Source organism: Juglans microcarpa x Juglans regia, chromosome 2D (assembly GCF_004785595.1).
Source record: "Juglans microcarpa x Juglans regia isolate MS1-56 chromosome 2D, Jm3101_v1.0, whole genome shotgun sequence".
Taxonomy (NCBI): Eukaryota; Viridiplantae; Streptophyta; class Magnoliopsida; order Fagales; family Juglandaceae; genus Juglans; species Juglans microcarpa x Juglans regia.
Genome location: NC_054596.1, coordinates 24,703,917 through 24,776,005, shown reverse-complemented (window position 1 = coordinate 24,776,005; position 72,089 = coordinate 24,703,917). Strand labels below are relative to the sequence as shown.

Here is a 72,089-nt window from a genome sequence, read left to right as displayed (position 1 = left end):
ACTTGGGACGAGTTTAGCAAGAGCCCAACATTCAAGATGGGCTTGAAGGATCAAGATCCAGTTTTGATTCATTTGATAACCTATGGAAGAGGGTAATGACAAGACTTAAAGGCTTTGGGCTCTTGAAGGGTTTCAACTTGTTTAATTCATTTAAAGGACTTATTTTATTAGTTTAGAATAATTGAGTTTATTATGGGAAGGACTTAAGGGGGGGCCTTTGCAAGGGCATGTTGGGAAATTTATTATTTTGTTGAACTAGGGTTTTAAGAAGTACTGTAGCGACTAGGGTTTCAAAAGTACTGTAGCTGAGAGTTACTGTAGCGTTATACTATAGCCGCGGCACTATTCACTCAGGGGTATTTTTGAAAGTTTGGGCTTTATTTTGGCTAGGGTTTTAATTAGGTTTTGGTTTAAATACTCTTTGTTGCCTCATTTTAAGAAGTTTATAAAATTTGATGAATTTATTCATTGTGAGTTGAGAGTTTTACTCCTCTTGTTCTTGATAGAACTTTTAAACTTATCAAAGGTAAATGACAACCTTTGTGGCGTTCCTCCTTTGTAATCTGGTTCTTGAGACGGGTTCTTCAATGGGTCTAGATTTTAATATAATCTAGGTTCTTGAAACGAGTTCTCATCGAGTCTAGATTCTCCATCCATTGACTTAATTTTGACTTTTTTGGGGTGTTTTCAAATTGATTGTGGGTTCAAGGGATTTCATTCCCGTGGGTTCATATCACAGGAGCTCAAGAAGAGACTTGTGACGGCACCTATTCTCACTATTTCTTTGGGTACTGGTAAATTTATGATATACAGTGATGCCTCACATAAAGGGTTGTGATGCGTTCTTATGCAGCATGGGAGAGTTGTAGCATACGCTTCACGTCAATTTAAGGAGTATGAGCTGTAACCCCCGCTCCTTTCTTCTTACGTAAGCTTCTCTCTTTAGATGCGTTCTTATGCAGCATGGGAGAGTTGTAGCATACGCTTCACGTCAATTTAAGGAGTATGAGCTGTAACCCCCGCTCCTTTCTTCTTACGTAAGCTTCTCTCTTTCTTACGTAAGATTCCTCATTTCTAATGTAAGCAAATTCCGATGACGGAATTACGCAACAGTCTGCCATTCTTTCTGGCGACTGCGAGCATCGGCATGTGTGCCGAACCATGACGACGTGCCTCTCGAGATATTAGGTGACTTCTACAGCATGCCCAGTGTTTTAAATATACTGAAAATATTTATATGAGGTATTTCCAGTATCGTTGAGTTAAACATGTTTTTAAATGAGATAATTATAATATTTTGAAGAGCTCCAAAATATTATAATTGTCAGAAATCATTTCAATATTAATTATTAAAATGATTTCAGTTATTTGAAATATTATGGGATTTAAATTATGTTGAAAGTTTTAGTTAATTTAATGGTTTTATTCTTTTAAAGATATTAAATAAGACTTCATCATTTTATTATTGATCAAGAAATATTATTTTATAAACTAAAGTTAGTTTAAAATAATATTTACCTTAATTCCTCTGAGTGCTTTTAATTAAGTTAACGTTTACGCATTTTCAAATCAGTATTTTAATATCTCAACGTTAGATCATTTTGAGGACCCCCAAGACGAAGGGACTGGATTATAAACCCAGACCCCCCTCTCTCTTTCCCTCACTTTTCCCTAGCCCTCTCTCTCTCCTCCCTCTCTCCTTCGGCGTACGCTGTACGCAGCTCCTACGCCCAAACTGCTCCATGCCTCAGCCCGGCGCCGCCGTGTGTCGGTAGCTCTCACCGCCAGCACCGTTGCACTCCTCTCCCTCCGGCGAGTCCATCCACGGCAGCCCCTCTCCCTTACGCTCTCTCTTCCTCTCTGCTGGAAGTGCAAAGCCTGAATGAGCTTGATGCACGTAGCGCCGCCCGACGGTGCCACCACTCCCACGGCAGCTTCCTCTGCCACCGGCCACCACCCTCCAGCAAAACAGGCACCTCCCATGTAGCCGCCTTCCCTATAGCACGCACGCACAAGAGACCCACTCACGGCTTCACCGTGCGTGACCTCTAGCGCAGCAGTGCGCAACTCCCACTGCCAACCACGACCACCATGGACCTCCCCTTACCTCCCCCTTCCTCCTTCCCGTGACCCATGGCCAGTAGCCTCTCCTCCATGCATGGGTTTCCCCCTCACGCACGCACGGCCTCCCTCACGCACACAAGGGTTGCACACCGTGCACCGCCACCCACGGTGGGTAACCACCGTCATCAGCCTCCTCAGGCCACCACCAAGCTATATTAACCACCCATGGCCCCGATCTATCACCCATGCATGCACACTCTCTCTCACTCTCCCACGGCCTTTCCTCCATCATGCGGCCAGATATGCCGCCGTGAGTCACCGTGGCACCACCTCGACGCCACCAAGAGATCCACCGCACCTCCCTTAACCGAGCCCTGGGTTCAAACCACCACTTTATATGGTGGGTAACCACTGCACTTGATGGATAGTCACTGCGCGTGGCTGACCGCCACTGCACACGGCTAGAGCTGCCATGTTATGCCCCTCACCACTATCACGAGGCCTTCACGAGCCCTTCCAAGACCACACTTAGCTATCCAAACGCCCAAACAGTCAACGTATGTGGGTTAGCTGTTAGTATTTGTGGAGTTCGCTGTATTGAGATGCGCTGTGTAGTGCGCTATGAAGTGTTGGGCATATCTGTGTAGTGTGGTGATGTGATGTGCCGTGTATGTGAAGTGTTGGGCTTATTGTGTAGTGCGCTGTAAAGTGTTGGGCGTATGTGTGAAGTGTTGTGGACTGTGCTGTGTAATGTAGTTGTGGAGTTGTGCCGTAATGATGGCGTGGTTATGTTGTGTAGTGTAGTTGTGAGGTATGTGCCGTATGGATGGTATGGCGTTGTGTGGAATGGGAAGAATACACACTGAATGTACTCTGTGTGTGGCATAAAGTGAGATAAGGAGAGTATATGTAAAATATACCCTCCTGTCATATTGTGGAATGGGAATAGTACACGTTGAGTGTACTTTGTGTGTGGTGTAGTGTGAGATAAGGAGAGTATATGTAAAATATACCCTCCTGGCGTATTGTGGAACGGGATGAGTACATGTGGAGTGTACTCCATGTGGTGGAGTAATGCACCATGTGGCGAATATACTATAATGGTGATGTGGCGTGATGGGTATAAATGGAGTACTTGTGGAATGTACTCAATATAGTGGAGAGATGCACCATATGGCAAGTATGCCATAACGATGATGGGTCATGGCGTGTATGAAGGGAGTACACGCGGAGTGTACTGTATGTGGTGGAGTGATGCATCGTATGGCAAGTATGCCATAATGGTGATGGGTCATGGCGTGTATGAAGGGAGTACACGCGGAGTGTACTCTATGTAATGGAGTGATGCACTATACGGCTGGTATGCCATAGTGGTGATGTGGCATATGTGAAGGGAGTATACGTGGAGTGTACTCCATGACGCAGCGACACTCCGTGTGGCGTGTCGCAGAGATAAGGATGGTTGTGCAGTTGATGGGCGCAGAACGTGATGAATAGTGTTAGGAATTGCGGAACAATGTCCCGAAGTAGTTATGGTGCAGCCTGTAGTCTGAGGTGACAAGTATCACCGTGATGGACTTACGGCTGGAAGTATGCGTGAAGTAGCAGAACAAGTGTAATAGTACGCAACGGAAGCATGATTGGGCAACGTCACGAAGTGACGTGGTTATTGACAGTCATGCTTATGATGGATAAGGAGTTAGCTTTGGAATGATGTAACAGGAACGTGACGAGATGCCACAATGTGACGGGAGTACGTGAGGAACCGTACTCGTGATGAGGTAGATGTTGGCGTAGAAGTGACGTAACATGATGTTAGGTGACGTGACAAGGTCACGGTGTAGCTTGAGAGTAGTCTTAAGCTATGTGACGTGACGCAAGGCGTAATAGTGAATGGAGCCTTGTCATGTTAAGTGTTGGGATGAACTGTCAAAAGGGACGGATAGCATAAAGAGTCATGCTAGCCGGGCTAAGAGAATGTTGGTATCGGAATATGGCCCTCATCCCTACGAGCAGGTGATCAACATGTTATATGTTGATTTTAGGTAATAAAAGGAATAAGGTACATGTGTAGTCTGACGAGACACATGTACCAGGCGGATTCACCATATGTAATGGGTAATCTGTCCTAAGCGTAGTCACACGGTGCTTAAGCCTCAGAGTTGGCGTAGAACCATGTGTCTTGTATGGATGGGAATGAGGATTAGTATGGGCTAAGATGCATGAAGATAGTGACGAGTGTATTGTCTAAGGAAGGGATGCGTGACTTAATTGGTCTGAGTCATGCGTCAGAACATGGTTAATGAGAAGAATGAGACAGAGGTCTTAGTGTCTTAATCCTAAGGTGAATCATGGGTTCACTTTAGTGAATGAGCACTCGAGGCACGACGATGAGTTGGAAGATGTGGTGACCGTAAGTGGCCTCTGAAGATTTTAACGTAGTGAATGGCACGTAAGTGCACGGGATAGAAGGAGAGTGTTTCAAGTATAGTGTAGTTCTATTTCTAGTTCAGTTGCTTATGCATTAGATAGAGAATGACGTTAAGATGATGTATGCATGTAGGTTGCCAGCTAACACGAGCATGAATGGACTGCATGGTAAGAAAGTAGCATGGAGTCCAGGTAAGTATTATGTTCATGTCCTTCTGGAGTTTTCTAGAAATTACGAAACGAAAACGAAAAGCTCTTCTCTTTAAGAAAATGTTTACGAAGAAGATGCCATGCTTTCAAACGTATATGTACGTACGGCCCCTCCATGAAAGCCCATTTTTACGCACCCAAAGTTATTAATTGTACGCATGTGAATGGATGACTATAAGATGTATCTATTGTATGTATTTTCAAAGAAACGAACTGATGAAAATGCACGAAAGACGAGCTTGAGCCGACGCCTTCGTGGATCCCACGGACCGACGCTGTCTCTAGCGCCGCGAGGTGATGCTCGCGGATGCCGCGAAGGCTGACCTTCAAGGTGATGCTTGCGGATGCCGCGAAAGGCGAAGTTTGAGCCCGTGCTTTATGTTTTATGGACGGTACGAACTGACACTTTTGTGAAAGCCACGAGCTCGTGGACGTCATGAAAGAGGACATTCGAGCCCATGCTCACGAAACGATGTTTTCTCACGAAAAGAAATGTTTTCTCATGTTAAATGAAAGAAAGAACTGAATGAAAGCTCCAGCTCTTCAAAGCTGGTATGAATGAATGAATGAATGAATGAAAGCATGAAATGTATGAAGATACGTAACGGCCATATGAATGAATGAAAGGGTACCAATGAATGGGTAGATTGCAATGCCGGGTAAGTAGTACTGGTAGTGCACGCAGTGCTGCCCCCTATGAAATGGGATTCCCAACTTGTGGCCATGGGTGGAATCCAGGTCAAAGGGCCGCTAACCCTAACACACAGGGCGTAACAGTGTGTATCGGCCTATGAAAGTGAAAAGAAAGAATGTATGTATGTACATATGTACGCATACATGAATGCAGTTTAAGAAATGAAGGCACTGCACTCTTGCAGAAATGAAGGCACTGACGGGTGAAGCGTTTTACGAAAAAAAAAGGAAAACCCCGTCCAGTGACATTTTCAAAAGAACGCACGTATGCACGCATGCATGTATGTATAGTATGTACAAATGATGAATGCATGAATGAAAACCTACGTTATTATATTTTAACTGCATAAAGTAATGTTTACGAGTCTTCGACTCATTTTAGTTTTTATGCATGTCCCTCCCCCCACAGGGAAGGAAATGAAGCACGCGTCGGGACGGACAATGCACATAGGGAAGAGCACGGAAGTCTAGGCACGAGGTTCAATGTAAGAGAGGCATTTTTATTATTAAAATTGATGTTTTCAGCTATAAACCTCTTGTATTGCAAAAGCACATTTTTATTTTATAAACGTAGAGTCTTGCACCCTGGAAAGAAGCAAAAAGTTTTAAATCGGACAGTAATTCTCTTCGTCCTTTCTCAAAATATTTTATAAAAAGACCCATCACAAGGACGGACGTTATATGAGCACAACTACCCAACCGATGATTTAGGGTTGGCTGCCGTGGTGTTCGCCTTAAAGATATAGCGACACAACCTTTATGGGGAACGCTGCGAAATTTATACGGACCACAAGAGCCTAAAATATTTCTTCACTCAGAAGAAATTAAATATGAGGCAACACAAGTGGTTGGAGTTATTGAAAGATTATGACTGCAGTATCAACTACCACCGGGCAAGGCCAACATAGTCGCAGACGCCTTTAGTCGAAAGTCTTCTTCTAGCACCCTTATGAGTATGTACACTCCCCAGAAATTTATTATTTTGGATATGGAAAAGCTGGGAGTGGGGATGGTGAAAGATGTGCAAGCAAGGCTAGGTAGCCTAGTTCTTGGTCCGAAAATATTGGACCAAATTAAAGCTACTTAGGGCGAAGACATTGACCTCCAGACGATCAAGACGGAGGTCTCAGAAGGGAAGCACCTTGACTTCATGGTTTTCAATGATGGATCCCTACAGCTTAGAGGAAGATTGTGTGTGCCGGCTAAGGAGTTACGGGACCTAATACTGAGGGAGGCACATAAGTCTCTATACACAATGCATCCAGGTAGTACCAAAACTTATTGAGACCTGCGACGACATTATTGGTGGAGTGGAATGAAATGAGATGTGGCCAACTTTGTAGCACAATGCCTAACATGCCAGCAGGTTAAGGCCGAGCACCAAAGGCCCTCAAGAGCACTTCAACCATTGCCAATTCCAGTTTGGCCATGGGATGAAATCAGCATGGATTTTGTAATGGGATTTCCTAAAGTCTAGGGAGGACAAGATTTGGTGTGGGTGATTGTCGATAGATTATCAAAGTTAGCCCATTTTATACCAATCTAGATGATCTACTCGATGAGTAAGTTGGCAGAGTTATATGTCAAGGAGAGAGTCAGGTTGCTTGGAGTTCCATCCAAGATAATATCGGACAGGGACTCACGGTTTACATTAGCCTTTTGAAGGAGCGTGCAAAGGAACCCGGGAATAGAATTGACTTAGAGTACTACCTTCCACCCTCAGACAGACGTCCAGTCCTAGAGAACAATTCAGATTCTAGAGGATATGTTACGGGCATGTATCTTGGATTTTAAAGAGGGTTGGATGAAATACTTGCCACTAGTTGAGTTCACCTACAATAATAGCCACCAGGATAGCATCGATGCAACGCCAAATGAGGTTTTGTATGGGCACAAATGCAGATCGCCCCTTTATTGGGACGAGGTTGGTGAGAAAAAGATGTTAGGCCCTGATCTAGTTCAGATTATGCAAGAAAAGGTGGCCATCATCAGAAAAAATGCTTGCTTTGGCTCAAGAGAGGCAGAAGAAATATGCTAATCGTAAAAGAAAGGAGCTACACTTTGAAGTTAGGAGATAAGGTGTTCCTACGGGTGGCTCCGATTAAGAGAGTTACGAGATTTGGCAAGAAGGACAAGCTAACCCCAAGATATATCGGCCCATTCAAGATTCTTGAAAGGATAGGAGCAGTAGCTTATCGACTTGCACTACCTCCACAGTTTTCAGCCATGCATGATGTCTTCCATGTCTCAATGCTTCGGAAATATGTGCACGACCCTACACATGTGTTGGATTATAAGCCTTTCCAAGTACACAAGGACTTCTCATATGAGGAAGCGCCAGTCTGAATCTTTGATCGGGAGGTTCGGGTACTCCGTAACAAAACAATCCCAATAGTCAAAGTACTATGGAACCACTACACGGAATAAGAGGCGACCTGGGAGCATGAGGACGACATGAGGGGTAAATATCCTACCCTTTTTCCTTAAGGTACGTTCAATCTCGAGGACGAGATTATCTTTAAGTTAAATATTTTGAGATAAAGACTTTTATTATTTTATTTTTAAGATGGGTGTATTTTTATTTTCATGTGGGTTATTAAATAATTCAAGGGCATGATTTTTAAGACCTTACAATATTTTTTCAAGCCCTCCAAATTTATATTTATTAAAAAAATGACCCAAACTCTCTCTACCATTTGATGGGTAGGTAAAGGAAATATCTTTCCACATTTAATCTCCACCATTCATTTCCCGAGCTTATGGGATAAGCCTTGACCAAATCCATTGACTTTTCTCCCCCTTGAACCCGTAGCTTCCTCAATAAGCCATAGAATCCCCTTTTCCTTTCCTTACACGTCGACTTACAAGAGAAGGAACAAATCCATTCTTCCTCTTTAGCACCCATCGGCTTCTAGAGAAAGGAAAAGAAAAAACTCTTCTAGCCCTCACCGTGCGATTACAACCCCCTTCTTTCCCATTCCATTTCTCTTCTAATCTCAAGCCAAGCTTCCATTTTTCCTTCTTCTCAAGAGGGAAATAGTAAGGTAAGAGCACCCTCAACTTTCACCATTGTGCATTTCGAAACTTAGCCATGGTTTAATCAAGTGGGTTTTTCTCTTGTTGACTATTGATGCCTCAGTTTTGGACTTCCAGCCATGGGATTTGTGTGCCCTCTACTTTCCTAGGCCGAACCTACCTTCCTCTTCACCATTTTCGTGTTTTGGCAAGGATTTACACAAAGGTAAAAACCCTAACTTGACCCACTCAGTTTTAGTTGATTTTGGAGACCCACTGAGTTGTTTTAGCTTTGATCTTAATTTTTAGTTGTTGTCTATGTGTTGACAAACATCAATGCGCTATTTCTTTTGGCAAAATTGAGTATATTGAAGCTATTTTGCCGTATATTCTCCTATCCTTTGAAAATAGTATTTTTCTATTTAACTAGGTTAGTCATAGGTGATGATAATTAATCTTTGATATATGTATATATGTTTGATGATGTTGAATGTGTCATGCCCTGTTTTGTGTTCCAGCTGTGTGTTTTATAAGGCACCATGTCGTAGTCCTTTCTTGTATATTTCCTTGAGTTAAGCCATGTTTTAATTATGTTAAATCTTGCCTCTATGTGTTAAATTAATGGAGTTGAGGTCTATAATTTTAGACATACTTTCCTCAAGTTTATGGCCTCAGTAAGCCACTAAGAATTTTAATTAAACCGGTAAGCTCGCTTTAGGAATTTTAAGTCGCCAAGTGTTGTACCCTTTTATTTATGTTATGTTTTCAGAAAACATGTGATGATTTTCTTGAGCTTTCAACAATCTAGTATTGTTTAAATTATGTAGTGAGATTTTGGCTAAATGAGGGATGTTTAAGACCATGAATGTACCAAGACTTGCTAGCTGCCCATGCACTATAGAACTCCAGCACTATGTTTTGTTTTGGGACTTAAATCAACCCATTTCATCCCTTGTTCTGTTTCACCCGTTTGTTCAACTAAAGTTAAATTTAAATATGAAAAACCATTGAAGAACAAGTGACAAAAATCAACCCTCTTGTGGGCATTGGCCATTTGTTGGACTTACCTTCCATATGATGTTATAAAACTATCAAATGCCCTCTTTAAAAGAAAATTCCTGATTTGTAGCAGTTCTTTGTTTCCATTTCTAACCTATGATTTCTACCCATCCTTCATATAGAAAACGATGGCCCTGAAAGGGGATAGCGAGCAAGCTATGTACTCTCATAAGTTTCTTAAATGTCGAAATGAGGATATTAATGTTTTGGTTTAGTGTCATGTATGGTGGGTAGCTAAATGGGTTAAGGAAAAACACTTTAATTCCAATTTGGAATTTATGTAAGCGTGTAGGTGTGTCGGATAGTAAAGCTTAAAGTGAAATGAATAATAATGTGTTTATCCCATTTCATTGAATAGGAGTTTATTTTCAAGATTCAAGGAACCTACTAGTAAAGCATCAAGGTAAGTAGCTATTACTATGCTCCTTACACAAAGTTCTCTTATGGAAGAATGTCTGTCTCTCTCTCTTTTCAAATGTTCTTCTAAAGAAAGAGTAAACGTATATAGTATGTACAAGCCCTTTCTTGACAGACCCTATTAAGCACCCTATCGATTATAATTGTGTGTACGTGTATAAGGTAATGCATGCACATAGGTTCTAAGTCATGAGATTTTCATACATGCTCTCCCTCAAATAACTACGTCTTACTTATATGTAGCATGACATAAAATGCTCTTTTTCAAGAAACGCATATGCATTTGGACTAAGGAAAGATAATGAAAACGTTGACTGTAAAGAAAGGAAAGAAATGAAATGAAGGTTAATGTATGAAGCTACGTAACGGCAGATTGCAATGCCGAGTAAGTAATACTGATAGTGCACCCAGTGTTGCCACCCATGAAAGGGATTCCCAACTTGTGGCCATGGGCGGGATCCAGGTCCAAAAGACCGCTAGCCCCAACACATGGGGCATAATAGTGTGTACCGACCTGAGAAAGTGAAACATAAAAGTAAAGTTATTTCTTAGTAATGTTTATGCATGAAAGTATAGTTATTCCTTAAACTGTTTATGCATGAAAGCATTGTCAAGAATTAGCAAATGTTTATGTGCGCATGTTTTCAAAAGAAAGATTATGTGATTAATAAGTTTACAGCATGGGGTACTGCTTACTGAGTATTAGACTCACTTTGTGTTTATGTTTTAAACATCTAGGTATGGATGAAGAGGCTGTGGAGCCAGGCACTATCGAGGAGGGAGGGGCCGATGCTTAGAGTTCTCCTGTCGATTTGATTTGATGATAATGGTTTATATTCTTTTTATGTTTTATGGTAGGTCCTGTGTTGGGACGTTTTGTTGGAAGGCAATATATCTTTTGGGTATGTTGTAAATACTATAGTAGGGTAATGGTAATGGTGTAACTTCTATGGTGGGGTGATAGTAACCCCACATACGATGGTTTAACACCTTTCTATATATGTTGCTGGGATTGAGTCCCCTCTTATTTAGAACTAGTTATGTTTGTTGAATGAATATTGGACTCTGAGAGTCCTGTATGTAAAATACTGAGCAAATCGTTTATCAAGTGTTTTCTTTTGAACTAGAAATGCAGAGTACATGCATGGCATGTTCACGCATATCCCTTATCACCTTCGTAGAAAAAAAAATACATAATAATATAGTACTAATAATAATAATAATAATAAGGAAAGAACGGGTAAAGGGTCACCGCCTTGTCCTAGGTTAGGGCGGGGTTGTGACAGTTATAACTTAGAATATTGAAGTTGGGTTGAAGAGAATAGCTTAGAATATTGTTGAAGTTCATACTTATAGGTTTCAACACAATATCGTGTATGGAAATCAACACAAGGATTTTGGAAAGGCATTGGGGCGAGAGATATTGGAAAGTTAGAAATATTAGGTTTGACATAATATCAAAGTTTAAAATAGGCATGGATTATGAGGGATAAGTATTTTGGGATTTACTTTAGATGCAACAAATTTCGAGGACGAAATTGTTTTAGGGGGGATGTAACACTTGGGTCCAACACCCAGCCCGTTTTATTTTGGGGTTTATATGTACAAAAAACCCATTTGAGATTTCGAGTAAATTTTTGGAATAGACGACGGTTCAAATATTTTTAGTTTTGGCAGATAGCAAATTTTTGTGGGCTTTCCAATTTAGTTAAATTCATTAAATATTTTTGGTTTAGATGAAAAATTTCTTGGGCTTGAGAAATTTGTGGGACAAGTTGGAATATTGTAGAGTTTGAATCGAGGAACAACATTCAGGAAAAAAGCTCATTTTTATTAATTTTATATACTATCCAAAATGTGGGCCCATATATTTGAAATGGGCTTTGCCCAATCAACCCAGGGCCCACGCTGTTTGCTATAAACTAAGAGACCCAACGTGCAATTTATTTATTTTTTTTAAAACTCCCCACCTAGCATGTCTCTTTCTATTCGTCACAACATGCACGTCTCTACCTGTATTTATACACTTCATGCACAACCCCTTGCACGTACTGTCATTCATGCATCATAGGGTTTTCAAAGCCGCAACAGCCCCCCACTACCGAAACTCCTCCACATCGTAAGCCCTCTCCCCAACTCAAAACCACCGTCTGATAGCCCACTATTCAGTAGCCACTTCTAGCATCAACCAAGAGAGCACCGTGAACGACCCACACCATCCCAACACCATTGCAACCCGGTCTTTACCCACTCAAAAACAAGAGCAAACTCCTCCACTACGACCAGGCAGCTCAGCCCCAAAGCCACGATGAAACAACTGTGAGCCTTCACCATAGATAGTCCACTGCGACTGAAAGGGATGGTCATTGTGATCCACGCCACCACCGCATAACGTCCACACGGAGCAACCGCCTGCGTAAGGGAAATGAACGAGCCTCTATTTTAAGCAACAAAAACAGAGCACTTGTTTCCCAAATCGAGAGCCATGCCTTGTCACAGTTTAGGCCACGACGCCACCGCCAACAGCAATAGAATACTCTAGCGAACAAGCCTCCACCGTCATGTGCCGCCCAAGCCACAACCCTCGCTCTTGGTAACCCTTCTCTCCCCTCTTACTCCCACTCTCTTCGTCCCATCTCATTCATCTCTCTCTCTCTCTCTCTCAATGTGCCGCCATCGGGTCAGCCACCTCCCACTCGCCCAACTCCATCGCAATTGATTCTCTTAGTGAGTCCTCTGCTGCCCTCTACCCACAATGAATGTAATATCCCGACCCCGAGGGTCCGAAGAGTTAACTCATATAACCTGATAATCAACTCCAACAATGCTAATATATTTCCAAAACCAAGAATATATCCTTCCAAATCTTCAAACCAACGTAAATACTTCAATTTAATAAACCATACATACTCACATATCAAATCCTCAATATCACAAACCAAATAAAATATAAACTTTTCTTCATGTCTCAAATAACAAATTAGAATAAAATAAAATTGACATAAGTCTCCATAAACCGTCTAAATCCATTGAAATCAACTTAATAAATAAATAACATCCAACAGCGGCACTAATACCGCGAGATACCCAAAACTATTCACAGCTAATCTTGTCCACAAACTCTAATACTGATCCTCAGCTGAACCATCAATGTCATCTGAAAATATTATGAAGAGAAATGGGTGAGTTATCAACAACTCAGCAAGCAGAGAGCATATGCATGTAAACATAAGCATTTATAATGTTGATATGCAGAACAAAACACTTTCTTTCATAATGTAGAAATAACATATTTTACTTTCGAAATGCATAAACCAAAACTTGGTGCAAAACATCAGAGCAGAAATTTCTAGAAAGACAAACTTATTCCCAAAAGAAAATCCATTGGCATATCCAAACTGAAACATTATATTTATATCATCTCATAGCATCACATCGGGACAAATACTATGTTTAACCTCCGTGGTAGGGTTATAAACCACCATTATACCCATGGCTGGGCCTTAACAGAAATAGAACGGAACATCATCGGAATTAGATCATATTCATATACAGAATCAGAACTTTATGCCAAGGTTTTCAGATGACACATCATATCAAAACAAAGTACTGAATAGCTTCAGATCATTCACATGTTCAAAATAAACAGAATCAAAATATTTTCATTTATTCATAACAAAAATTTTAGATTTTCATGTTCACTCTTTTGCATAGATCAGAAACAAAATGTACAAAATTAGCTCATGTCTACACTAGTCATGACAAAAAGTACTTTCTCCTATATAGAGTTTATGCATATGCAGAATAAACATCTGAGGACGTTTCAGATTTCTTTTCAAAAACAACCATGCTTATTTTCAAAGTCAACCTCATTTTATTTCTTTTATGCAAAACTAGTATATGAACCCCGCTTACCCGACTTCCGTGTACAATATATGCCTTGCATCTGTCCTCTAACAGTATCACAACCTAAAACAATAAATGTATACCACATAATTAATAATCCAAACAGGTATACCACTAAGCTCAATTAATAAAAACTTAAATATGCCCCTTTTCAATCTAAAATTCTCCATAAGGTAAATCCGGACAGCCCACTTCAAACCGTCAATATTTTCACTCAAGCACCGCCAAATAATTTCCACCCAACAACCACTTAACCCAGCCGAACAGCCTAAAAGAAACCCAAAAATTACACTAAACAGTCCCAATTACTAGCCGAAAACAGTCTCACAAAATCGTCCAAAATAATCATACTCCTCAACTTCAAGACTTCCAACATAAGCAACCACAATTCAACAGATAAAACACCAAAACACCATAAATTTACATAAGTAATAAATTGTCAAAAGTTTACTGCAGTAGTGCAATTCTGACTAACGCTACAACCATATCAATAACACTTTACCACATTTCAAAATCCAACCATATAATATCCAAATACTACCGAAAGCTTCGGAAGAGACTTACCTAAAAGAGTCATAAAAGCTTCGAACCTCCTCGAATCAAAGCAACCCACTGAAGTCTACACCCAAAAATTTCACAGAATTCTCTAATGAAGAAGATAGTGGTATGCGCAAAGAAGGATTAGGGTCCAAGTGTGTGCACGGCAAGCCAAGATAGAGTGGGTTTGTGCAAATGAAAAATCAAAGAAAATAAAGTAAAAGCGGGTCTGCGAAGTGTGCAAAAGCGGGTCTGGGAACATAAATTAAGAGTGAGATCAGTGAGTGAGAGGGATAGTTACCAAAAAATAAACACTCCAGAGAAAGGACTCGATGACGGCACCAAGGTTTCGAGACCCACGAAGATGCTGCACAACGCCAAAACCCAAAGAAAAACCATGAAAAGGGGAAATAGAGAACAAGAGAGAGAACGATGGCCCACCTTTGAGGAACTCAACCAACAGCGATGAATCTCCGAGAACACACGGAAGGAAAGGAAGTCGCAATGCTCTCACTGGTGAACTGAGTTTTGTGCAAGAGGAAAGAAAAAAATCTGAGTAGCTCAAAAATGATGTGAGGAAGAAAAAGAAAAAAAAAAACCTTCATGTGTGGAACCGAAACAAACCGCGGAGACGTGGGGAGCAAGTGCACGGGATGGAGGGATTTGCGGAATTGTAAAAAAAACTTACCAAGTGATGCCGTTTCAAGCTTCCTTCAAGTGATCTCTTGTCGTGGGCCGGGCTTCATTAAGTCTGGGCTGGGCTTTGGCCCAGGCGTTACAATGAAGCATGGGTGTGTTCAAATAAAATGAAAGTGTTTTGTTCTTTCGTAAGGCTTGTACATAAAGTATAGTAAATGGTTTGATATTAAATTACAGTTATGCCCGTTTAGTCACAAGCTAAGACAAATGTGTTTTGAACGGTTTGTTTTGGTGGGATATGATTTTACAATGGGCTTCAGTATGATTACAGGAATGTTTTATATTATTTTATGTGAGTTTCGGCTCACTTTATATTAGTCCAAAAAGTTTGTTTAAGGGGGGAGGATGTAACGCCCGAACCCAAAACCCGACCCGTTTTATTTTGGGGGTTTATATGCACGAAAAACCCATTTGAGATTTCAAGTAAATTTTTGGAATAGACGACGATCCTATAATTTTTAGTTTTGGCAGATAGCGAATTGTTGTGGGCTTGCCAATTTAGTTAAATTCATTAAATGTTTTTGGATTAGATGGAAAAGTTTTCAAGTCCGAGAAATTTGTAGGACAAGTTGAAATATTGTAGAGTTTGAATTGAGGCCCAAAATTCAGGAAAAAAACCCATTTTTATTAATTTTATATACTACCCAAAATGTGGGCCCAAATATTTTATATACTACGAAGGGCCACTCCCATTTGATGTAAATTGGGAGACCTAACGTACAGTTTTTTTTGTTTTTAAAACTCCCCACCTTGCACGTCTCTTTCCGTTAGTCACAACATGCACGTCTCTACCTGTATTTATACACGTCATGCACATCCTAGGGTTTTTCATTAATCACAACATGCACCCATTCATGCATCCTAGGGTTTTCAAAGCTGCAACGGCCCCCCACTGGCAAAACTTGTCCACACCATTAGCCCTCCACCCCACTCAAAACCACTATGTGATAGTCCACTGTCTAGCAGCCACTTCTCGTATCTCTTGTAACTTAAATCTATCTTCCATAACATATTTATATACTCCAATATTCCCAAAAAGTACAAATTCATTTATTCAAACCAAAAATATATGTTCCTCCACTAGGACGCCAAATAAATACCTCAATGAAAAATTTAAAAACTCCACAAATATTTAGAAATATCCATGACTCCAAATATCAAATAACGTAAAACCATAAACCTACTAAATAAGACTCTCTAGTAAACTTGTACCCTCTAGCACTTATTCATCTATGATCATCAAATCTTACTCTTGACTAGGCATCAAAATTATATGAAAAAATATTGTGGAGATAAGAGAGTGAGTTATCAACAACTCAGTAAGCAGAGAACATATACCAGTGTGTAAATATGAGCATTTTTAGAATTCAAAATGCAAAACAAAATGTTTACCTTCATAATGCAGAAACAGAAACATTTACTTTCAGAATGCAAATATCAAAACATGTTACAAATTTATCAGAGCGGAACTTTCATAAAAACATTCTTATTCAAAAATCCATTGGCATATCAAAACATGTTTAACCCACATGGCAGAGTTATAAACCATCATTATAACCCGTAGAAGGGCCGTATCCACTATTATAACCAGTGGTTGGGCCATATACCAAGTTTAACCTCCGTGGTAGGGTTATAAACCATAATTATAATCTATGGAAGGGCCGTATCCACTATTATAACCCGTTGTTGGGCCGTATCTACTATTATCATCCGTGGTTGGGCCTTATACACTATTATCACTCGTGGTTGGGCCGTATGCCACTATTATTACCCGTGGTTGGGCCGTATCCACTATTATCACCCATGGTTGAGCCGTATACCATGCTTAACCACTGTGGTAGGGTTATAAACCTCAATTATAACCTTTGGAAGGGTCGTATCCACTATTATAACCCATGGTTGGGCCTTATCAGAACATAACAAAACCATTGGAATCAGACTTTAATCAAAATATAGAATCAGAATCTCATGCCAAGGTTTTCAGATGCCACATCATATCAAAAACCAAATACTGAACAGCTTCAGATAATTCCACATGTTCGAAATAAACAGAATCAAAACATCTTCATTTATTTACAACAATACTTTTTGTTCTCATGCATCAGAACATCTTTATTTCATCAAGACAAAACTTTCAAAAAGAAAGACTCATATTCGCTCCTTTTATGATAAGAAATAAAATGCACAAAAACTAGCTCATGTCTACACCAGTCATGACAAAAATATTCTTCACTGAGGTTATTTTCACATTTCTTTTCAGAAACAAATATATCATGCACATTTTCATAAATTAACCTTACTTCATTTTCTTTTTATACAAAGTCTAGCATAGGAACCCTGTTTACCTGAGCTTCTTAGCTTATCAAAATTTCTCCACAGCAGCACTGAACAAAAATCAATCGTCTCCTATAGAAAATTCATGCACCTTGAATAAATCTCTAATTGAACAGTTACTTCATAATTACACCTGAAATGCCTATTTTAATACCTCAAAAACCTAAAATTTCTCTTAACTCTAAAATACAATCACTCTCTAAATTCATCAGTGTCCACTTAATAACTCTGGCTAAAACATTAAATCCTAACTTATTTACTAGTGTATTTAAACTAAAAAATTTAATACTAGATCATATAATTATACCAAAATATTTTAAATTAAACAACAACCAAAATTTAATTTCTAAAGTGTTTAAAAATAAAACTACATCATTATCGTTTACTTTGAAAGAAAACTTTACTTAATAACAATTTAAATTGCTTAAATGATTTCTGTAAACATAAATAAAATAGAGTCCACTAATACATACTAAAAGTTTAAAACACACTAACACAGCTTGAACTCAAAGCGTAAGAATGTAACTTCATCTCAATTAATATATGCTTGACCAACAAAACAGTAAGCTTTAGTAGAATATTTGTTATTTGAAAACATGATCATAATACGTGAAGCAAGGTTTACGGCACAGAGGCTCACTGTGAGGGAAGGGAACGTGCGACGATGCAGGGAGCTGGCTGAGGTCAACGGTGGTGAGTGCTGCGGCAGGGCACTAGGTGAGAGATAAAATGATGAGAGAGAGGGAGATAGTGTGAGAGAAGAAGAGACAACGACTTACGGCTTACGGTGAGCTACCGAGACGATGGGTGGCGGCTTCCATCATTAGCAGCGTTTGAAAATATTTTGAGGAGCACAAACAAGGGCCCGTGAGGTAGAGGTGTGGAGCAAACGAGATTGTTGGCTTGGAAGTGGCTTGCTCTATTTTTGGGAGTAAACAATAGGGGCTTCTTTGGTGTGGAAGTGGTATGGTTTTATGGTTGTCGTGTGGTGCAACCTTGGTGGCTGAAGGGAGGGATGCACCGTAGTGACTAGGTGGTGCGACTGGGTGGCCCGTGGCCTAGCTGGGGTGTGTTGTGCAACTAGGCATCGTGCGAGAAGGATGTTCCCTATGGCAAATGACTACTGCTGCCGTTCTTCCACGGTGGTTGAACATGGAGGCTTGCGGGTTGTGTGGTTTCTCAGGTGTGATGGTGAAAGGCAGCGTTGTTGACGATCTCGACACTTTGGGGTGGTTTGTGGAGCTGCAGTAGGCTAGCGGTAGCAATATGGAGGAGGTGTTGCTTCACTGCAACTCAGGCGGCGTCACTCTAGCTTAGGTTGAAGATGATCACTATGTGCATGAGGGATTGTGCCGTGTGCGTGATGTGTAACGCATATATAGAAAGAAACTAATAAAAAAATTCCTAGAGAAACAAATGGTAGAAAAATTGTCGTGAATGTATATCTCCTATGCAAGTAGTTGCCGTGAATGTCGTAGGGATAGGAACGTGCGTGACGTGGAGAAAACTAACGTCAAGTGTAACCCTAGTTGAGGGAGGTTCTCCGTGCATGATGTGATGCCTAAATAGCCTAGGAAAAAAAAAGTGCATGGCATAATCTCACCGGCTTGGGCTTTAGTGCTCGTTTCAAAGTATTAAGGCCTTGACTTACTAGTCTAATTCATTGCATAACTAACTCGGGCTTGATACCAAATAAAATAAAAAAATCCCACTTATCTAAAAAAATATTAACCGAAAATAATCTAAATATCAAGCCCAAAAAAAATTGATATTCTATCAATACAAATTTTGGACTTGTAACCTATTCCCAAAATTACTCATTCAAACCCAAGTGGACTTTTCATCCATATAAAAATAATAAAAATACAAAATTCGGACGTGAGTTTCGTGCTAGGCCCGGGTGTTACAAGACCACCGTGAACGACCCACGCCATCCCAGTACCACCACAACCCAGTTTTCACCCACTCGAAAACAAGAGCAAACTCCTCCACTGCCACCTAGCAGCTCAGCCTCGAAGCCACGATGAAAAAACTATGAGCCTTCACCACGGATAGTCCGTTGCGACCGAAAGGGATGGTCGTTGTGATCCAAGCCACTGTTGCACAACGTCCACATGGAGCAATTGCCTACATAAGGGAAATGAACGAGCCTCTATTTTAAGCAAGAAAAGCATAGCACTTGTTCCCCAAACTGAGAGTCATGCCTTGTCACAGTTGAGGCCACGACGGCACCGCCAATAGCAACAGAATACACCGAGGAACAAGCCTCCACCGCCGTACGCTGCCCAAGCCTCCGCCCTCTCTCTCGGTAACCCCTTTCTTCCCCCTCACACATTCTCCCACTCTCTCCATCCCCTCCTGCTCATCTCTCTCTGTCTTTCAGTGTGCCACTGCTTCTCTCGGTGAGTCCTTCGCTGCCCTCTATCCCCAACGAAGTAGGGGTGTGTTCAAATAAAATAAAAGTGTTTTGTTCTTTCCTAAGGCTTGTACTTAAAGTATTGTAAACAGTTTGATATGAAATTACAGTTATGCCTTTTTAGTCACAAGCTATGAGAAATGTGCTTTGAATGGGTGGTTTTGGTGGGACATGATTTTACGATGGGATTCAATATGATTACAGAAATTTTTTACGTTATTTTATGTGAGTTTCGGCTCACTTTATATTAGTACAAAAAGTTTGTTTAACAAGAAATAGTTGAGTTAAATCATATCAGTTGTTATTAAAGTTTTTATAATTAGATTTTAGTAGCAAATAGTTTAGAGTTTATATCTTAATGAGAGAAATTAAGTGGTTATTAGGGAATTTGAGAAATTAGGATATCTCAAGGTTACATGAATATTAGATTTTTAGGAAAACATGTTATTTTAGTATTTCGGGTTTAACTATCAAAATACGTGTTCAATTAAAAATTTATGAAACTTACATGACTATTTTATCAGTGACAGTTAATATTCATTCAGCATTATTGTGGGAAAATTTGAAAAGGCTAAAAAGTTCAGGTAAGCAGGGTTCTTATGCTAGACTTTTCATAAAAGGAAAATGAACTGTGATTGATTTAATGAAAAAATGTGCCTGATATGTTTCGAAAAAAAATGTGAAAATAACCTTAGTTATGTGTTTTACATTACTCATGGAATCTGTATATAAGAATAAAGTATTTTCTGGCATGATTGGTGTAGACATGAGCTATTTTTAGCATTTTGTTTCAGAACTATGCAAGAAAGAGTGAATATGAAAACTTGAGCATAAATTATATTTTGTTTTTTGATTATGTTCTGTTTTAAAAGTATTCTGTACTCTGATATGATATGATGTGATTTCTGAAATCTCTAGCCTGAAATTCTGTTTCTGTTTCGTTCTAACCTTACCACGGGTGTAAAACTGTGCCTTTATTATGGTTGGTACTAACTTTTCTGTTTCCAGTGCACCCACAGTGGAAGCCAAAGTGGTTTTCTGCATGGTCTTTCTTGTGTGTACACTCGGGGCTCTGAGAATAATAAGAGAAAAATTCAAATTTTGTTTCTGCTCGGTTAGCCGCCGAGATTTGCACAACCCTACCACGAGGGTTAAATATAGAATTTTTTTTTGATATAATGTTCAATTTTGCAATGCCAAAGAAAATTTTGATTATGAATATTTTTGAACTTTCATTCTAATATTTTCCGTAACATGTTCTGATTTTGATTCGGAAAGCAAAAGTTCTGATTCTTCATTTTGGAAGTAAATACTTTATTCTGCATTCTGAATTCTGTAAATGCTCATATTTACATATTAGTATTTGTTTTTTACTTACTGAGTTGTTAATAACTCACCCCTTATCGTAGCAAGATTTGATGGGTCATAGAGGAATAAGTGGCAAATGATACAAATATTTTTTTGAGAGTTTTATTTAGTAGATTTATTATTTTTATGTCATTTTGGTACTTTGAGTCATGGATAATTCTGATTCGTTGTAGAGATTTTAATTTATCATTTATTTCATTGGGGTATTTCTCAGTGTCTCTAGTCTTGGTGGAGGAACATATGTTTTTTATTTTGAATAAATGAGTTTATATTTTATGGGAAATTTGGAGTTTATAATTATGTTATGGGAGATGGTTTTTAGGCTACGAGAGCTAACTCTCCGAACCTTCTGGACCAGGATGTTACACAAGCTACTCCACAACTACGCAACCATCCCTCACTTCACAACATCATTCTACACTGCATAACAGCTCCATCACTTCATACACAACTTTACACTTTACAACCACATCACAGTCCACAACACAACTTCTTAATAAAATAACTATCGAGAGAAAGGGAGAGAGGTTATGCCATGCATCGGGGTTGAGACGTCATGTTGCTTGCAACCTGCCATGGTCTCTTGGCGTCCAAAGCCATTACTTTGGGCTGGGGTTGGCTGTGCACGGTGATGGAACCAGGGGAGGAGCTGAGCTAGGGTTTCTTGAGGCTTCATGGTGGCGACAGGAGGTGTAGAGGGGTGGTCCTTGGTGGCTGGTTATGTATGGTGGTGGGGGTGTGCGTGGGTGCTCGAGGCCGAAAGGGAAGAGAGAGGGAGGCAAGGCTATCACCTCTAGCCAGGACAGCTGCCCTCGAAGGCCACCCAGGGTTAGCCCCGTAACTCAACCTGAGCACCAACCATGCCCTGCCAACGCACCAAATCACATCAAATCTGTGAGGGAGGGAGGGAGAGAGAAAGGTGTGGGGCTGCTGGGCAGGCGGATCTAGGGAGAGGAGGTGGCTTCTGGCAGGACGTGGTGGCTCGTGGTGGTTCGACGCCACTACCTGGGCAGAACTGTAGCAGCAATGTGGAACCTAAGGGAGAGAAGAGAGATCAGGAGGTAGATGAAGGGCTTCGGCATGAGGGTGGAGCTATGAGGGAGGGGGGGTCGGCGAGGCTCGATGGTGAGCTCGTGGGCATCTCATAGTGGTGCGGTGGCAATGCGTTGGAGAGGAATCGAGGGAGAAGAGAGAGAGGGCTATGGGCTTAGGCTTGGTTGCAGGGGGAAAGAGAGAGAGTCCCGTGGGGGAGGAGATCGGAGGTGGGGAAGGTCTCCGGTGACGATGTGGGGGTGTCGACAGTTGTGGTGCGGCTAGGAAGCCAAGAGGGAGAGAGGGAATCGGGGGAGGGGCGTAGGCTGGAGGGAGGGGAGGAGAGAGAGGTAGAAAGGGAAATGGGGAAAAAGTTAGGGTTTTTGGGAGTTCAATTCCAATCCTTCATCTAAGGGTCCCCAAATTTGATATGACGGTGGAGATTTAAATCCTTAAAACAACGAACTAAATAATAGAAATTAAAGTAGAAATACAATATGACTAATTTTAAAGTTCACTTTAAATTCTAAAAATAATAATCATTCATCATTAAATAAAATGTTGAGTTTCATAAATATTTCTAAGAGAAATAAATCTATCTAGATAATAGAGTTTTTAATATAAAATGAGATAAGGAATATTCAATAATATTCTTAAAGAAATAAAATCATTTAAATAATATTATTTTCTAAAAATGTAATATTTTCGGGACTTAACAATATAAAAAGGCTTATTTGAAAATTAGGCTTAGTTCAATAATACCAAAAATACCCTTCTTAAAAATAATTTTGGGACATTTAAAATATTTCAAAGACTTTAAAACACTGGGCTCCATTTAAAATTCATCTACTAAATTTAAATATGACTTTGAGGTTTAAAACGCCTAGATAAGACTTGTGACCAATCGAGAGAAAAATGAGCAGTTCATCACACCTCACGTTCAATCTCTCATTCGATGAGTGAGCCTAATACATGGAATATTTAACTAAATGGATAGAGTGTAGAGTTAAAGTTCAAATTCAGGACCTCTACTCTGATACTATGTAAAATCACTACTTATCTTAATGGTTTAAGCTGATAAGAATATATAGAGTTTATTTTATATCTTATCAACATATGACTACCTTATTATCTACTAGCTACATGACTACTAACTACACTACAGTAATAATTTCAAAGACTTGGGATTAAATAAACTTAACCAATCTCTATTAGAGCAAGTACCCATCTCAACAAATGGAATATTAAGGGGTGAGTTTTCCCCATTTCCCCATCTCAACTGATATTTTTGGTAACATATTCTGATTTTGATTTTGAAAGCAAACGTTATGAGTCTGCATTTTGAATGTAAATGTTTTGTTCTGCATACTGAATTTTGTAAATGCTTATATTTACATACTAGTATATGTTCTTTGGTCATTGAGTTGTTGGTAACTCACCCCTTATCACCATAATATTTTTCAAGTAATTTTGATGCCTCAACTGGAGGTCAAGAATAGGAAGTGTAAGCAAAATTTGATGGCCGTAGAGGAATAAGTGTCAAAGGGTACAAATATTTATTGGAGAGTTTTATTTAGTACATTTATTATTTTTATGTCATTTTGGTATTTTGAGTCATGGATAATTCTGATTCGTTGTAGAGGTTTTAATTTATTTCATTGAGGTATTTCTCTAGTGTCTCTAGTTTTGTGGAGGAACGTATATTTTTGGTTTTGAATAAATGAGTTTATATTTTATGGAAAATTTGGAGTTTATAATTATGTTATGGGAGATGGTTTTTAGGCTATACAAGAACAAACTCTTCGAATCTTCGGGACTAGGGTGTTACACAAACTACTCCACAACTACGCAATCATCCCACACTTCACAACATCATTCTACATTGCATAACAACTCCATCACTTCACACTACACAACTTTACACTTTACAACCACATCACAGTCCACAATACAACTTCACAATACAACTACTATCGAGAGAAAGGGATAGAGGTTATACCATGCGTCGGGGTTGAGATGTCGTGTTACTTGCTGCCCACCATGGTCTCTTGGCTTCAAAAGCCACTGCTTTGGGATGGGGTTGGCTGTGCACAGTGGTGGAACCAGAGGGAGGGGCTGAGCTAGGGATTTTGTGAGGTTTCGTGGTGGTGGTAGGAGGTGGAGAGGGGTGGTCCTCGGTGGCTGGTCGTGTACGATAGTGGGGGTGTGCATGGGTGCTTGAGGCCGAATGGGGAAAGAGAGGGAGGCAAGGCCGCCGCCTCCAGCCACGACTGTTGCCACCAAAGGCCACCTGAGGTCAGCCCCGTGACTTAGACAGAGCACCATCGTGCCCAGCCAGCACACCAGATCGTGCCGGATCCGTGAGGGAGAGAGAGAGGCATGGGGCTGCTGGGCTAGCAGATCTAAGGAGAGGAGGTAGCTTCTGGCAGGGCATGGTGGCTCATGGTGGTTCGACGCCACTACATGGACAGAGTTGTGGCGGCGATGGGGAACCTTAGGGAGAGAAGAGAGATCGGGAAGTAGAGGAAGGGCTACGGCATGGTGGGGGAGCCATGAGGGAGGGTGGTCGGCGAGACTCGATGGCAAGCTCGTGGGCTTCTAGCAGTGGCGCAGTGTTGACGCGTTGGAGAGGAATCGAGGGAGAAGAGAGAGAGAGGGCTACGAGCTTCAACTTGGTTGCGGGGAGGGAGGGAGAGAGAGAGAGAGAGGCCCGTGGGGGAAGAGATCAGAGGTAGGGAAGGTCTTCGGTGATGATGTGAGGGTGCCGAAGGTTGTGGTGTTACTAGGAAGCCAAGAGGGAGAAAGGGAATCAGAGGAGGGGGCATCAGCTGGAGGGAGGTGAGGAGAGAGAGGGAGAAAGGGAAATAGGGAAAAAGTTAGGGTTTTTGGGAATTAAATCCCAACCCTTCATCTAAGGGTCCCCAAATTTGATATGACGGTGGTGATTTAAACACTTAAAATAACTAACTAAATAATAGGAATTAAAATAGAAATACAATAAGGCTAATTTAAAAATAAACTTTAAATTATAAAAATAATAATCATTCATCATTAAAATAAAATGATGAGTTTCATAAATATTTCTAAGAGAAATAAATCCATATTGATAATAGAGTTTTTAACATAAAATGAAATAAAGAATATTCAATAATATTCTTAAAGAGAAATAAAATCACTTAAATAAAATTATATTTTAAAATATATTATTTTCTGGACTTAACAATATAAAAGGCTTATTAGAAAATTAGACTTGGTTCAATAATACCAAAAATACCCCTCTTAAAAATAATTTTGGAGATTTAAAATATTTCAAAAACTTTGAAACACTAGGATCTATTTAAAATTCATCTACTAAATTTAAAATACGACTTCAAGGTTTAAAATGCATAGATGAGACTTGTGACCAATCGAGAGAAAAATTAGCAATTCGTCACACCTCACGTGTGGGCCAATCTCTCATTCAATGAGTGAGCCTAACACGTGGAATATTTAACTAAATGGGTAGAGTGTAGAGTCAGAATTCAAGCTCAAGACCTCTACTCTGATACTATGTAAAATCACTACTTATCTCAAAAGTTTAATCTAATGAGAAAATTTAGATTTCATTTTATATCTTAACAACATATGACTACCTTATTATCTGCTAGTTGCGTGACTACTAACTACACTACGGTAATAATTTCATAGACTTGGGATGACAATTAACCAATCTCTCTCAAACCGACCCATCTCAACAAATGGAATATTAAGTATCAATATTTAGATATATCCCATGTGAGAAAATAGTGCAGTGATTAAGATTCACACTACTAATAGAAATCATTAGAATTAATATGTATTCTTGAATTGAGTTTCTATTTACTTTGGGATACTCCTAGGCAGATTTTTATGTTTAATTTCAGAGTCTATAAAAGAGCAAGTCCAAAACCATTCAAATTCAAAAAACTTTTAAGTGAGCAAGATGTTGGAACACTAAGAACTTTTAACGAGTGTAGGACTCTTCAAATAATGATAATGATGGAGTTTCAGAGTAATTCAGATTAGAGTCCAAAATGCGCTAGGAGACAGAATGGATACACTTTAGTATTTTAATCATACCTTTTCGTTTAGATATCAGATTGATGCAATTCTTGATACGTTGGAAAGCTATCTTAAAGGGCTACAAATTTGTCTCTAATAAGTATTTCCAAATTCGAACTCCTGAAGCGCGTACATGGCTGCCAAGTTGAGTCCTAAAATTTAGGCGATTTTGTGTGCATATGAAGACATTAGGGTTTCTTTCCTACTCTATTTAAGCACATCATTAGCACGAAATTGGGGGGGTTCAGAAGGGGGGAGACGACTCAATTTGAAGGAGGAAGATCTGAAATTAATTTCCATGGCCACCGTTTACTCTATTTTTCTCTTGAGATTTTTGTTGTCCATTATATTTATGGGTAACTAAATTCTCAAGTGGAGCTAGGGATGAACTTGCACATTAGATGGTATTTTTAATTTATTCTTGATTTATGTATTTGATTTTCAATTACTAAAACTCTTTTGTTTTATCATTCTCAATTCATCGTTAATGTTTTTTTCTCCGAATAATCATAGAATTTATTATGTTTATGGATTCAGTCATGCTTTTTCTGTTGAATGGATTGACTCTTTGATTATGTTTGGATTAATTATTTTTTTATATTGATTTAATTCTTTGCTACAATATCACTTTTTGAGTATATTATCATCGTTGGATTTTCTCAATATTGATAATAATTTACGTATTTTAAAAGTGGTGAATGATTCTTCAAAGGGTTACATTTGGTTTAATTTTGGTTTATAAATCTATACCTTCCGATTGGGAATATTAAGAATTCAGTTCCCAATTGAGTTATTCAATGAATTAAGAATAATTAAAATACCATATTTGTGCAAGGGATTCCCGACGCTTTACTGTTTGTCAAACTTGAGTATTTTTTCTGTTAGTCACTTTGTTTCACTTTAATTTACATTTAAAATTAATCTTTATTTTCCCATTAATAATTTAATCTCTTTCTTTAGTTTCTTTATTTTTTCTACAATTCTTTTAATTTGTCTCTCTGTGGAATCGACACATCAAAGCTGTGTTATAACTACCGCATTATTATTTGGGCATAATGACTACCCATCTCAACAAATGGAATATTAAGTATCAATATTTAGATATATCCCATGTGAGAAAACAGTGCAGTGATTAAGATTAACACTACTAAAGATGTGATACCTTATTCTCGTGAGGATAGGTAGTCATGTATGAGATCTCACATTATTTATGAATCAGAAGTTTTTGCTCTTTATAATATTTCAATAGAGTTCCAATTATATCATTAACTAGTATTTTGACATATAGACAATGTGACTTACTCCTTTGACCTTTCATTGAGACATTACAAATGATATTAGAGCATATTCTAATAAAAAATGTGACTTGAGGTGTGGGGGGGGGGGGGGGGTGATGATGTATGGAATCCCATTGTTTTCACTGACGTAATTTGCAATTGTATTGTACGCCATGTGACTCTTTTGTTCGATACGAAAGTATCTGGACAAGGACATCCCAGACTAAAAAAAAAACAGGACATCCCAGACTACGCAGTCAAGGTGGATAACATTAACACGTACAATATGTAGGCAATTACAGCAAGCGGGAAGGGGAAAGATAGCCAACTAGCCAGAGGTCAAGAACACAGATAAGGGATGGGTGTAGTAGAGGCCACTAAGGGTTTAGCTGGAGATATTAGGATCGAGAAGCTTTGGGGCCAGAAAGGAGAGGCTGACCAAAGCATATCCGTACAGTCTGATATTCAGCTTAACTGAAACAGAACTTACAGCATTAATGGAGATTTGTTCCACCATAAATGAAAAATGGAGGTTCTGCATATTTGCATGCTTCGTAGGCTCCATCATCCTGCTTTACTGTCTGAATCATGACCAAGACAGCGTAAACCTTTTGGTCTCGGGGAACACTGACATATCCACGACATCATCCAATGACTCGGAGCAGCATTCAGCAGCTGACATGGCTTTCGCTGCTTCCGGAAACATTGCCATAACCATGACATCGTCCAACCACTCGAATCAACATTCAGCAGCTGACATGCAGTTCTTGCAACCATCGAACACAACAGGAAATGGAACAAACGTAAACGAGAAGGAAGATAGCTGCAATATCTTTGATGGTAAATGGACTTATGACCCAACGACAAGTCCTCTGTATCATGGATCACATTGTCCATTTCTTAGTGACCAAGTTTGTTGCCAAAGGAATGGCAGACCAGATTTTGAATACGAAAATTGGAGCTGACAAGCAAAGAGGTGTCAGATTCCTAGGTAAAAAGTTAAAAGCTTGCCAACACACACATACATATATGCAAATATAATATATTTGCATATATTATATTTGCAAATATTTGCATATATTGGTTGATTCTGGATCATCTTTCGACAAGTAGGTCAGGAACTCGGAGGTGTAAGTGCCGTTTCGAAGCCAGGGAGGCGAGTGTAGGGCAATTATAGGTTCAAACCCGAGGGCCGAGAGTGGTAAGTTCGCAGACCCCTGAGATGCGACGGTCGGTGTTGTCCTAGGACAAAATGAGTTAGATGAATAGATCCAATTCAACAATTAGTTCCAGGTCGGCTATGTCGCCTGACATAGTAAATAAGGAAGACTGTGCTTTTGAAGCAACATAGTCGCCTGTGCTGGGATCATGGAAGATCCAAAACTTGATGTTAGCACGATCTATCGAACTAATTGGTTTGAGAGATCCTTACACACACAATTTTGCGTGCGTACTGTTGAACAAACTTATGCTATTTCCAAAACTCAAGAAAAGTGTTATCTCTTCCCAAAAGAACAGATGACAAAATTCTTGCAGCAAGGTTTTAGATATATTCATATTGGATTTGTCCAAATTGCTGCCAAACCTTTAACAAGGAGAGATATCAATGCATCTGTATTATTCTGTTTAAGGGATGCCAGATTCAATAATTTTGAAACAAGTATTCTCGGAATGATCCAATCCTCTTTAACGGATGGACCAGTCCATTTTAATTGTTATCCAGATTTAACTCTTGCCATTGATGATGAACATATTTCAAAATGTTCAACTTTAAACATTTTAACTTCTGGATATGATATGCTTAAGGGTAGCAAACCCCTTACTTTGATTTACAGGATTTATTATCGTCTGTTAAAAACGAGTTTAAATCCAAAAGCAATTGCAAAACCCATCCAGGGAAAAACTCTTCTGATCCAGAGTTCAACCCTAGATGTGGATGTTTCAACTCTAAAAATGATTTTTTGGAAAGACATAATTCTTCCCAAAGAATGGATTTTGGAAGAAGAGGCTCCTCCAATCCCTCGAAACCCTATTGACAGTTACCCAAGTAACATTCAACAGTATTTGGATGGAACCATTAAAATTAGTTTTGATCAGACTAGATCTCCAGGGCTAAGAAGAAATTCTTTTGCTGGATCTAGTTCTTCTTTTGCAGGGTCAGAAATTTCAGTAAGAAGAGATCAAAATCTCAAACAATTTATAGAAGATTCTGTTAAAACAGCCCAACTTGTTAATCCTGTTTTAAAACTGAAAGGACTCTCTACGTCCTCTCAAGTTACTTCTACTTTTTACTCTGCACAAGATGCTGGATCCTCTAAAGATCAGCCTATTCATAATGAAGCTGATAAAGAAGATAACTCATCTTTATCACCTACAACTTCAGATATGGTAGCTCCTGTTGCACCACAAATTCATCACAGTTTAACTGTATTGAATAAACCATTTGCGTTTGATCTTATTTATCTTTTTGAAGAATACAAACTTTTAAAAACCAGTGCTAGGCGAAAAACCTATCATCCAAAGTATTATGAAAAAGAAAAACAACGTGTTAAACGGAAATGGAAAGAAGAAATGAATAAGCAGCAAAAACATATTCTTTTCTTTGATTTTGTTGAAAATATTTATGTTTCTAACCATACTTTGAATGTTGTTAAAACTGATTTTGTCAAGGAAGAAGGCAAAATGGTAGTCCAGTCTAGCCATCCGCCTTTGGAGGCTGTTCTCATCACCCACAAAGGGGTTGAGATATCTGCTTCACCTTTCAAAATCTCGGAAATTGTTTCCAAAGATCCTGAGAAGGACAAGATTCTCAAAGAAACAAAAAAGGTTATTTCTCAAAATAACTTTGTGAATCTTGCTCTTTATACGATCGGACAACAATTAGATCGAATTGAAGAAAAGGTTGAAAAACCTGATCCTATTCCTTTGGTTTTGACTACAGATCAACCAAAGAAAATAATCGAAAAACCTTTGATTATCTTACCTAAAAGTCGAGCCAAAATTGATTTTAAAAATCCAGAAGCAAAGACTTTAGATAAGATTGATCAAATGCTTAATGATCTGAAAAGAGAACAGTCTTCTACTAGTGCTTTGTCTAACAAAGAAATAGAAGAAGAAGTTCTTATTGAAAATACAGATGAGTCTTCTAACGATCACTTTTCTGAAGAAAATGATCTTGATTTACTTGAAAACAATTTTCAAGATGTTGTTTTAAAACCTGAAATTGCCAGATTCTCTTCAAAAGGACCCAAACCAATGAGTCTGACGAAGAACTGGTATTCCAGGCCTACTCCTCCTGATTTACAGCTTGAAGAAAAAGTTTTTCAAAGCCAATCTTCTTACTCTGCTGACAAGGTTTACGAGTGGAATATTGATGGTTTCTCTGAACAAGAGATCATGAATACCATGAGTAAAATGTCATTTGTAGCAAATGCTTATGTGAACAACAATATCAGACAACCTGATATTGTTAAGATTTTAACACAGGAATTTTTCGGTGTTTTAAGAAACTGGTGGGATAAACACCTAACCAGAGATGCCAAGGAAACCATTCAGAACGCTGTCAAGTGTAATGATGAAGGGTTACCTATTTTTGATGAATCCATTAGATCAGCCCAATCCGATGGAGTTAATACTTTGATTTACACAATTTTAAAGCATTTTATTGGCACACCATCTGATATAACTAGCCGCATCAGTGACCAGTTAAATAATCTTAGATGTCATCAGATGTCTGATTATAGATGGTACCAAGATGTTTTTATTTCTAAAATAATGCTTCGGGATGATAGCCAGAAGCCTTACTGGAAGGAGAAATTTATTGATGGTTTACCTCGCTTGTTTGCTTACAAAGTGAAGGATGAACTTACTATTGCTGGATCTCTTAATTACGACGCATACATCTATGGTGATATTTGTGCAGTAATCAAGAAACTTGGTATTAGTATGTGTAATGATCAAAGAATGCTTCGAGAGCAGATGAGAAATAGCAAGAAAGCCAAATACGAAATGGGAACATTTTGTGAACAGTTTGGACTTCCTGCTATAGCTGCCTCAAAAAGGAAGCACAAGTTTTCTAAACCTCATGGCGGTATCAGAAGAAAATCCCGTGATGAATTTTATAATAAAACTTACAAAAAACTATTTTCTAAGCCATTTTCTAAGAAAAAGAAATCTAAGGATTTTTCTCAAGGAAAATTTTTTATTTGTGGCAATCCAGGACATTTCGCTGATAAATGCCCTCAGAAAGCCAAAAAAGATAAAAAATTAAAAAAGAAGTTTAATCAGTTGAATATTGATAACAATGATAAAGAAGAACTATTTCGACTCCTAGAAATAGCTTCGTCTTCATCATCTGATATCCTGGAGTTCAGCTCTAGTGATTCAGAATATCACTTGGAAACTGAATCTCCAGATTCTACTAGTCCTAAGCTAGGTTGCAATTGTAATGATACTTGTTGCCAGACAAAGGGTAAGACAATCCATATCTTGTCCAAATCTGAAGAACAAAAAAACCTATTGCTAACCTTGATTTCTCAAATAACAAATCCTGAGCTTAAAGAAGAGTATCTTCTTAAGTTAAGAAAGGTTATGACTCGCCAAGAACCAGAAACCCCTAAGCAAATGATTAGTTTTCAAGAAACCTTGGAGAGATTTCAAAAGAAAAAATCCAAGGAAATTTCTACAAACGATTTACAACACGAAATAAATTTTGTTAAAAGAGAAATCGTTGAACTCAGATCTGATGTTAACAACCTTAAGTCTGAAAATGAGATTTTAAAATAAGAATTTTTAGTGTTTAAAATCGATAAACAACTTAATCAGGATATTCCTTCTGACAATGAGCAAACAAATGATTCTGGTTCAAGCCAACAAGAATTAGCTACTGATAACCAGATTTGTTTGATCCATCATACCATTCCTCCAAAATGGTTTTCAAGGGTTACAATTGTGGTCGCCCATAATTTTCAATTTTCCGTTGTTGCTATGATTGATTCCGGATCAGACCTAAATTGCATTCGGGAAGGACTCATTCCTAGTAAATATTTTGAAAAATCTTCTGAGAGATTATTTTCTGCAAATGGATCTCAGATGAAAATTATATATGAACTTAACAACGCTCATGTTTGTCAAAATAATGTTTGTTTTAAAATCCCTTCTATTTTGGTCAAAAATATGTCTGACAAAGTGATTTTAGGCATCCCATTTATTTCTGCTTTATATCCTTTTTTGACTGGAAAAGATGGTATTACTACCGACCCTTTTGTTCAAAAGGTCAAATTCAAATTTGCATCTCGTCAAGAGATTGATCAAGATAAAAGTTTGAAATCTTTACTTTTTGCAAAACAAAAGCATCTAAATTTCCTCCAACAGGAAATAAGATACAAAAAGATTTCTGAACAATTATCTTCGCTAATTTTACTTTCAAAACTTGATGATTTTAACAAGCGTCTTGTTTTTTATGTTTGTTCTGATTTACCAAATGCTTTTTGGCATAGGAAGAAACACATCGTTTCTCTTCCCTATATCAATAATTTTAATGAAAACACAATCCCCACTAAAGCCAGACCAATTCAGATGAATAGTCAGACTTTAGAATTCTGCAAAAAGGCAGATCTTTTGAAGAAAGACATAATTAGAGAAAGCAATTAGAGAAAGCAAGTCCCCTTGGTTTTGTCCAGCTTTTTATGTCCGGAAAAATGCCGAACTAGAAAGAGGCACCCCTCGTCTAGTCATTAATTACAAAAATGACTTAATTCATAGGTACCCTATTCCCAACAAAAATGACTTAATTCATAGGTTAAGTGATGTTGTAGTCTTTTCCAAATTTGACCTCAAATCTGGGTTTTGGCAAATCCAGATAGCCGAGTCAGACCGGTACAAGACAACCTTTGTAACCCCCTTCGGTCATTTTGAATGGAATGTGATGCCATTCGGTCTCAAAAATGCCCCTAGTGAGTTCCAACATATCATGAACGACGTCTTCAACTCGTTCTCTGCTTTTACCATCGTCTATATAAATGATGTCCTTGTTTTTTCTAAATCTATTGATGAACACTGGAAACATTTGAATTCGTTTCTAGACATCATTAGACTCAATGGTCTTGTCGTTTCTGCGAAGAAGATCAAACTATTCCAAACCAAGATTAGATTCCTTGGTTATGATATTTCTAAAGGGAAAATTAGGCCTATCCAAAGAGCCATTGATTTTGCCGACAAATTCCCTGATGTCATTCTTGACAAAAATCAATTACAGAGATTCTTAGGATCACTTAATTATGTTACTGATTTCTACAAGGATATGAAGAAACAATGTCGTCCCTTGTTCAAACGACTTCTTTCTAACCCTCCTCCTTGGACATAAATCCATACTAAAATAGTGAGGAAAATCAAAGCACATGTCAAGACTCTTCCATGCCTTGGTATCCCCACTTCTGATTCATTTAAAATCGTTGAAACAGATGCCTCAAACATTGGTTATGGTGGCATTCTGAAACAATCTGTTTCACCAGGTTCTTCTGAACAAATTGTTCGTTTCCATTCTGGAACCTGGAATCCTGCATAAGAAAAATATAGTACTATTAAACAAGAGATTTTATCTATAGTACTATGTATTTCTAAATTTCAATCAGATCTGTTAAACAAGAAGTTTTTACTTCGTATTGATTGCATGAGTGCTAAATTTGTTTTAGAACAAGATGTTCAAAACATTGCATCAAAACATATTTTTGCACGATGGCAAGGTATTTTAAGTGTTTTTGATTTTGATATTGAATACATCAAAGACACTGATAATTCTATCCCTGATTTTCTTACAAGGGAGTTCTTGCAGACACCCAATCATGAGCGTAAGCAAGAAGTAAGGAAAAGAGAAACAGAGAGCGAACCCCCCACCTCCAATACCCTGTATAAAACTCATCAAGAATGAGTCTGGATCCTCCATTGTACCCAGTGTCTCCGCAACAGCACTGGATATTGCCAATAGGTTCACACCTTTTGGTAAAATTGTGCAACCGGCGACCTTTGCGTCTACAGTTTCTACACCTTTTGATTCATATGCGAAAACAATTGCATCAAAAGGTCCTACTTTGATTACTCAGTTTTTCCTCCCAAAAGGAAAATCTGAATATTTGAAGAAGCCATTTATTACTCATCTGTTTCATATAGAACCTAACCGTTCTAATTTAACAGATCTGTTCAAAATAGCCTCTTCCTATTTTCCACTAATTTCCACTAGATACCTGAAGATTCCTCCAAAAATCTCCAGTACTATTCCAGTATTCTGATTCTCACCAACTCTCTTGTCATAAAACCCATTTATGATAAGAATGATTCCACCAAATTAATCTATCACAGTGCTTATATCCTTTGAGTCATGACAGAGGCCGAATGGGGAACAAACTTATGGACTCCCAAAAGACTCTCAGACTCTGCACTGAGTTATAATTATTTTGATTACATAACTGCCTGGAAACGTTTCATGTTCTTTCAGGTACCAGATATGAGCCATTCATGGTTCATCAATTTTGATACAAGATTCAAAGGAACTTTCCCTTACTGGTTTCTCCAATGGTGGGACCAATTTGGATTAATTCCGCAGAATCTTCCTAAGCAGCTCGCCAGAGCTTTTACATTTTATCAACAAGTTGCTGGTACAAAATTGAACCGGCATTCACAGATGTTTCCTTATGAGCTCCATCTTTGCAAGAACTACAAACTACCGTGGATCTTTAAATGGACTTATGAGAAAAATGCTGATATAATTGACCGAGCTGATTTCACAAAATGGTGGGATAGGTTTGGATATACTGAAAAAGTGATCAACCAGATGATTAAAGATTTCCCTCAAGTCGCTCCTGATTTGCAAGATAAGAAGGAATTCCCAGCAATCAAATCTGGTTCACTAGTCCCCGAATACCCCCTGATAATTCGGGCCCCTAATTCACCAACTGCTTCATCAAGAGGAACAGCCACCAGCTCATTCTCAAAGAAATCTTCTAAGTCTGCTAAAGATAATATCCTCAACAGATTTGGCAAAAAAGATTTAATAAAATTGTTGGAGCAACAACTGTCTAAGTCTACGAGTGATAATTCTGAAAATGATGAGAATTCAGAAGCATCCTCAGAAGCTTCGTACAGTAATATCTTTGGTCATGATTCAAAAGTCATTCCAAAGCTGGAAGATGACTGACTACTACTTGAGTTCAAAGAAGACCGACCATAGTCCTCTTTGAGATAATTGTCACTTTGTGCCTAAAGTAGTCGCCCACAGAGACAGCTGGAAGACGCAGAGACGACCTAATACTATTTTGTCATCTTGCGCCCAAAGCAGCCGCCCACGAGGATAGCTGGAGAGACACAATGATGATACCCTAAGCCCCGTGCCTAAACAGTTCTCACTGTTCACTCACGGATTGATTTACTGTTTTACTTTAATTATTGTAAACAGGAACTCCTTATGCTATAAAAGGAGATCCTTATTCTGAGCTAAGGTAGAACTCAAACTAGAACTCACTCGAGAGAAAACTTCTGATCCTCTCTACCCTGTTCTTGAGTTTCCTTATTTACCCTAATTTCTGTAAGTGCAAATCTGCACTACCTTGCACCTGTAATTACTTTAAGCTTGTTAATTTTAATAAAACTTATATGTTTTTACAATTAATTTTGCATATTCATACATGCATTTGGCTGGTTTAACCGCCTGTTTATTTTGTGCTTGCATAATTTAATTATTGTGCAATATATCTTGTTTCTTCCATTATATATATATATATATATATATATTACGTCCATTTTTGACAGGCTGGATTTCCCAGGCTTAATGGTACAGATATGTTAGAGAGACTTAAAAGGGAAGAGATTGATTATAGTTGGCGATTCCATCAACAGAAATCAATATGAGTCTCTTGTTTGCCTTCTTTACTCTGCTATTCCTTCCTCGCAAGCCGATGTTTATATGAAGGGACGCTCCATGTTTTTTAGAGCGAAGGTGTGATACCTCATATTTATGTATATTTTGACTAAATAATTATTGCATTTGTTAACATTATGGTCTTTCTTATTTTAAATTTTAGATGATTTACGTGGTATTATTTTAAGATTTTTAATTATTAATTCAATGTGTTTTCTTGTTATTAATTATTGTTCATTATTTAAATTGCTCTTTATTTTAAATTAGTTTATTGTTGGATTTAATTATTTTATTTTTATTTAGTCACTATGTTTAAATTATTTTATCTAACTCGTTGTTTTGAAATTATTTTCGTTGGATCAATTTTGTGACCCAAGTTGTGAGTGAGGATTCGACCTCTTTTCTTTCCATCATTTTTTTTCCTTTTTCTTTTTTCCTCTTTTTCGTTTCCTTCTTTTCTTTCTTTTTCTCATTTTTCCCCTGCTTCTTCCTCCCGCGCGCGACACCCCTCCCCTCTCCCCTGTTCATTTTCTTCTACCTCCCCCAGTGCCGCTATGCGCCATCCGTGAGCAACACCGCCCCTCCCAACCTTTTCCCCACCTGCTGGCGACCTTCCCCCTCCGTTTTCAGCTCCTCCCTTGCCGTCATTAGCCTCCACGCGTAGCTCCAAGTCGCGGCACCCTTGAGCTCGTGTGCCACCATCGTACCACCATTCACCACCAGCTTTTCACCACAATACCGTCAACCGTTCAGCTACCTAACCCACCCATCCTCAGCTCTGATTCGCCACCCTTGAAGCCCCTCCATCTCCATTTCTGATTTGAGTGTTTTGGCCTCCAACTGCCACCCACGCTGCCACCCACGGCTAACCACCACCACCATTAGCTTCATCAACACCCCTAAGCCCTTCCCTAGCCATCCCAAGTCTTCGTTTGTTCTTGCTCAAATGTTGAGTTTTTGAGACACACGACCCTTGTCCATTTTGCACTATTATGTTGTTATGCCGCCACCACTTGCACCTCCTTGATCCTTCAAAAATTATATTTTAGCATTGTAAGTATTTTTCCATAGAATTTCTTGAGATTTAAATATATTTTTGGCACTAACAAATCTTCTGCAGTCTGGTTGGTTGTGCCGGGCATTAAGTCCTAGGAGTATGGGGGTCTTGGATGTGAAGATGGATTGTTTATTTAATTGAATTATGCTTGCGTGCATTTATGTTGTGTTTGGCATCATGGCATTAACTGCATCATTTCATGCATGTTCATGTGTTATGAATGAAAACTAGGTTTTCATGTGAGAGATGATTTTGGGTATGTTTGAAATGAATGGATTGAATGGTTTGAGAGAGAGGATAAAGAAACTGTGGGGATGGTGGTATTCAGGGACGGTGGTAGAGTCTTGCTTGTGATTCCCTCCTACGGTGCACGTGGTAGGGATGGTGGTAGAGTCCCGCCTATGATTCCCACCTACGGTGCATGCGGTAGGGATGGTAAAGACTAGGCCCACCTTGGTTCCCATCAGTGGTAGAGTCCCGCTTGTAATTCCCACCTATATAGTGCTCTGATAGGTATCCCTTATGTGGAAACGAACTGTAGAGATGGTGGTAGAGTTCCACCTGTGATTCCCGCCTTTGGTGCATGCAGCAGGGATGGTGGCAGTTCCACTTGTGATTCCCGCCTACGGTGCATGCGGTAGGGATGGTGGTAAGCAGGAATGGTGGTAGAGTCCCGCCTGTGATTCCCGATTACAGTATCCGATAAATGATTATGTTTGGGCTATTTTCCGGGAAAATGGCGGTTTATGATTTAATCGTTACGAGAACCATTTTCTAAGAAAATGGTTGGTTTATGTTTGGGTAATTTTCTAGGAAAATTGTGGATATTATTCATGGCATGTTTTGAGTCAAATGGGAATTTTGGCGTGTGTTGGAAAATAATCATTTTCAGGGAAAATGAAGGTTTTGAGTCTCATTCGTGTTTCATCATGTGTACGAATATTTGTTGGTTGCATTAATGCATTTATATCTCTTGGGTTGCTTGGTTGATTACATGTTAAGACTCATAATCTCACGGTATTCGATACCATTCGGTACTGTTTTATGGTACCGTAGATTTGATGCAGATGATGTTGATGTAGACCCTGAGGATTCGGCTTCACCGGATAAGTGATTTGGAATCACTTGCTTGTGTATTGGAATTTGTCTCTCACTTTTTGGCTATGTATTTGGTTTGTGTTGTAGTTATATTGGATAATTGTATAACTTTTAAAGGCATTTTATTTTGGAAATTTATATTTAAATTTCTGGTACTTAGTTGCCTAACTTTTAATTAACTGCTATGACTTTTGTTGTGCACTTTTTGTATGTTGCACACACTTAAGCACTTATCGTTGGGATGCGTGACCCGTGTTGTCATCATTCCGACGTCACGATTCTCGATTTTCCGTACATGGGAGTCGGGGCATCACAAAAGGTAAGAGAGAACAATACTTTCTTATGCATTTCAGCTGCACCACTGCTGATTTTATTTCTTCATTGAAGTGGCTATAGGCCTCACTATAATTGTCAATGACCTTAACAACAACAATACAATTGTTCTGTGGAGTTCTATTGGAGCCCTTTTCTAGTGCAATTGAAACCAAAGCAAGAAATTGGTGGCCGAATTCTAAGGATAGACAAACTTTCTGACTGGGAAAGGAGCTGTCGTGGTGCTAATATTATGCTATTTAACAGTGGTCATTGGTGACTTCACCGTGGGAGTTTGGAAATGTAAGTTCTCTAGGTAATGTTTGGTGTCATTTTCCAAGATACGTACATAAATTATGAAATCACAATTGTTCCAAAAGCTTAAGTTAATAGGATGAAGTAGATTTTATTATTTATTTTACATCTTAACATTCCCTCACATGTGAGCCAGACTCTCTTTCATTAAGTTGGTCCAATACATGAAATATTTAATTAAATATTACCAATTTTCCTCTCTAGGTCTTCCTACGTAGAGGCGATTTACTGCCAGTTGTGCAGTTTTGATCCATTGTTGTATTGCTCTTGCATGGTCAAGATTTATGGAGGAAAATCTGGCTAAGTTGTATACTCGACTCTCGTTGACGAAACGGGAGACAGACGAGGTGGTAGTGGATCCGGAGAAGTTAGACGATACGATTACAAGTGGGGGAAAGTGCTTGATACTGAAGGTGTTAACAGCAAAGTATTACAACAAGGAAATCTTCAAATCTACCATGAGGAGAGTCGGGAGGCTTGAACAGAGGGTTCGATTTCACGACTTAAATTCTACCTTGTTCCTTGCTGATTTTGATGACTGAAAAGATGAAGAAAGGGTAGTTAGAGAGGGTCCCTGGTCTTTGACATGCAGATTTTTCTAGTAAAGGAGATTGATTGTTGTCAACCGGTCAAACAACTTCAATTTTCCTAAAAGCCTTATTTTGGGTTCGTCTTCACGATCTCCCCCTTATGGCAAGAAATGAATATGTGGGGCGTTCGGTAGGGAATAAAATTGGCAGTGTTGAGGAGGTTGATCTGGATGAGGGTGAAATTGCATGGGGGAGTATATGCGAATTCAGGTTTCTGTTAATATTCGTGAGCCGTTGTTAAGAGGGACAAAAATTCCATTGGTGCTGGTAAGTCTTGTTGGATCAGATTCTCCTTTGAAAAACTTCCAAATTTCTGTTGTGGGTGTGGTCGTCTGGGCCATGCTGATAAAGAATGTAGTGAATGGAAACAACTGTCTATGCAAGTTGGTGGTTCTGTTTTTCCATACGGTGCATGGCTAAGAGCTTATGGGTTTGGGGAACGTAGGGATGGCTTCAAGAAGAAGGATCCTATTCCAAGAAAACCAACAGCAAATTCTAAGGGGTTCTCACTGCCGGCGAGGGATAGCGGCGAAAGTCGAGGAGTAATGACTAGTGAAGCTGAGACAGGAAGGGAATGTGGCGTAAATTGAGGCAAGGAAAATCACAATGATTTTCTAACGGTTACGGAAAAGGAGATAGCAATTTCTGAGAACAAAGATACGCAGTTGGCAGGTTTTGCAGCGAAAATTTCTGAGCAAGAGGTTGATGTGAGAAGAGAAAGGTCTACAACATCTAATGATGAGAGCACTTGCTATGTGATAGGAAGTGATGAACGACTAATCAGCGAAAATGGGCTGGAGATAGGTGGGCCTAATAAAACGGATATATCCAAGGGGAAGTCTGAGGTGGTGAAACATTGTGAGGGGCTTTCGGGGGCCTGAGGGTCCCGAAACGGCAGAAAACACTAAGGACACAAAACGAAATCTCTTTGGTTGAAGAAAAAGGAAAGGCCATGGGGACAATGAAGTGCGTGAGGAGTCTAAGTATATTTTGGTGAAAAGGCGTTTTCTCTCATTGTCTACTGCTGAAAAGGATGAGATTTCAACAGTAGATGGAACAGTGGCGGCTGGGGTCCAGCGCCGCCTAGACCAATGAAGATCATGAGCTGGAATGCCTATGGGCTTGGGAACCCAAGGGGCATTCGTACCCTCTGCGACTTGATCAAGAGGGAAGGTCCCGATGTACTATTCTTGCAGGAAACTAGGCTCACGATTCGGGAGTTCGAAAACTGTAAGTTCAGATTTGGCTTTTTAAATTGTTTACCGATTGATTTTGTTGGAAGGAAAGGGGATTTAGCAATGCTTTGGGGAAGGGATATCGATTTATCTATTCTCAATTACTCTAATTCACATATTGATGCTGTGATAAACTATGATTCTGGAAGACATAGCTGCTGGTTTTTTACAGGAATATATGGCAACCCAGATTGTAATTTACAACACAGAACATGGGATTTGATTCGATCCCTAAGCCATAATAATGGGGATCCATGGTTGTTACTAGGGGATTTTAATGAGGTTTTACACTATCATGAGAAGAGGGGTGGGCGACCTCGTCCTGAGAGGCAAATTACAGCTTTTCGGGAGGTAGTGGATGTGTGTGGGTTGAGGGATTTGGGATTTAATGGGTATCCTTTTACATGGTGTAATCGAAGAGAAGGGGTTTAGTGTATAAGTGAGAGTCTAGATTGGGGTCTGGTAAATTCTGCTTGGTGGCATCATTTCCCTAATGCTACTGTTACTTATGGATTGGTGGCATATTCAGACCATGTCCCTATATGGGTTGATGTGGAAGGAGTTCGGGAGTGTTCCAAGAGGAGGTGAATGTTTAAGTTTGAGGCTATGTGGGTAGGTGAGCCAGCCTGTGAGGAAATTATCAAAAATACATGGGGAAGATGTACAAGTCAAACAAAAATGGATGAGGTGATGAAGCTTATTAAGTTGTGTGGTACTCAGTTGGTTGTATGGAATGGACACTCATTTGGCCATGTGCAAAAGAACCTTTCTCAAGCAAAATAGAACCTGTTAAGGCTTCATGAAAATGACCACTTGCGGAACAATAGAGAGGAATCTGAGCTAGCACGGGCAGAGGTATAGAAATGGCTTGAAAGGGATGAGGTTATGTGGAGACAACGATCAAAGGCTCTGTGGCTCAAAGAAGGCGACCAAAACTTCAAGTATTCTCACATGAAGGCTTCACAAAGGCGAAGGAAGAATAAGATAGGCAAACTCCAAGATGATAATGGGGTGTGGCATGAGTTAGCAGGAAGGGACATGCTTGTCATTGACTATTTCAAAAATCTGTTCACAACTTCAAATCCGAGGGGCTCATTGAATTTTCTGGAATCTCTTACTGATAGGGTGGATAACAATATGAATGAGGAGCTGAAGAGGTGAAGGTAGCTCTACAACAAATGAACCCCACCAAAGCCCCGGGCCCAGATGGTATGTCCCCAGTGTTTTTCCAAAAATATTGGAATATGGTGGGTGAGCCCGTGATTTCAGCTGTCTTGGATGCATTAAATACAGGTTCTTTTCCAGCCTCCTTAAATCATACATACATTACTCTTATCCCAAAAAAGAAGTCCCCTTCAAAAGTTTGTGATTATAGAACTATTAGTGTATGTAATGTGGTCTATAAATTGATTGCAAAGGTGCTATCAAACAGGTTGAAGTCTGTTATATCCTATGTTATTGGGGAGAGCCAAAGTGCATTTGTCCCTGGCCGTTTAATAACTGATAATGTTTTGATAGCTTATGAGCTAGTCCATTATCTAAAACAAAAAAAAGAGAGGGAAAAAGGGATTTATGTCGTTGAAGTTAGATATGAGTAAGGCCTATGATAAAGTGGAATGAAGTTTTATAAAATCAGTGATGGAGGTTATGCGGTTTAACCAGATTTTTATCAATATGATTCTGTTTTGTATCAGTTCAGTTTCTTTTTCTGTGTTGATAAATGGTGATCCAAAAAGGGCTATAGTTCCAAGTAGAGGATTGAGACAATGGGACCATTTGTCCCCTTATCTATTTCTTATCTGCACTAAAGGCTTGACTACGCTACTAAAAGAAGCTGGGCTGAGAGGGGAGATTTCAGGGCTAAAGATGTAACGCCCCGTTCCCGGAGGTCCGGAGAGTTAGCTCTTAATACCTAATATCAACTTAAATAACACAACTATAAAATCCAGAAAATTTCATAAATTATTAATCAATTTAATCAATCCAAATATCTAAGTTCCTCCATGGGGACAATAAAGAAATTCTCAATAACGTAAATTAGAAATTCTCAAAAAAATTTGAAAATATCCTTAACTCATCAAATCAAAATACCCGAAAAATAAATCAGTTTACTAACTACGACTTTCAAATAAGCACTTGTACCCTCAGGTACTTATTCCACTACGATCATTACACCTTGCTAAAATTTCCTACTCTTGTTCTCTAGTTGAACCATCAAAATTATCTGAAAAATATATGGAGATAAGGGGTGAGTTACCAATAACTTAGTAAGCAGAGGACATATACTAGTATGTAAACATGAGCATTTACAGAGTTCTGAATGTAGAACAAAATATTTTCTTTCAGAATATAAAATAAAATATTTTCTTTCAGAATGCAGAATCAGAATAATGTTTTCAAAATGCAGCGTCAGAACATGTTATCAAAATATCAGAACGAAAGTTCAAAAATATTCATAATCGAAATCCCTTTGGCATAGCATAAACTGAAACATCACATTTTATCTTATCATATCAGAACAAATAACATGTTTAACTCCCGTGGTAGGGTCGTGCAAACCCCGGTAGCTAACCGAGTAGAAATAGAATGTGAATCTTCCACTTATTCATTCTTGGAGCCCCGAGTGTGCACATAGGAAAACCACGCAGAAAACCACTTTGTTTCCAAAGTGGGTGTACCAGAAACAGAAAAGTTGGTACCAACCCAAACAGAGGCCACAGTTTTACACCCGTGGTGAGGTCAAAACGGAACAGAAATAGAATGTTATGTCAGAGGTTTTCAGAAATCACATCATATCATATCAGAGTATAGAAAATCTTCAGAATAGAACAAAATCATATCACAAAACATAATTTATGCACAAAATTTCATATTCGCTCTCTTTTTCAAAACTCAGAAACAGGATGTCAAAAATATTTTCTTTTTAAATAGAATCTCATGAGTAATGCAGAACAAATAACTGAGGTAGTTCAATTTTATTTTCATAACCAAATATGTATATTTTCTAAAAATCAACCTTAACTCATTTTATTTTAATCCGAAGTCTAGCATAGGAACCCCGCTTACTTGGACTTCTTAACAATTTCGGAATTTTTTGCAAAAATGTCAAACAATAATTAATCGTCACCTATAAAATAATCACGTAATTCTCGTAAATTTCCAATTAATCACATATTTTGATATTTAATCTTAAGCTTCTAAAATAACCTATTTTAATCATTCAATACCTAAAAATCCTCATAACCTTAAAATATCCTCATTCTCTAAATTTCTTTGATAATACTCAACATTTAAGGTAAGTACTAGTAAAAGTTTCGTTAAATAATAATAAAAAATAGCTTTAATCATAATTTAAATGTTTAAAATAAAATTACACAGTTACTAAAATAATTTGCTACCAATAGTACAATTTGAAAATCCTATTTATTTTCTGTAAAATTTCTTATACTTCCCGCATAAACCATGTAAAAACAGATTTAATATAAACAAAAATTTCAAATTGAAACCATCCAATAATAAGGGTAAAACTGTAATTTCATACCAAAATAATATGTAACATTATATTTACGTAACCACTTAGTATAAGACAAACGTGCTACGTAGTGCAACCGTTGGCAAGGCAGGGGCGTGAGATACTCAACGAGAAAGGGGGAGCTGCATGAGAGAGAGAGACGGCACAGTTGGGGGCGGCGGCAGAACACTAGTTAGAGAGAGAGACCAACTAATGGGAGAGAGAGACGGAGAGGAGAGTGGGTGAGTTCAGCGGAGGCCTACCGAGAGGAGAGCGAAGGATCTGGATGGAGTGTAGCGCCCGGCGAAGCTCCCTGTGTGGTGGCGATGTCAAGGAGGAGGTTGGAGGCATAGGGTGGCAGGTTGGTTGCACATGATGGGGAAAGCAACTTCCTCTGTTTTAGAGGTCAAAAACAAAGTATGCCGTTGGTGTTCTTCCTTCAATGGCTGGGCGACGGTGGTTGGATTTCCGTGGTGGTGAGGACGGCTAGAGTGTGGTGCGCTGTTTGCACGAAGGAGTTGTTGTCCACGACTTCGTGTGGCAGGGCAGCGACATCACAGAAAGAAAAAAAACAGTGTTGCGTTACGGGCTTGGCCAGTGGTTGGGGGTATTGCACGGCTGCGCTGAGGGGAAGGTCTCACAATGAGGAGATGAAGTGGCTACTGAGGGGAAGAGGTTGGGCAGTGAGTAGGCGATGGTGGCTAGATGTGGTGCAATGGTTGCCGCGGTTGCTGAACTCCACGTAAGAGCGGGACGTTCTCACGGTAATGGCTTGTTGCTGCGGTTGAGATAGTGAAAGAGGTGGTGGCACACGGTGAGGCTTTGGGCCCTGGTTGATGGTCGTTTACAGTGGAGGGATGGGTGTCGGACTAGGAGAGGTTGTGTGATTCTTGTGGCTGGTTTTCCCAAAGGTATGAGATAAAAGTGTAAATTTATATGGGTTCTGGTATTGCAGAATCATCTACGGCTGGGACACATCAGATTTTATGGAAACAACTATGGAAGATGAAGGTACCAAGTAAGATAAAAATCTTTGCTTTGCGTGCGTGTAAAGAGGGGCTTCCTACAACAGAGAACTTGTTAAGACGACATGTTTTAATTGAAAGGAAGTGTTGTTTCTATGGGTTTGAGGTAGAGGATACTTATCATGCTTTGATTAGCTGTATTTGTCTTCAGGGCATTTGGAAAGAACTGCTGCTAGAATTTGTGACAGATGATAGAATGAGTTTTCATGAGGTTGCATTGAAGTTTTGTGAGGGTGCATTAAAGGAGAAGTTGCCACTGTTTTTCTGCCTGACATGGTGTAACACCCCGTATTTTTTTAGTGTATTTTTTTTAATTGAATGTATTTTTTTAGTGTATTTTTTTTAATTGAATGATTATTTGTTATTAATTTAAAATTTGATTATCTTGTTTTAAATTTTCAGATTTTAGTGGGTTTATTTTTTTTATGATTTTTTTAATTTGTGAAAATTAAATTTGACATGTTTCCTTAATATTAATAATTGTTATGCATTTAAATTCTCTTAATTTAATTAGTTTGTAGGTTTTAAAAATTATTGTATTGTTGGATTTAATTATTTTATTTTACTTAGTCACTGTATTTAAATTTATTTTAGTTAAAACTATGGTGTTGAAATAATTTTTTTTGTTGGAATTTTGTGACCCAAGTTGTAAGTTTTGGACCTCATTTATTTTCCCTCTATTTTTCTTTTCCTTTTCTAGTTCTTTTCTTCTTTTTATTTTTGTTTTCTTTCTTTTCTTTTTCTCCCCCGGTTTCCCTTCCCGAGCGGACGTCTCTCTCTCTCTCTCTCTCTCTCTCTCTCTCGCCGTGCAACCGTTCCTCACCCAACCCGCCGCCGTCGCGCCGCCGTGCGCGACACTGCCCACCCCATCGTGCTCCCCACCGGCCGGCGACCTCACCCCTCCAATTTCAGCTCCCGTCGCGCCGCCGTTAGCCCCCACCCACCACACCAAGCCGCGGCACTCCTTGCGCCGCTGCGCCGCCGTCGCACCACCTCCGGCCACCATCTTCTCACCACATCATCATTGACATTCTAGCAACCTAATGCACCCATCCTTGGCTCCGATTTATCACCGTTGAAGCCCATCTATCTCCATCTTCGATTTGAGCTTTTTGGCATTAAAACCGCCGCCCACGGCCAACCACCACCACCACTAGCTTTACCGACATCCCTAAGCCCTACCCTATCAATCTCGGGTCTTCGTTTACACCCGTTCAAAAGTGAATTTTTGAGACCCACGGCCACAGTGCATTTGGCACTGTTTTGTTGCTGCGTTGCCGCTTCTAGCACCTCCATGATCTTTGAAAAATTATATTATAGCATTGTAAGTATTTTTCTCGAAGAACTTTTGAGATTTAAATGTATTTTTACGCTAATTTATATTTACTGTGAATTTGTTGTTTGTGCCGGACTGAGTTCGAGGAGTAAGGGGGTCGGTTGGATTGGATGATGGAGTTGTTTGTGTGATTGGTTTATGCTATGAAATTTGTTGGCTGTTTCGGATTTAAATATTGGTGTTTTGAGTTTGACGTTAGTCATGGTGGATATTGGTGATTTTTTAGGAAGTGATATATTTTGGGATTATGAGGGTTTTAAGTTTTGAGAAATTAAGATAGATTATTTTAGAAGCTTAGGCTTAAATATGGAAATCCGTGATTGATTGAAAACTTACGGAAATTGTGTTATTATTTTTTATAGGTGACGATTTATAGTCGACTCGACATTTTTGAAGAAAATTCTAAAAAGCTAAGAAGTCCAGGTAAGCGGGGTTCATATACTAGTTTTGCATAAAACAAATAAAATGAGGTTGACTTTGAGAATAAATGTGTTTATTTTTTTTGAAAAGAGATGATCTGAAAACAACATCAGATGTTTATTCTGCATATGCATAAATTCTACATAAGAGAAAGTGTTTTTCTGTCATGACTGGTGTAGACATGAGCTAGTTTTGTGCACTTTATTTCTGAACTATGTAAAAGAGCGAATAAGGAATTCTAAAAGTTTTGTTATGAACAAATGAGAATATTTTGTTTATGTTTATCTCGAACATGTGAAATGATCTGAAGCTTTTCAGTGTTTTGTTTTGATGTGATGTGTCATCTGAAAACGTTGGCATGAAGTTCTGATTCTGTATATGATTGTAATCGGATTTTCGATGAAATCCGTTTTGTTTTTGTTAAGGCCCAGCCATGGGTATAATGGTGGTTTATAACCCTACCACGGGGGTGAAACATGGTATACGGCCCAGCCACGGGTATAATGGTGGTTTATAACCCTACTACGGGGGTGAAACATGGAAAATGGCCCAGCCACGGGTATAATGGTGGTTTATAACCCTACCACGGGAGTTAAACATGATATTGTCCCGATGTGATATTAAACGATGATAAGATTATAATGTTTCAGTTTAGAAATGCCAACGGATTCTCTTTTTGGAATAAGTTTATTTTTCTGGAAATTTCGCTCTAATGCTTTTGTACAAAGTTTTGTTTCTGCTTATCAAATGTTATAAATGCTCATGTTTACATGCTAGTATATGCTCTCTGCTTACTGAGTTGTTGATAACTCACCCCCTTATCTCCATAATATTTCAGATGACATTGATGGTTCAGCTGAGGATCAGTATTAAAGTTTATGGCGAAGATTAACAGTGAATGGTTGTTGGGTATCTCGTGTGGTATTAGTGTTGATGTTGGGAGTTATTTATATTTCTTAAGTTTGCTTCAATGGATTTAGACGGTTTATGGAGACTTATGTTAATGTTTCATTATTTCTAGTTTGTTATTTGAGACATGAAGAAGAGTTGTTTTTATTTGAGTTGCTGGATTGAAAATTGGATAGATGAGTTTATATGGTTTATTTAATTGAAGTATTTACGTTTGATTTGAGGTTTAGGAAAATATATATTCTTGAATTTGGAAGTACTCTAGCCTTGTTAGAGTTGATTATCAGGGTATATGAGTTAACTCTCTGGACCCTCAGGGACGAGGCGTTACACATGGAGTTTTTGGTATAGACGAAACAAGATGGTACATGACCAATTGTTGTTGAATCCAAAGATAGTTGCAGAAAATGCTGTTGCTTTGATTCAAAATTTTAAAAGAGGTCAGATTAATATCAAAAGTTCAGTTGAAGAACCAATATCGATGGAAGCCACCTCCAGTAAGCGTGCTAAAGCTAAATGTCGAAGGTGCCATTTTCGAAGATCAAAACAAATCTAGTTTGGGTGCACTTTTGAGGGATGATCATGGCAATGTGTTGATGGCAGCTAGCAAGGCTGAGCATGAGGTGGAGGAAGCTGAAGCAATTGAGTTAACTGCTATATTTAGAGGCCTTTAGTTGTGTGTGAGTATGGGAATCTCAAAGCTTTTAGTGGAATCTGATTGCTTCTTGGTGGTGGACGCTTTAAAGCAAAATAACATGGAGGGATCACTACTTGGGTTATTATACAGAGAAATAAAAGTTCTTTCATCCTATTTTGTTGAGTGTGATTTTGTGTATGTGCACAGGGAGGGTAATATGGCAGCACGTAGGTTAGCAAGAAATGCAAAGAATGTGGAAAGCATTGTTACGTGGTGAGATTGTATTCTAGATTTTATTTCTCAAGCCATATATGGCTTGACAAAAGTCTGTAATGTTTTTTAATGAAGTTTTCTTATAAAAAAAAAAAATGAGATAGAGTGTAGAGTCAATGTTCGAACTAATTTGGACCTCTGTTCTGATATCATGTACTTGTCCTAAAAACCTAAACTAATGAGAAGAAGTAGATTTTATTATTTATTTTATATTTTAACATAAATTGGATCCAAATCAAATTTATATCTAATATGAAAGACCTACAGATGGGACTTGTTTCAGTATAAAGGAAAGGTGGTGGAGGAGATGGAGATCCAATCAGCATTTGGCAATGAAGACCTGGTCTCGCTGGATTGATCGCAACGTAGACATGACCACTACAAAGGTTTTTTCCCGAAGCTTCTCACCAGCACACCATGGGAAGGAATGGTGCCACAATCAAACCTAACCCATCAAGGATGAGTCCTATGTAGCAAAGTTCCCAATCCAATTGAAGAGGTCATTGAGAAAACAATTGCACGCATGAGGACACCAGTGAGGTATTTGAACATCACAAAACTAACTCAGTATCGAAAAGATGCGCATACGTCAGTTTACACAATAAGACAAGGGAAGCAAGTGTCTTACAGCAATGCTACGAAGACAACCAAAGTCCTACGCTGATTGCAGCCACTGGTGTTTACCCAGAGTGCCGGATACATGGAACATAGTATTGTATGCATCTTTGGTCATGGACCTTGTAACACCCGGGCCCAGCACAAAGCCACTTTCTAATTTTTTTTTCTTTTTTTTAAGAGACAAGTTGGAATATTGTAGACTTTGGTTCGTTGCACAAAAGCTAAGAGAAGAGCCCTTTTATTTTATTTTTATTTATTTATTCACTACTAGTCTTGGATCCAAATTTTTTAAAGTGGGTTCTAGCCGATCACCACAAGGTCCATGCCCCTTTTTATTAAACTGAGAAACCCAACAGCTGTTGTTTTTAGAAAATCCCCACCTTTTTCACGTCTCTTTCTGTTAGTCATATGCATGCACATCTCTTTCCTCTCTTTTCTCTAGGGTTTTATCATCACCCAAATAAATATACACATATATCTCATGCTTTCGGAAACTGCCGATTTACTGTTGTTGCAACCAACCACAAGAATCAGCAAGCCTCTCCCTGTTCAACACCAACCTCCATCTCCAAGTAAAATCGATGCCACAACCAGCCCACACGAAGCCGTAGCCAACCTGTACGTTTTAGACATCACAAGTCGTCTTTGCACCACCCTTGGAGTATGTCAACCGTGAGCCAAACTCTCTCCACCATAAATCACCAACACCGAAAGATAGCCCACTACAAAACTCCTACACGCCTTGGTCACGTAAACACACCCCAAGCCAGCAACACACATACCCGTCACCAATGACAGTTTTGCAACACTTCGAGTACTAGAGCCACCTCGTTGTTGTTGTCTATTTTCTCTGCCACTGCACCACCACCAAAGTGCCGAGAACAACCACCTGCTTAGTGAACCAAAACTCATCTGTTTTGGGTGTAAAAAACAGTGCAATTGGTTGCTCCTCCAAGCACAACATTTTGCACTACCAACCCTTTCGGACGTCTCCTCCGTGGCGCAAAGGGAACACATTGTCCAGCATCTCAGCCACCCTAGCCACCGCTTACTCCCGGTATGTTCACGTCACACCCCATGGCTTTCATTTTCGTATATTCTAGTTTTCTCTTCTCTGTGCACTCTCTCTTTGCGTCCACTCTTTCTCTCCCCGTGCTTTGCCACCACGCCTACCCGTGCTGTCGTCGATAGTCACCCAGGCTGTCGCCACAAGTAACTCTCTCGGTAAGGAGCTCTCTGTCTCCCTCACAGTGCTCTCATATCTCTCACTCGTCTCTTTTTCTCTTAGTACAACGCCGCCTCCCCAGTATCCTTCTCCGTTGCACTTCACGAAGCTCCTCCCTTCTCGGTGAGTATCTCGCGCCCCTGCCTCGCAACCTGTTGCACTACGTAACACATGAAAACACTTTTCTTATGACTATGTGTTACGTGTTTCAGAGGCTACATAAATTTAGTTTTACATATTATTTTGAAATGAAATTATAATACTACCCTTATTATTGGATGGTTTCAGTTTGAAATTATGTTTATATTAAATCTGTTTTTATGTGGTCTTTGTGGGAAGTATAAGAAATTGTACAGAAAATAAATAAGATTTTTAAATTGTACTATTGGTAGCAAATTACTTTTATAGTAAGTGTGTAATTTTATTTTGAACATTTTAAATAAGATTAAAGCTATTTTTTTTTATTTAACGAAATTTTTACTAGTACCTATCTTAAGTGTTGATTGATATCAAGGAAATCTAGAGAATGAGGATATTTTAGAATTAAGGGATATTTTAAGGTTATGAGAATTTTTAGGTAATGAATAATTAAAATAGATATTTTAGAAGCTTAGGCTTAAATGTTTAAATTTGGGATTGATTGAAATTTACGCGAATTACGTGATTATTTTATAGGTGATGAGTAATAATTGTTAGGCATTTTTGAGGAAAATTCTGAAAAGTTAAGAAATCTAGGTAAGCAGGATTTCTATGCTAGACTTTGCATAAAAATAAAATGGACTGAGGTCAATTTTGAAAATGTGCATGTTGTGTTGTGAAAGGAAATGTTAAACGATCTCAGTTATTTGTTTTGTATTGCTCATGAGATTCTATATAAGAATAAAGTATTTTCTGGCATGACTGGTGTAGACATGAGCTTATTTATGACATTCTATTATTGAACTCAGAAAAATATGAGCGAATATGAAAATTGATAATTTTTGCATGTGACGTGAAGAAATTCTGAATCTGTTTTGGAAAATGTGAAATGATCTAAATTTATGTACTCTATTTTGATATGATGTGGCATCTAAAAAACTTTTGGCATGACTTTCTGATTCTGTTCTGACTCTAATTCTGATTTTGATATGGTGATTCTGATTCTGTTTTGCTCTGATATGTGGCCTAGTCATGGGATGTAATAGTGACCTCTGGCCCTATCACGGGATGCAATAGTGACTCTGGCCATGTCACAAGATATAATAGTGATCTCTGGCCCTGTCATGGGATACAATAGTGACCTCTGGCCCTACCACGGGATATAATAGTGGTCTTTGTTCTGAGTACAATCGCTTTGATAATATGATTTATGTTCTGCTTGGCTTTCAGCAGAATGCACAACCCTACCACGGGGTTTAAACATGGCATCTGTTCTGATATGATGCTCTGATATGATATGATAAGATGATGATGTTTAGTCATATTGTGCCAAATGAGTCTTTGAATATGAAAAGTTGGTTTCTGAATATGAATTGTATGAAGTGTCACTCTGATTTTTTGATAATATGTATTTTTGAGATTTGCATATTGAAATTGAAATGTTTTGTCTCTACATTATGAACTCTATGAAAATGCTCATGTTTACATACTAGCATATGTTATCTGCTTACTGAGTTGTTGACAACTCACCCCTTATTTTCATAACATTTTTCAAATATTCTTATGGTTCAGCTAGAGGACAAGAGTATGAAGTATTGGAAAAGTCTGATGATCATAGATGAATGAGTGACAAGTATCTTAGAGGATCATATTTAGTAATTTTATCTTTAGCGGTTATTTTGGTAAGTCAAGTTATGAATAATTTGAGTCTTTGTAGAGATATTATTTTATTTTATTGAGGTTTTTGTTTAGTATTTCTATGGAGGGACACGGATTTTTGGATGGAACAAATAAGTTAAGTATTTTGTGGAGTTTTTGTTTATTTATTATTGATTATTGAAGATGTTCCTAAGTAATAGGAACTAACTCTCCGGACCTTCGGGAACGGGGCGTTACAGATGTTCTCCTGTGACACTTTTACTTTTTAACATCTGTCTCATTGGTTTACATAAAACATGAGTTCAGAATGCTGCCCAATTAAGAATGAGGTTTGGCGAGAATTTAGATCAAGAACTTCATTTTATTTTATTATGATAATTAAATCTAATTGTTTTTTATACATTAGTTTTTTAGAGATGAAATTTACTAATCAAAATTTTGAATTTAAGATTTGTTAATTTATCATTTTCAATAAACCATATCATGATGACTTGTCCATTTAATATTTCATTAGTCGAGGGCAAAAAGGACTTCATCACCTTTTGTTTTTATAACCTATCTTTGCATGAGTTATTGTCCCAACTATTGTTAACAAATTTCTATGAGCAATTAATGCATCTAAAAAATTTATTTTTATATAACTGTTTCATTGGAAGTATTAGTTTTGTTTGCAGATAGTCTTTTAGCACCTTTAATTCTGAAAAAAAAATTCCAAACCAATATCAATGCGATAATTTCATCATGGTTTAGAAAGTAGGCTATTAATTAGAAGTACTTCTAAATAGTGAGACAACGTTTCTCTGAAATCGTCGTCCTTTTAAAAAAATAAGAACTCAAGAAAAACTGATCATGCATTGTAAGTTGCTCTAATAATGGAATGACCTAAAACCATAATGATAGGCTATTAATTAACTCACAGCAATGACTAATAATGAATTCTCTAATGTTGGATACACCTGAATGTATGATGGATGACAAGTAATAACTATTAATACGATCATGACATCAACAAGCCATTTGCTGTAACTTGTGCACATGTTACCAAACTCAAAAAAGGCATCTGTGTTAAGATTAATGAGGCATACATTACACGGTTTGTTGGCAAACCAAACATGGAAACTATCTAACTCTTTCCATGCCGTTGAGTCGGCTTGATGCCTCCTGTATCTATTATCCTTGATCGTTTATCTTCATCCCATCTCATATCTTCGCAAGTTTTGCAACACATATATAACCTCAATGGTATCGGTGTCAACCGAAAATATCACGAGACCATCATCAGAACCGCTTATTCTTTCATCTAGAGTCACCCCAAACTAGACACTGCACTTTCTCCTCATGCTCCTTCCCAAATAATATACAACCATTCTCATATGCATGAATAAACCAAATATAAAACCATGTCGGTGATAATGTATTCTTGATTATTATTATTATCTTGATTTGATCCCATAATTATCAAATCAGCTTATTTGATTTTCATAATTAATATCAAATCAAGATTTTTTATTTTCATTATGATACAGAAATTTACTTTATCTCAAATATATGTAATCTCCGTCTCTATATAAATAGAGATCAATACTTTCTATTCAATCACACGTAAGAATAAGAAAGACGTAGCTCACAAAGTCTCATTCTCCTCTCTCCTCATGTTCTCTATTTCAACTTCTTTCATATTTTTTATCATGCTATCAAAACTCTTGGCTAATGTCAAGCTCAATTCTATGGACTATTTGTTTTAAAATCCTTCCGCTAGCTTTACTTCTCATAAAATCTTCATTAGCGTTCAATTTGTCTTGTCTCAAATCTATGTATTTGGAGTATCTCTATTAGCCGTGAGCCTTTTTTATTAGGTTTTAATCTATTGTAAGTATTGTTTGAAGCCCCAGATCCAATTTTAGCCTTTTGATTTTGGTTCTATAATTGACCAAGCTGGTCATAAATAGCCCATTGTTAGTCATAGTTCTAGATTTGATGTTCCGGCAAGGGGTGTGAGTGATTGGGTCAGGATCAAAAGAAACCAATTGGACCAAATGGTTCGGCCAGACTAATAAGGGGTTTGGTTGGTTTCGGTCCTGAAACCCTTGTAAAAATTAGTAATGGGTCCAGTCCCAAGGTATGGATCTATTAGACCAAATCACTTACTTATTTTCTTAAAATATTTTATAGTAATTGTATAACTTAAGTATATAATTTTCATTTAATCTATCACCATTGACCAAATAAAATGTAAAATAATATATACTATCAATTAACTAATATATCATATGATAATATATGTTAAGATACCTAAGTACATCATAGATACACACTCTACTATTTACAACTAATTACAATAAGCAGGTAATTTTTTATAAGATACCTAAGTTGCAAGTAAGCATGAATAATCTATGGACAATTTCAATTTAATATTCATTAACTATATATAAAATGTTAGAATTATAATATAGGCCATTTTGAATACTAACATACTAAGTTAGTAATTATTAACACCATAAATATAATTATAATTAATTATTTTTAATGATTTAGTTACATAATCCATATTAAATAGCTGACTAAATTTTAATTTTGCTAATTTAATTAATTTGTTGTATTAATTTATTTGCCAAAAAAAGTAATGAGGAAAAAAATATTTATGGATCGAATCGGACCGATAGCTAACGATCTGATCCAGTCCTGAGGGGTAATCGGGCCAATTTGATCCAGCTAAATGGGTGGACCGAAATTATGATCCATGATCCCGTTGGACCGGACTAGACTGATTACACCCCTAGTTCAAGCTAGCAGTCAAGTCATCACCTAAACCATTTTCATATTCTCATTAGCATTCAATCAATGGATATGTAGTCTACACTCAAATTTCAAACTCAAGATTTCAAAGTTCTCATCTTTGAGTTTGAGAGAGTACATTGGAGATAATATCAAATCAAGAGATTTTATTTTCATTATGATAAATATATTTACCTCATCACATCTCTATGTGATTTCATTATAAATTGAGACTAATACTTTGCATTCAATTACACTTGAAAATTAGAAAATGTAGACCTCAAGGTCCCATCCTCCTCTTGCTCTCTCTTCTCTATTTCAAATTCTTTTATATTTTCTATCAAAGCATTTCTCAATTTGTGAGGGAGGGGCCCATCCCTGAATGACCCAAGCTAGAAGAGGCCAAGTCGAGGAACTCCAGGCCCAAGGACAAAACTCTTTTGTGAGCTAAGAGTCCGGGCCAGAGATTCACGTGCTGAGCCTATGACCACAAACCTATCAGGAAAGGCCTTTTAGAGCCGAGCTCGGATGTGCCAATGAGGTCGTCTCAAGGCTCGGCTGCCTACCGGGACTTACCGTAAGACGCCGGGCAAGATGCCCAGCTACATGCGGACGGCTGAACGTGCTTGGTCACAGACCCCTTAGACTCAAGGGATGCCGCACCCAAATGCATGTGTTAGGAAACCCGACACGCAACGACGCACCCCATGTACGATGGACGACTCGCCCACGACCTAACACCCAACTCCGGCAGGACAGGCCTAGCACGGCTAACACGCCACGATCTCCTTCAGCCGCTAGAGCCACGGGTTGACACACTGTGGTAGCAGGAAATGAGTGGTAGCATATCTGGCACCTGACATGCCACGACCTCCATCAACAGAAGGACCCGTATCAGGTATAAATGACAAGCATCCCTTCTATGGGAGCTCTCTCTCAACTTTAGATTGTTCTTACTATTCTTTAGAGTTGTTCATAGGGAATCGTTCACTGACTTAGGCATCGGAGTGACCTAGGACACCACCAGAGCCCTTTGTCCTTGTTTGCAAGTGGCTTGAGCTTGGTTATTGCGGAAGTGCTCGGGCTGCAAAACACGACATCAACAGTGGCCCCGTCTGTGTGATGAATTTTCCATAAAAACGTGTACTTCGAATGCTTGCAACAATGCGGTCACAAGCTACACGAAGGGGGAACAACGAAGAAGGGACGATCGAAGCAAGACTTGTAAGCATGAAAGAGACAGTAAAGAAACTGAGGGAGGAAACTGGGATGCTACGACAGGAGAATGCGATCCTCAAGCGCACCAACGAGGAGTTAGTGGGAGGCGCAGAATCGAGTGGCAATGAACATAAGGATTCATGGTGGGTCCCTATGGACGCGGCGGCGGAGGAAGAGAAACGCAAGATGCATGTTCAAATCCGAGAGCTTGGGGATAAATGCGTGGAGATGGCTAAGAAAATAGACACACCATCCATTGTTGAGCAGCTACTCGTCAGCACCGACCACCTGTACAGCGCAGGGGTCATGGCAGTGCCACTTCACCCCAAGTTCAACATCCCCTAGATGGGAATGTACGACAGGTCCAAAGACCCACTAGAGAACCTGAAGACGTTAAAAGCCAACATGACCCTGCATGGTTTCCCAAGGGAAGTCACCTGCCGAGCCTTCCCATTAACATTGAGAGGAGCCACCTGGATCTGGTTTGGGTCATTGACATCAGGAACGGTAGATAGCTTCATGAAGCTCACCCGCCTTGATATGAACCCGCGGGAATGAAATCCCTTGAACCCACAATCAATTTGAAAATTCCCCAAGAAAGCCAAAAATCAAGTCAAGGATGGAGAATCTAGACCCGATGAGAACCCGTTTCAAGAACCTAGATTATATTAAAATCTAGACCCGTTGAAGAACCCGTCTCAAGAACCCAGATTACAAAGGAGGAACGCCACAAAGGTTGTGATTTACCTTTGATAAGTTCAAGAGTTCAATCAAGAAGAAGAGGAGAACACTCAACTCACAAATAAAATTCAATATTGTCTAATCTCTCAAATGAGGCTACAAAGAGTTTTTAAACCCAAACCTAATCAAAACCCTAGCCAAAATAAAGCTCCTTTTTCCCAAAATTACCCTTGATGAACAGTACCGGCTACAGTACCCGCGGCTACTGTAACCCCAACAATAAATTGATGAAACCCTAGTTCCTAAAATGTAACTTTCCAAATAAGCCCTTGGCCAAAATACAAGGCCTTCCCAAAAACATAGTTCATAAGAAATAAGACATGTGAGCCAAGCATTTTCAATCCCACTTATTCTAAACTAGTAAAATAAATCATTTAACCAAATTAGAAGCCTCCAATAACAATAGGCCGTATCTCTAAGTCATGTCTTCCACAGCATGAATAAAGTGGATCAAAGCTGGTTCTTCTTCTTTCAAACCCATCTTCAGTGTTGGGCTCTTACTGGCTTCATCCCAAGTGGATTGCACCAATCCTTGCATTGCTTCCTTGATCTTCTTGGCCCTTGATCTTGTAATTGGCCCATCTGGAACTTGCAAAGGATCTTTAAGAGTAGGCCCACCTTGGTTCCTATCATTCCCCCTCTCCTCAAAGGGATTCGACCTCGAATCTTCACCTACATCAAAAGGAGAAAGATCAGAAACATTAAAAGTTGCAGAAACTTTATACTCACCTGGAAGATCCACTTTATATGCATTGTCATTAATTTTCTCAAGAATTTGGAAAGGTCCATCTCCTCGAGGATGTAACTTAGTCCTTCTATGGGCTGGGAATCTTTCTTTGCGCATGTGAACCCAAACCCAATCTCCTGGTTCAAAGATGACACGCCTTCGTCCTTTATTGGCTTGGGACGCAACCCTTTCATTTTTTTGGGCAATTTGAAGCCGTACCCTCTCATGAAGTGACTTCACCAACTCCGCCTTCTTTTGTCCATCCAAACTACTCCTGTCATCAACAGGTAAAGGCATCAAATCCAAAGGAGTAAGTGGATTAAATCCATAAACAATTTCGAAAGGAGAGTATGAAGTAGTAGTATGCATCGTCCTATTATATGCAAACTCTATAAATGGCAAACAATCCTCCCAAGTTTTTAAATTCTTATGAACAACAGTGCGTAAAAGTTGAGTTAAAGTCCTATTAACTACTTCAGTCTGACCATGAGTCTGCGGATGACAAGTAGTGGAAAATAAGAGCTTAGTACCCAATTTCCCCCACAACACCTTCCAAAAGTAGCTAAGGAATTTAACATCCCTATCAGAAACAATACTCCTAGGTACACCATGGAGTCGCACTATCTCCCGGAAAAACAAGTCAGCTATGTTGGTTGCATCATCTGTTTTATGGCATGGAATGAAATGTGTCATCTTACTGAATCTATCCACAACCACAAAAATAGAATCTCTACCCCTTTTGGTCCTAGGCAGCCCCAAAACAAAGTCCATAGATATGTCTACCCATGGCTCACTAGGAACGGGTAAGGGTGTATACAACCCATGTGGCAAAACCTTAGATTTGGCCTTTCTACATGTAATGCACCTTCCACAAATACGGTTAACATCTCTCTTCATCTTAGGCCAAACGAAATGTTCATGCAAAATGTCTAAAGTTTTCTTGACACCAAAGTGTCCCATTAATCCCCCACCATGTGCCTCACGCACCAATAACTCACGCATAGAACAATTTGGCAGACAAAGTTTGCTTTCTTTAAACAAATAACCATCATGCTTGTAAAACTTACCAAATGCCGCCTTATCACATGCCACATACACATTAGAAAAATCAGCGTCATCGGCATACATGTCTTTCACATATTCAAACCCAAGCATTTTAGCACTCATAGAAGTAAGAAGTACATACCTCCGGGATAGAGCATCAGCAACAATGTTCTCCTTACCTTGCTTGTAACGGATGACATAGGGAAATGTCTCAATGTATTCCATCCATCTAGCATGCCTTTTATTCAACTTACCTTGACCCTTGAGATGCTTCAATGATTCATGATCGGTGTGGATCACAAATTCCCTTGGCCATAGGTAGTGCTGCCAAGTCTCTAATACACGAACAAGAGCGTAAAGCTCTTTGTCATAAGTAGGGTAGTTCAGGGATGCCCCACTTAACTTTTCACTGAAGAAGGCTATGGGACGCCTATCTTGCATCAAAACAGCTCCAATCCCAATTCCTGAGGCATCACATTCAATCTCAAAAGCTTTGTTAAAATCAGGTAATGCTAACACAGGTGCAGAGCATAACCTTTCTTTAATAGTGGCAAAAGCATTCTCTTGATTAGCCCCCCAATGAAACCCAACATTATTTTTAATTACCTTAGTGAGTGGTGCAGTAATGGTGCTGAAGTCTTTAACAAAACGCCGATAAAAGCTTGCTAAGCCATGAAAGCTTCTTACCTCAGTGATGCTTTTTGGCGTTGGCCACTCCTTGATGGCCTTGACTTTCTCTTCATCCACCTCAATACCCTTCGTACTAACAACATAACCAAGAAAAACAACTTTTTCCATGCAAAAGGCACATTTCTTGAAATTAGCATACAACTTTTCACATCTCAACACATCAAACACATATCTCAAATGGTCAATATGTTCATTTAAGTTCTTGCTGTACACTAAGATATCATCAAAGTACACAACCACAAACTTGCCTATGAATGCACGTAGGACATGGTTCATTAATCTCATGAAAGTACTGGGCGCATTTGTAAGTCCAAATGGCATAACCAACCATTCATAAAGCCCATATTTAGTCTTAAAAGCAGTTTTCCATTCATCACCCTCTTTCATTCTAATTTGATGGTACCCACTTTTAAGATCAATTTTACTGAAAATACATGAGCCATGCAATTCATCAAGCATATCATCCAATCTAGGAATGGGATGGCGATACTTTACCGTGATATTGTTGACCGCCCTGCAATCAATGCACATCCTCCACGTCCCATCCTTCTTTGGCACTAGTAGCACTGGTACAGCACAAGGGCTCATGCTCTCCCTCACGTACCCCCTGCTCATCAAATCCTCAACTTGCCTCTGAAGCTCCTTTGTCTCCTCTGGATTACTCTTATAGGCTGGTCGGTTTGGAATAGCAGCCCCGGGCACAAAATCAATCTGGTGCTCAATGCCTCTAATGGGTGGCAACTCATTTGGCATCTCATCCGGGAATACATCCTCAAACTCCTGCAACAAAGAAACAACCAAACTAGGAAGAAACTGGTTAGTTTCATCAAGAGTAAGATAAGACTCTTTATAGACAAGAAAAATCATAGGGCGATCTGCGAAGAAAGCCCTCTTAACCTCACTCTCTCTTGCATAGAAACTCACTTTTGCCTTTCCTTTTCTCTCAGAAGACTCTCTTTCTTTTTTCTCTAGTGGCTCTACTCTTTTTTCTTTACTCTCAGCCACCTCTCTACTTTCTTTTTCACTCTTCTTTTATGCTCTTTTTCACTCTCACTCTTTCTTTTTTGCTCAATCTCTTTTTCACTCTTCATTTTTTGATCACTCTCATTTTCACTCTTTCTCTTCTGATCACTCTCATTTTCACTTTTTCTTTTTTGAGCAACCTCACTTTTCAATTTCAATTGGTCCTCATAGACCTGGCTTGGAGTTAAAGGAGCAAGCTTAATTGTTTTGCCCTCCTTTTCAAAGCTGTACATGTTGTTGAACCCATCATGTGTCACCCTCCTATCATACTGCCATGGCCTCCCCAACAAAATATGGCCCGCATGCATAGGCACAACATCACAAAGCACCTCATCCTGATACTTCCCAATAGAAAAAGTAACTAACACTTGTTTATCCACCCTAACCTCTCCACAATCATTCAACCACTGCAATTTGTATGGTCTAGAGTGTTTTAAGGTTGGTAAATTCAATTTCTCAACCAAAGTAGTGCTATCCACATTAGTACAACTCCCTCCATCAATGATCATACTACATACCTTATTGTTGACATGGCATCTAGTATGGAAAATGTTCTCTCTCTGTTGCTCTGCATCATCCACCTTAATGTGTGCATTAAGAGCACGCCTGGCAACAAGAGACTCACCTGTCACGGGGTATACCACTCCATCATTATCACTAGCATCATCCAACTCGGGCACCTCATCACTATCATCCTCACTCTCAGTCATCACCTCTCCATTGTCACGCATAATCATCACCCTCCTATTTGGACATTGAGAAGCAATGTGCCCTAAACCCAAACACTTAAAACATTTGATATCTCTATTCCGTGAAGGTTGGGATTCTACCTTGGGTTTGTTGCTAGTTCCCTCATCTTTTCCCTTAGGTGGTTCGGTCTTTCTCTTTGCTTCACTTGGATCATTCCTATCCCATTTTGATTTCCAAGTAGTGCTAGAAACCAAAGTGTACCTTGCTGTCCCTTTTCTCTTTAATTGTCTCTCCACTTTCATAGCCATGTGCACCATGTCCTCTATCTCCACATAATGTTGTAATTCAATTACATTGGCTATGTCCCTATTTAACCCACTCAAAAATCTAGCCATGGTGGCCTCTCGGTCCTCCTCTACATTAGCCCGAATCATCGCCACCTCCATCTCCTTATGGTAATCCTCTACACTCCTAGACCCCTGTGTAAGATTTTGTAATTTCTGGTAAAGGTCTCTATAGTAATGGCTAGGAACAAATCTCCGCCTCATGAGAGCTTTCAACTCTCCCCATGTCTCTATAGGCCTCTCATAATTCCTCCTATTGGTCACTAATTGATCCCACCAAATAATAGCATAATCAGTGAATTCAATTACCGCCAACTTCACTTTCTTCTCCTCAGAGTAATTATGGCAATCAAACACCAACTCTATTTTTTTCTCCCACTCTAGATAAACCTCAGGGTCAGTTCTACCTTGGAAAGGTGGTATTTTCATTTTGATGCTACCAAGGTCTCCATCTACACCATCTCGACCCCCCGGCTTTGCCCTAAGTCCCCTTCCACGCCTAACTCCTCTATGTCTACCCAATCCAACTTCATATGTTAAGTCTTCCTCATCCTCACCATCAACCTCATTCTCATACTCATTTTCAACTCTATGCTCACGTCGCCTCCTGTCCCTCCCACCTTGTAGATTTCTAATCGCTGCTTCTTGATGATCCATCCTATCCCTCACTTCACCCAACACCAAGTTCAACCGCTCAAACTGTTGTTGCATGGCTTGCAACACCAAGGATGAGTTATCTGCTCTCCCCCTTGGTGATGCGCTACTCTGATGAGACATTATCAGGCGCTACACAAAAGAATGTTAGTGGGAAAAAAAAAAATAAACCTCACACACTCCCTCACGTGTTTACACTCGAATAATGACACTCCACTTGTGTTTCACTCTTAATTGGCTTTTTTCGATAATAGTCTCACACTCTCTTGCCTTTTACCTCAAGAGTTTTCCCACTCCAGTTCTTTAAGAACTAATTGACTCAATCAAGACAAAGCAACTTTGTTTTATCCCAATTAGTAATTAGGTCCAAGAAACAAGAACAAGAGAAACACGGAAGGAATGAAAAAAAAATGGCACGTGAATCAAGAAAATTATACGAATGAAACAGTTAACAATAAGACAAGATACCAACTAGAATCACCCCCTTTGATGATAAGGCTCAAGAAAAAAATCCTCAAATTTTTTTTTTTTTTCCTTTCTTTTCTTTTCTTTTCTTTTCTTTTCTTTTCCTTTCACCAACTGATTTGATCACAAACAAGAATAAGCAGTTGAGAAAACCCTAACAATAACTCAGAAACCCTTGGGCAAGTGATATACGGCAGCCCCTAGAACAAGAGATTTCAGCCAACACAAACCCTAGAACAATGATTTTCAGCAACCCTAACAATAGTGAAGAAGTCTGCTAACCACCACTATTTTTTTTTTTTTGTAATCAATCTTAGAACAATGAAGCCCTAAAATTAAATATGCAAGAAATAAAAGATAGAATAAGACCTGATTGGAAACCTTGCTCTGATACCAAATGATATGAACCCGCGGGAATGAAATCCCTTGAACCCACAATCAATTTGAAAATTCTCCAAGAAAGCCAAAAATCAAGTCAAGGATGGAGAATCTAGACCCGATGAGAACCCGTTTCAAGAACCTAGATTATATTAAAATCTAGACCCGTTGAAGAACCCGTCTCAAGAACCCAGATTACAAAGGAGGAACGTCACAAAGGTTGTGATTTACCTTTGATAAGTTCAAGAGTTCAATCAAGAACAAGAGGAGAACACTCAACTCACAAATAAAATTCAATATTGTCTAATCTCTCAAATGAGGCTACAAAGAGTTTTTAAACCCAAACCTAATCAAAACCCTAGCCAAAATAAAGCCCTTTTTTCTCAAAATTATCCTTGATGAACAGTACCGGCTACAGTACCCGCGGCTACTGTAACCCCAACAATAAATTGATGAAACCCTAGTTCCTAAAATGTAACTTTCCAAATAAGCCCTTGGCCAAAATACAAGGCCTTCCCAAAAACATAGTTCATAAGAAATAAGACATGTGAGCCAAGCATTTTCAATCCCACTTATTCTAAACTAGTAAAATAAATCATTTAACCAAATTAGAAGCCTCCAATAACAATAGGCCGTATCTCTAAGTCATGTCTTCCACAGCATGAATAAAGTGGATCAAAGCTGGTTCTTCTTCTTTCAAACCCATCTTCAGTGTTGGGCTCTTGCTGGCTTCATCCCAAGTGGATTGCACCAATCCTTGCATTGCTTCCTTGATCTTATTGGCCCTTGATCTTGTAATTGGCCCATCTGGAACTTGCAAAGGATCTTTAAGAGTAGGCCCACCTTGGTTCCTATCACGCCTCTTCATGACGCAATTCCTGGCAAGTCGGAAAAGGAGACGTTCGGTAGCTTACCTCTTGATCATCAAACAGCACGATGGTGAGAACCTGAAGTCATACCTCGCACGGTTCAATTGGGAGCGTATAAGCATTGACAACCAAGATGAGAAGATCACGTTGGCAGCCCTCCTAGGAAGAATCTGGCCTCTAAATCCGTTCATGGCGGAGATAGCGCGAAAGACCCCTACAACACTAAAGGAGTTCATGGACCAAGCAGATGGATTCATCAACATTGAAGATACACTCAAGGCCCTAACTACCCCATGGCAGTCCGAGATGTAGCGAGCGGGTCAGAAGGTGTCAGGCCAGCGAGAAGGTCGCGACCAAGGAAAGAGGGGAGCATTGGATACGAAGAGCAGGGGACAAAATGCTGGCTCGGCCCCAAGGGGGAACCAACACCCAAGCCCCTGAAGAGAGCTGCCCCGAGATGAGGAAAACCACCCATATTGTGAATTCCACATGAATAACCGGCACAACATGATAGGTAAAATTGTAAGTGCACAGTATCGCAGTTTTATAGTAAAGTGATAAGAAGAGTATCGTCCTCAAGGATTGATAACTTACCTTTGACAAATACTGAAATTATATTAATCTTGACTTTATTTAGAAAAATCACTAAGATTTTTGTAATTGCAAATTAAAATAAAATTAATTCAAAGAAAATACTTAAAGGAAAAGAAAGATATTGTTCAAAGATCAAGTCAATGAGAAAGAAAATTTATAGGAAATTGATTTCACCTAATTCCTCACTATGCTTTACTCATCTAACTAATTGAATTTAATTCTGTTTGTTTGTTAGCAAATATCCACAAACATCCAAAAGCCTCTTTCGATAGTCAATTGAAAATTATTCTTGTTCATCATTTTAAACAAGAGTATGCAAATTAATAAAGCAAGAAAGTAATAAGATCAATGATTTTAATACTACATAGGTTCATACAAGTCTTTCGATCTTTATATTTACCTATGCTGAAATATTTAAGATCTATCCTATAATTCCCTCTTCCGATAGCAAATCACAAGATTAAAATTATCTAATTAATGGCCAGTTAATTAGAAGCAATAAGGTCAGAATAAATCAGACAAATATAGAAGATAATTACTTCAAATTAACATAGAAAAACAAGCCTAGTTCGAAACTAGATTTTATCGTTTTCCTAGAATAAGAAAAATTTAGTTCATGCTAAAAATTAAATTCAATATAAACAAATTCACCATAATTTTTCTAAGGAGAATCGAAGAAAATGAACACTAAAAAAAAATGCTCCTCGCAATCCGCAGTGTCGTCCTCCAAGGCGCAGCATCCTTCTTTCTTTTCTTTTTTCTTCCGCTCTGTTATGTGGCATTTTTTTCCACACGATTTCGTGGGTGCAAAAAAAATCCAACTTGCGTCTGCGTGCCAAAAAAAGGAAAGAAAACCAAAAAAATCGAGAATTAGCTGCACGTCCAAAAGTCCAACTAAAGCTAAACTTATCTTTTCAAATTCCTTCTGCGTCCTCCCAGGTTCAACTTCCTTTCTCTTTTCTATTTCTTTTTCTTTTTCTCTTCTCTATACCTGTCATACAATGGTAGTTGGTAGAATAAGTCAAGTTCATTCCTACCATTAGCATCATGTCTCTTCCGTTTGAATTTGATGAATATCTATTATTTATTTATTCTTTTACTTTTTCTCCTCCTGGTAGTTAGATGCTGATAGATTAGATTCAAATCACTTCTCTTTGCCAATGTCTCTTCCTTTTGAATTTGAAAATCTTGTTCTCGCTATAGCATCTTCAAAAATTTAACTTGATCTTTATTTCCGAATAACATTGATGATCAACTCTTATATTTGAATAGATCTTCATTTAAATCTGAGAGTCTTTAGACAATAAGTTCTAAAATTTGGATCTTCTTTTTCTTCAAATCTGAAATAAATTTAAATGATGACAATGAAGCCTAAAATCAACAAAATAAATAAAATTAGACTAAAGTTTAAAGTCAAGAGGTGATCAAATATAAGAAATTATGCAAGTAATCACATCACTCGAGACCGCAACACCTTAAAGAGGATGAGGGAAGAAGACCAGCGTAATCGGACACTCAGGTCGGAGGACCGCATAGATCGACGCAAAGGAAGGCGCACGGGCCCAACGCAGGTACAAGTCCAAGAAGGCAAGGAATGAAGGATGAAACACTGAAAGCACATGCTGATCTCCCCGGTGGAGAACAGGCCACTCGGGGAGATTAGCTTATTTACAGGGGGTATGCTGGAGGTGGGACAACTCCATCAGCCCGAAAAGCACATGCTTGGGGGGAGCGGTACGAGGAAGTGTTTGCTACTGAAAGAGTTGCGAACAGGCTGTTCGACAAGCAGAACCCAATGAGCCCTTGGAGCTGGTTGCAGTTGAGCAATTGACACTAGAGTGAATAGTCCGAGCAGGACTAAGCTAGACCCAGAGATGGGAGCGGCGCTGATATCCCTCCTAATAGAACACTGGGACATGTTCGCTTGGAGCCATGAGGATATGCCAGGGATTGACAACTCCATCATTGAGCACTGGCTTTGTGTTGATCCAGCGGCTTGGAGAGTCAAGCAGAAACGGCAAAGCTTCAGCGCTAAGAAGTATGGGGCGATAGTTAAGGAGGTGGACCGTCTCCTAACGGTAGGGTTCATCTGGGAGGTCCATTACCCGAAATGGCTATCTAATGTAGTTCTAGTGAAGAAGGCCAATGGGAAATGGTGGATGTGTGTCAACTTCACTGACTTGAATTAAACCTTGCCTAAAAGACAACTTCCCCTTACCGCGCATCGACTTGATCATGGATTGGACGGCGGGGCATCCCCTCCTTAGCTTTATGGACACCTACTCCGGGTATAATCAGATTAGGATGAACCCAAATGACGAGGAGAAGATAACATTCATGACAAATCGGCCTAAATATGGAGGTATATGTAGACGACTTATTGGTGAAGAGCAAAGAGCCAGGACAGCGTTTGACAGACTTACTAGAAGCATTTTCCGTCCTTCGGCAAAACTGGATGAAGCTGAACCCGTTGAAGTGTGTGTTCGGAGTGGAGATGGGTAAGTTTCTAGGGTTCGTGGTCTCCATGAGAGGGATTAAGGTGAACCCAGAAAAGGTGGAAGCAGTGATAGGATTGCCTTCCCCTTGCAACCTTCGCGAAGTCTAGAGGCTAGCAGGGCGGGTAGCAGAACTAAACCGTTTCATCGCTCAATCAACCGATCGGTGCCTACCCTTCTTCAACGTCCTGAGGAAAGCCAAGGGTGGGATGAGACCTACGAAAAAGCCTTCGTCAATTTGGAGTTGTATATGAATCGTCCCCCACTGCCCAGTCAAACAAGACCCGGGGAGATCTTGACGGTATAGTAGTATCACCACACGCTGTATCAACCGTACTTGTCTGGGACGCTGAAGAAGGGCAGCAACCCATCTACTACATGAGCCGGGCCTTCTGCGAAGCAGAATCAAGGTACCCCCGAATGGAGATGTTAGTATTCGCCCTAGTCGTCCGGCCAGGAGATTAAGGTTGTACTTCTAGGCCAACCCGATGAAAGTACTCACTGATCTCCCCCCAAAGAAGGTACTGCAAAAGCTAGGCACCTCAGGACGGCTTGCAAAATAGTTGTTTGAGCTCAACGAATTTGACATGGAGTATCAGCCTCGAGTCGCAATCAAAGTATAAGTGTTGGTAGATTATGTTGTCGAGTTCACCAATTTCCTGGAAGAAGTTTTGAGTGTACCCCAAGGAAAGCCTTGCAGGTCTACATCGACAGCTCGTCTTGCCAGGCTAGCGAGGGAGTAGGGGTGCACATCGTCACCAAGTAAGGAGAGGAGCACAACTATGCAGTTAAGCTAGCCTTCAAAACGACCAACAATGAAGCTGAGTTTGAAGCGTTCTTGGCCGGAATGACAGTTTCGCGGTTACTAGGAGTAGAAGAAATAGAAGTGAGGGTGGATTCCCAAGTGGTAGTCAACCAGGTACTAGGGCAATTCTCCACGAAGGGAGAAAGACTAAAGAAGTATCTCCAGTTGGTCTACAACGAGTGCAACCACTTCTGCTACTTCAGCATCCAACAGGTGTCGAGAGGAGATAACTAGAAGGCAGATCGTCTGGAGAGGGCTGCGTCAGGGCAGGAAGAACTCCCACTTCTAAAACACACCCAAGCCAGGACGGTTGACGCCCCTTCCATTTGGGTGGAAGTGTCTGTCACAACTCTAGCACCTCCTAAGTAGGCACCAGATATCCAGAAATACTTGTAGGAAGGGCAACTACCTAGTGACCCAGAAGAAGCACGAAAGGTCAGGGTGGCTCGATTCACCATGTTGGAAGGAGTTCTGTACAAGAGAGGTTTTTCCGAGCCATTCCTCAGATGCCTCTCACCGGATAAAGCCCAATATGTGCTAGCAGAGATTCACAAAGGAGTTTGTGGAAGCCACTTAGGAGGGAAGGCTCTCACTGCGAGAGTGACCCGGACATGATATTACTGGCCCCACTCCCTCAAGGATGCGGAAGACTTTGCCAAGAAATGCCCAAAGCGTTAAGAGCATGGGTAGATTCCGGACTGCCCTGCAGAGGTGCTGACATCAACCATGGCCCCATGGCCCTTTGCCCAATGGAGCCTAGACTTGATTGGCTCGTTCCCAGTAGCAAGAGGAGGAGCCAAGTTCATCATTGTCGCAGTTGATTATTTCACAAAATGGGTCAAAGTAGAGGCTCTCGTGAGTATCACCTCTAGAACCATTATGAAATTCATATGGAAGTCAGTGGTCTGCTGATTTGGCATACCTCAAAACTTCATATCGAACAACGGAAGACATTTTGAATGCACACATTACTGGGAATGGTGCGCAAAGCTCAGTAAAGTGAGGTACTCCTCGCCAGGACATCCTCAAGCCAACGAAAAGGCCGAGGCAACTAACAAAACTCTCATCTCCACCCTCAAGAAAAAAAATTAGGACACACAAAGGAGCATGGGCTGAAGTGCTCCCAAATGTGTTGTGGGCATATCGGACCAATGTCTGGACCCCCGCCGGGGAGACACCCTTCAGCCTCACCTATAGCAGCGAAACGGTAATCTCCGTGGAAGTCAGACTCCCCACATTCTGTGTCCAACATTTTGACCCAGACACCAACAACGAAAGGTTGGTCGAGAACTTAGATGTCCTGGAGGAGAGGAGAGAATAAGTAGCAGTCCTGACGGTGAATAACAAGCGGAAGGCAGAGCAATAATTTAACAGGCGGGTTAGGCCACGCTTCTTCAAGGTAGGCGACCTGGTGCTACGGCAAACTAGGATAACAACCCCGGAAGAGAGGAAGCTGGGACCACGATGGGAAAGCCCATACATAGTGATTGCGAGCAACCTACCCGGTTCCTATCACCTCAAAAACAACCAGGGACACGAGCTACCACACCCGTGGAATGCCGAACATAGGACTATTATATGTAGAAGTATATTCTGATACTCTGTACGAACGACTGGGAATGAATGAGGACGCTTGGATGTTCATCTCAAATCTCTTGTTGTTTAAAAATATATATATATATATATATATATATGAATAAAAACGCCCCTGCAAGGTAAGGTCCCAAGTTTTTGGACTAGGTACCGACCCCCCGACCAACAAAGCGGAGTCCTTACACTCGCAAGAAGATGGGTCCCTTGACTAGCTATAGGGTAGGGACCCATGTCTCTGGACTAGGTACCGACCCCTCTCCAACTAAGCTGAGTTCTTACACTGGCAAGAAGACGGGTCCCTTGACTCGCTGCAGGATAAGGATCCAAGTCTCTGGACTGGGTACCAACCCCCCGTCCAACAAATATGAGTCGTTACACTCGCAAGAAGATTGGTCCCTTGACCCGCTGCGTGGTAAGGACCCAAGGCTTCGGACTAGGTACTAACCCCCCATCCAACAAAGTCGAGTCTTTACACTTGCAAGAAGACGAGTCCCTTGACTCGCGGCATGGTAAGGACCCAAGTCTCCTGACTAGTTACCGACCCCCCATCCAACAAAGCGGACTCCTTACACTCGCAAAAAGACGGATCCCTTGACTCGCTACTGGGTAAGAACCCAAGTCTCTGGACTGGGTACAAACCCCCTATCCAACAAAACTGAGTCCTTACACTAGCAAGAAGACAGGTCCCTTGACTTGCTGTTGGGTAAGGTCCCAAGTCTCTGGACTAGGTACGGGGTCAGGTTCCGAGTCTCAGAATAGGGTTCCAACCCCCCCGACCAGTAAAGCCAAAACCCTTGTCAGAACCGCAACAAGAAAAATGAAAGGGGGGAGAGGAAAGGGAAACAAAATAACACAGCAATTAAGAAACAAGTCATCATTCCATTTATCATCAAGCATACATAGTTACAAGAAAAGTCAGTGAGCGCCATGCGAGGTTACAAAGTACTAAAAAGAAAAAGGGAGAAAGTGAAGGGGGAGGGGCCGAGTCCATCACTGGGGTGGAGAAGGCTGAGGGGCGCTTGGGGGGAATGGGGGATACCCTAGCTTCCCAAAGTTCTTAACATAACCTTGCACCTTGGGACTGGGAGGAAGGGAGGATAGTGGCAAAGTGCACAAGTCCGGCTCGGGATTCAGCAACAAGTACTTTTTGCATCCAATCGAGGCCCTCTAGATAGCCGGGAGACAAGGCCGCGTCCTGAATGGCATTTGCATTCGCGATCTGGGATCAGATCTCCCGGTAACGTTTGGCAACATCCTCCAGACAAGACTTCAGGCCAGCAATCTCATTGTTGCGGGATAGCAGGTCAATGTTCTTCTGAATTTCTAACTATGAAAGCTCACCGATGCGTGCCTTTGCTTGTCGCAATTGCTCTCTTAAGTGCTAAGCCTCCTAAGAATGCCTAAAATGTCTGAACAGCCTAAAATGTCTGAACAGCAGCCGTGAACGCTGTCTAATAGCTAGAGCCCAATTCTGTCAAGATTCCTCCAACTCCCTTCAGGCAGATTCCGTCTCCTTCGTACATTCTTGTAGCTCTTTCTGAGCGGACTCCAATTGCTCTCGAGTTGCCTCCAACTCCGTTTCTCGAGTGAACAAACTACGTTCAGAAGTCTGGCGAGCCTCTTCCGCATCACGCAATAGACCCTCCAAGTGCTGGCTTTGTTCCTTCACGTACACCATCTCACTAATCTGCTCCTTTTGCTCAGTCTTGAGGTTCTTTATTCTTCGGGCTGCCATCTTCAACTTGAAATATCTAGAGCGAGACAAAGTCCCGATCTCCCGGTTGGCCTCCTCCAGCTCTCCCAGTCCCCCACAGATTGTTGTGGCCAACTGGGCTACGGCCTGCAAGATATGTATATATATGAGAAATATAAGACTGGAGAAGGCTTTGCAAAATATGTCAAACAAAGATACCTGGTCAAATAGGGGTCGCAACATCTGACCCACACGCTCGGTGGGGGAAGCACGAGCCTCCTCCAGGGTCAAGGCTGGACAGTTAAATGCCAAGGGAAATTCAGAAGGGACCCACAAGTCTCACTACAGGGCCAAGGCACCAAGGGAGATAGAGCCTCAGATTCATCATCATCACTCAGATTTATGAAAACCAGAGGATCTTGAAAATCTGGGCCACAATTGGTCCCACTAGGCTCGGCAGACGAAGGGGGGAACGACCCCCACAG

General features: G+C 39.6%; 2 protein-coding genes across 6 annotated transcripts; one reads left to right on the top strand and one right to left on the bottom strand.

Annotated features, from left to right (window-relative positions):
- The first annotated feature begins 27,867 nt into the window (after positions 1-27,867).
- On the top strand, positions 27,868-49,788 carry LOC121248541. 5 transcript variants are annotated; one of them, XR_005937475.1, is made up of 4 exons: positions 27,868-28,528; positions 36,354-36,526; positions 38,991-39,218; positions 49,434-49,788. XR_005937475.1 is itself a non-coding variant. In XM_041147024.1 (4 exons), the coding sequence occupies exons 1-3, from the start codon at positions 28,035-28,037 to the stop codon at positions 36,374-36,376; spliced, it is 432 nt and encodes a 143-aa protein (XP_041002958.1). In that variant the 5' UTR covers positions 27,874-28,034; the 3' UTR covers positions 36,377-36,526; positions 38,923-39,213. The 5 variants fall into 5 exon arrangements, 2 of the variants coding, with proteins under 2 accessions (XP_041002957.1, XP_041002958.1); XR_005937476.1 differs by having other exon boundaries at positions 27,869-28,528; positions 39,000-39,218; XR_005937474.1 differs by having other exon boundaries at positions 27,869-28,528; positions 38,923-39,218.
- Positions 49,789-57,140: 7,352 nt separating this feature from the next.
- On the bottom strand, positions 57,141-62,391 carry LOC121249393 (the record flags this gene model as incomplete). Its single annotated transcript, XM_041148103.1, has 6 exons — positions 57,141-57,278; positions 58,067-58,401; positions 58,540-59,320; positions 59,450-60,085; positions 60,533-60,781; positions 61,282-62,391. Coding segments are annotated over 6 exons (3,249 nt in total), but the record flags the coding sequence as incomplete, so codon positions are not given.
- Between the last annotated feature and the right edge of the window lie 9,698 nt (positions 62,392-72,089).

What these genes read in the sequence shown, in the direction of transcription:
- LOC121248541 (XM_041147023.1), top strand. Translation starts at nt 28,035, where the DNA reads ATGGAGATTTGTTCCACCATAAATGAAAAATGGAGGTTCTGCATATTT. An exon ending in TAGCTGCAATATCTTTGATG is followed by an intron (nt 28,378 to 28,462) that starts GTAAATGGACTT and finishes TTGTTGCCAAAG; the next exon opens with GAATGGCAGACCAGATTTTG.